This window comes from Engystomops pustulosus, chromosome 5, assembly GCF_040894005.1.
Source record: "Engystomops pustulosus chromosome 5, aEngPut4.maternal, whole genome shotgun sequence".
NCBI lineage: Eukaryota > Metazoa > Chordata > Amphibia > Anura > Leptodactylidae > Engystomops > Engystomops pustulosus.
Genome location: NC_092415.1, coordinates 22,098,873 through 22,170,961, shown reverse-complemented (window position 1 = coordinate 22,170,961; position 72,089 = coordinate 22,098,873). Strand labels below are relative to the sequence as shown.

The following is a 72,089-nucleotide window of genomic DNA, read 5'->3' as shown; positions in this document are numbered from 1 at the left end:
TCTGGATGCCGCTAGGGAGAGAGCTGCTGCTGGTCAGGGAAAGCGTTAGGGTGTTCTATTAGAATAGTGTTAGGCAGGAGTGATTCTACAAGAACCCAACAGCCCTTCTTAGGGCTACAATAACGTTCTACTTTTTTTTTTTTTTGTTTGCTTGTGGCTGGGCTTGCTGGCACTAGTAGTGCAGCTAGTACCATATTGTGAGGAATTTGCAGGGGGACTTGCTACCGTTGTGTTTAGCTCTTAGTGGCACACATATCCACCTCAAACACCAAAGTGGGAAAATTTATTAGGGGTTTGATTTCAATTAGGCACAGTCTGCCAGTTTCTTTTTATTTTACGTTTATTTTTTCATAACTCAGCGTCATCTCATCAGTGTGCCTTCATACTTGGCTAGAAAATAGCCAAAGGAGAATCCAAACGGCTTACTTACGCCTACAATAGCGTTATATATATTTTATTTCTGGTTGATCTGCTGGTGGCTGTCCTTGCTGCAGTGCATATACTAGCCAATTGTGAGGAATTTGGAGTGAGACTTGCGACCGCTGTGTTTAGCGCTTAGTGACGCACATATCCATCGCAAAGACCGAAGTGGGAAAATTTATTAGGGGTTGGATTTCAATTAGGCACAGTCTGCCATTTCCTTTTTATTTTACGTTTATTTTTTCATAACTCAGCGTCATCTCATCTGGCATAGTAGTGTGCTTTCATACTTGGTTAGAAAATAGCCAAAGGAGAATCCAAACGGCTTACTTACGCCTACAATAGCGTTATATATATTTTATTTCTGGTTGATCTGCTGGTGGCTGTCCTTGCTGCAGTGCATATACTAGCCAATTGTGAGGAATTTGGAGTGAGACTTGCGACCGCTGTGTTTAGCGCTTAGTGACGCACATATCCATCGCAAAGACCGAAGTGGGATAATTTATTAAGGGTTGGATTTCAATTAGGCACAGTCTGGCAGTTTCTTTTTATTTTACGTTTATTTTTTCATAACTCAGCGTCATCTCATCTGGCATAGCAGTGTGCTTTCATACTTGGCTAGAAAATAGCCATAGCAATAGGATAGCATTGTTTGGTTTTAAAAACTAAAAAACACAAAAAAAAACTAAAAAACACAAAAAAAACAAAAAAAAAAGTAAAAAAAAAAATTAAAGTTATATAACTTTCATTTTCAAATTGTTTAACCCGAGGGCTAGGGGTAGAGGACGAGGACGAGGGCGGGGATGTGGGCGTCCATCTACTGCAGGGGTCAGAGGCCGTGGTCCTGGGTGGGGTGAGACACCACCTGCTGATGAGGGAGCAGGGGAACGCCGCAGAGCTACACTCCCTAGGTTCATCATGTCTCAAGTTACTGGGACTCGTGGTAGAGCACTGTTGAGGCCAGAACAGTGCGAACAGGTGATGTTGTGGATTGCCGACAATGCTTCGAGCAATTTGTCCACCAGTCAGTCTTCCACGCAGTCCACCCATGTCACCGAAATCGGCACTCCTCCAGCTCCTGCACCTCAGCCTCCTCCCCCCCAGTCTGCCCCCTCCCAGGAAAATTTGGCATTTGAACCGGCATACTCTGAGGAACTGTTTTCTGGACCCTTCCCACAGTCACAAACCACTTGTCCGGTTGCTGCTGAGCAATTTTCCGATGCCCAGGTTTTCCACCAGTCGCAGTCTGTGGGTGATGATGACCTTCTTGACGTAGTGGAAGAAGTGTGTAAAGAGGTGTCCGACAATGAGGAGACACGGTTGTCAGACAGTGGTGAAGTTGTTGTCAGGGCAGGAAGTCCGAGGGGGGAGCAGACTGAGGGATCGGAGGATGATGAGGTGACAGACCCAAGCTGGGTTGAGAGGCCGGGTGAACACAGTGCTTCTGAGACGGAGGAGAGTCCTATAGCAGAACAGGTTGGAAGAGGCAGTGGTGGGGCCAGATGGAGAGGCAGGGCCAGAGCTGGTGCATCAGCGCCAAATGTGTCACGTAGTGAAGCTCCCGTGGCGAGGGCTCCCGCGGCGAGGGCTAGATTTTCAGAAGTCTGGAGGTTCTTTAAGGAAACACCGGATGACCGACGGACTGTGGTGTGCAACCTTTGCCAAACCAGGATCAGCAGGGGTTCCACCACTACTAGCTTAACTACCACCAGTATGCGCAGGCATATGAATGCTAAACACCCAAATCAGTGGCACCAAGCCCGTTCACCTCCGGCCGTGCACACCACTGCTCCTTCCCCTGTTTAAGCTGATAGTCAGCCCCCTGCCCAGGACCCTGGCACAAAAACCCCATCGTCGCCTCCACGATCCTCCACAGCATCCACCAGCGTTCAGCTCTCCATACCCCAGACGCTGGAGCGGAAAAGAAAATATAGTGCAACCCACCCGCACGCCCAAGCCCTTAATGTCCACATCTCCAGATTGCTTAGCCTGGAGATGCTGCCCTATAGGCTAGTAGATACCGAGGCCTTTCGCAACCTCATGGCAGCGGCCGCCCCTCGGTATTCGGTCCCCAGCCGCCACTACTTTTCCCGATGTGCCGTCCCAGCCCTGCACCAGCACGTGTCAGACAACATCATCCGTGCCCTGACCAACGCCGTTTCTGACAAGGTCCACCTGACCACGGACACGTGGACGAGAGCTGCCGGGCAGGGCCACTATATATCGCTGACGGCACATTGGGTTAACTTGGTGGAGGCTGGGACCGACTCTGACCCTGGGGCTGGTCATATACTGCCGACGCCGAGGATTGCGGGGCCTACCTCGGTCCAGGTCTCAAAGGCCTACTATGCCTCCTCCTCCTCCCACCCCTCCTCCACCTCCTCCGAACTACCATCCGTGGGCATGGCTCCATCAGTCGCTAGCTCTAGGCACAGCAGCAGTGCCGTCGCTAAGCGACAGCAGGCGGTGCTCAAACTGCTGAGCCTAGGCGATAAAAGGCACACCGCCCAAGAACTATTACAGGGCATCACGGCGCAGACTGATCTGTGGCTGGCACCGCTGAACCTGAAGCCAGGCATGGTTGTGTGTGACAACGGCCGTAACCTGGTGGCGGCTCTGCAACTCGGCAGACTGACACATGTGCCATGCCTGGCCCATGTGTTAAATCTGATAGTTCAGCGTTTCCTCAAGACATACCCCAATCTGTCAGATTTGCTCACGAAGGTGCGCCGCATCTGTGCGCATTTCAGGAAGTACAGCACAGATGCTGCCACTCTCAGGGCAGCGCAGCGCCGCCTCCAACTGCCCGCTCACCGACTGTTGTGCGACGTGCCCACGAGGTGGAATTCAACATTAACCATGTTATCCAGAGTTTACCAGCAGAGCAGAGCGATTGTAGACTGCCAGATGTCAACTTCCACCAGAACTGGTAGTCAGGTCAGTCAGCTTCCTCAAGTCTACAATGAGGAGTGGACGTGGATGTCTGATATCTGTCAGGTGCTGAGTAACTTTGAGGAGTCAACACAGATGGTCAGTGGCGATGCCGCCATCATCAGCCTCACCATCCCGCTGCTTGGCCTGTTGAAAAACTCTCTGATCAGCATGAAGTCGGAAGCTTTGCGCTCGTCACAAGAGACGGGGGAAGAAGATTCCCTTGTTGATAGCCAAAGCACCCTCAGGTCTGTTTCTCAGCGCATATCGGAGGAGGTGGAGGAGGATGAGGAGGAAGAGGAGGAGAATGTTGGCGAGACACAAGAGGGGAGCATTGCTCAGACCTTCACTGTTCAGCGTGTATGGCCAGAAGAAGAGGAGTTGGAGGAGTTGGAGGAGGAGGAAATGGACAGTCAGGCCAGTGAGGGGAGTGAATTCTTGCGCGTTGGGACTCTGGCGCATATGGCAGATTTCATGCTAGGCTGCCTATCCCGTGACCCTCGTGTTCAAAGTATTTATTTCAGCACCGATTACTGGGTATTCACTCTCCTGGACCCACGGTACAAGCAAAATCTTTCCACTCTCATCCCTGGAGAGGAAAGGAGTGTGAGAATGCATGAATACCAGCAGGCCCTGGTGCACAAGCTGAAACAGTATTTCCCTTCTGACAGCGCTAGCGGCAGAGTGCGTAGTTCTGCGGGACAAGTAGCGAGGGAGAGTAGGCGAGCAGGCAGCTTGTCCAGCACTGGCAAGGGTACGCTTTACAAGGCTTTTGCCAGCTTTATGTCACCCCAGCAAGACACTGTCACCTGTCCCCAGTCTCGGCAGAGTAGGGCTGATCTTTACAGAAAGATGGTGAGGGAGTACGTAGCTGACCATACCATCGTCCTAAATGATCACACAGCTCCCTACAACTACTGGGTTTCAAAGCTGGACATGTGGCACGAACTGGCGCTGTACGCCTTGGAGGTTCTTGCCTGCCCTGCCGCTAGCGTGTTGTCCGAGCGGGTTTTCAGTGCAGCTGGTGGCATCATCACCGATAAGCGTACACGCCTGTCGACTGACAGCGCTGACAGGCTGACGCTTATTAAGATGAATAAAGCCTGGATTTCTCATAATTTCCAATCTCCACCAGGTGAAGGAAGCTCAACCTGAATAATTTATGCACTCCTCCTCCTCCTCATTTTCCTCCTTCTCCTCCTCTTTGTACACTAAAGCAGAGGAAACTGGCTATTTTTTGACAGGGCCCACTGGCTCTAGCTATAGTACTTTATGCATTTAATTTTTCTGGAGGGCCACCTACCCGGTCCTCTGTTTTAAACAATTTTTGGGAGTGCCACATACAGGCACTCAATCTATTCAATTTTTCTGGAGGGCCACCTACCTGCTCCTCTGGTTTGAAAACTTTTTTGGACTGCCACATACAGGCACTCAATCTATTTCATTTTTCTGGAGGGCCACCTACCTGCTCCTCTGGTTTGAAAACTTTTTTGGACTGCCACATACAGGCACTCAATCTATTTCATTTTTCTGGAGGGCCACCTACCTGCTCCTCTGGTTTGAAAACTTTTTTGGACTGCCACATACAGGCACTCAATCTATTTCATTTTTCTGGAGGGCCACCTACCTGCTCCTCTGGTTTGAAAACTTTTTTGGACTGCCACATACAGGCACTCAATCTATTTCATTTTTCTGGAGGGCCACCTACCTGCTCCTCTGGTTTGAAAACTTTTTTGGACTGCCACATACAGGCACTCAATCTATTTCATTTTTCTGGAGGGCCACCTACCTGCTCCTCTGGTTTGAAAACTTTTTTGGACTGCCACATACAGGCACTCAATCTATTCCATTTTTCTGGAGGGCCACCTACCTGCTCCTCTGGTTTGAAAACTTTTTTGGACTGCCACATACAGGCACTCAATCTATTTCATTTTTCTGGAGGGCCACCTACCTGCTCCTCTGGTTTGAAAACTTTTTTGGACTGCCACATACAGGCACTCAATCTATTCCATTTTTCTGGAGGGCCACCTACCTGCTCCTCTGGTTTGAAAACTTTTTTGGACTGCCACATACAGGCACTATCCAAATTAAATTGTCTCCATAGCAGCCTCCACACGTTGTCTCCATTGCTACCTCCAAAAGTCGTCCATATAGCTGCCTCCATACATCGTCCTCTTATCAAACGAGGTGTGTCAGGCACAAATTTGGGTTGTTTTCATGGATTCCACATCAAAGTTGTTAACTTTGTCGCCACCCTGCTGTGTTATCCACAAAATATACTGGCAAACTTTTACCATTTAGGGATATTATTTCAGCGCTTCTTGCGCATCTGTTTACATTCCCCTCATCCGCCATATCCCAAACTTATAAGAACGCTACTACACTTAACTTGGTGCAGGCTGGGACCGAGTCTGACCCTGGGGCTGGTCATATACTGCCGACGCCGAGGATTGCGGGGCCTACCTCGGTCCAGGTCTCAAAGGCCTACTATACCTCCTCCTCCTCCCACCCCTCCTCCACCTCCTCCTCCTCCGAATTACCATCCGTGGCCATGGCGCCATCAGTCGGTAGCTCTAGGCACAGCAGCAGTGCCGTCGCTAAGCGAAAGCAGGCGGTGCTCAAACTGCTGAGCCTAGGCGATAAAAGGAACCCCGCCCAAGAGCTATTACAGGGCATTCCACATCAAACTTGTTAACTTTGTCGCCACCCTGCTGTGTAATCCCCAAAATATACTGGCAAACTTTTATCATTTACCGATATTATTTCAGCGCTTCTTGCGCATCTGTTTACATTCCCCTCACCCGCCATATCCCAAACTTATAAGAACGCTACTACACTTGATCTTATACAAAAGGTTCTTAGAAGTGCTGTTTGGGGAGTAGCCTAGAGACAGGGGCTTGGATTGGCGAAAGCTCGCCTGGCAGCGGAGCGCCAGCTCCATGCCAAGATCCAACTAACATAGTTTTAACTGCAGCACCTTTAATCTACTACTAGTTCACTGCCTCCATACATGGTCCCCTTATCAAACGAGCTGTGTCAGGCAGAATTTTGGGTTGTTTTCATGGCTTCCATGTTAACTTTGTCGCCACCCTGCTGTGTAATCCACAAAATATACTGGCAAGCTTTTATCATGTACCGATATTATTTGAGCGCTTCTTGCTCACCTCCTTTGGTTCCTCTCTGCCACCCATTGGTTTGAAGCCTGAGTCCATTTAGGGTATGTCGCCATGCCACTCTCTAGCCTGCTGCCGCTGCCTCTGCATGCCGTCCCCTATAGTGTCAGGGTCAATTATTGGATGTTTTAGATGCTATCTAGCCTCATTCGGTCACTCTGTCATGGCCATGCTGTTGCCCATAATTTTGGCATAATGGTGCGATTAAGCAGCCTCAGAGGCATCCATGCATGCTGCCCCTGCTGTTTCCTGTCCATTTCCGTGGTGTTTCCATCCTTTTCTAAGGTTCCCAGGTGTTTGGCCAAGCTTCCCTGTGCAGAGCCTTGGTCCCCTTGAAAAATGCTCGAGTCTCCCATTGACTTCAATGGGGTTCGTTATTCGAGACGAGCACTCGAGCATCGGGAAAAGTTCGTCTCGAATAACGAGTACCCGAGCATTTTAGTGCTCGCTCATCTCTAGTTGTAACCCTTTTTCTTGTATATTAAAATATCCCGTCCCAATGACAACGGATATTAGGCAGAAGTTTCTGATACTTGTCGTTACCCTGTAGACATTCTTCCTCTATGCCAATGGGGACGCAGCCTCCTCCTAGCAGATCTGTATGCGTGTCCTCAGACACTGTCAACCAATTTTAAGGTAAATTATGTAAAGCGCCAAAGAATATTTCATGTATCAATTACTGTCTGATAAAAGATTTTCACAGTGAAGTTAGAGAAATTGTGAAGGGAATTTCAATGTATCACGGCGGAGGTATCTAAGTCATCTGGTGGCACGTGAGAAGAACAAACAATGTGATACAGAATCCAATACAGAAGTCATTTCTCATCCCTACAATTTGGTATTTGTGAGCAGATAGGGAGAATAAATAATCTATCTATATTTTATGCATGAAGATTCTTTCATCTCTTCCTGACTTAGAAATATATTGCGATTGAAGAGTCGGATTCATTAATATACAGAAGAAGAACCAAGGAGCCATTACTGGAGGAGCCGGCTATGCTGCAGGTGGACCTGCTTGTTCTGCTCATTGAAAAAAATACAGAATAGTAGAAGCAAAGAAATCCTAGTACCGTATATTACAAGAAGCAAATCAGAGAATTACTGGGATACACAGTAAATAGGACACCAGTCACTAGTCTGTACAGGGGCGTAACTACAGCGGTAGCAGCCAAAGCAGCCACTATGGGGCCCACAGTGTCTGCGGGCCCCGTCATCCGACCTTATACTAAAGAATGAAGAATGTGCACCATTATATACATATTACACTGCACATTGTGGAATATATATTGTTTATGTATGTGTATCTGTGATGTGCATATGCTGTATGTGTATATGGTGTATGGTGTATAAATACAGTACGTTATGTGTGTATGTAAGCTGTATGTCTGTATATGGCACTGTATGTGTCTAAATGTAAGGTGTATATGCTCTATATGTGTGTAACAGTGTATAAATGTGTATGTATGAGTGATGAACTGTATGTTTATGTATATGGGAATGTAATATTTGTATATTTTTAATCCGGCAGGGGGTCCCCTTCAGAAGTCTGCTATGGGACCCTGCCGCTCCTAGTTATGCCACTGGGGCAGATTTACTTACCCGGTCCATTTGCGATCCAGCAGCGCGTTCTCTGCGGTGGATTGGGGTCTTCCAGCGATTCACTAAAGCAGTTCCTCCGACGTCCACCAGGTGTCGCTGCTGCGCTGAAGTTCATCGGAATGCACTGATCTTCACCAAGCCAGACCGGGTGCAGGAAAGCGCGTGGTCAGCAACACTTTTTTTTTTAAATGCGGCGGTTTCTCCGAATCCGTCGGGTTTTCGTAGGCAACGCCCACCGATTTCCGTCGTATGCATGCCGACGCCGATGCGCCACAATCCGATCGTGTGCGCTGAAATCCCGGGGCAATACAGGGAAAATTGGCGCAAACCGGAAATATTTGGTTAACCCGTCGCAAAAACTCGAATCAGGCCCTTAGTAAATGACCCCCACTGAGTCTGTCCATAGCTGTCCCCTCATCTGACCCTTAATGGACCCTTAAACCTATAAATACTAATGGACCATTTACATATACATAAACATGCGCAATGCAATGCAAGGAGGACACAAATATTGAAAAGATGCTCAAAAGTCAGACAACACCAATAGAAAAAGGAGATGAGCATAAATTGTAATAAAAATGCAAAAATTTATTGAAGTCATTTTTTTAAAAAATAGAACATAACAAAAGGGTAGTGTAGTTTTAGGTGCTGGGCAGCGAGCACACAATGGCTGACAAGGAAGTAGACAAATTTAAAGTGCTTAGTGCATAGCCAAAAGGTGCTAATTACATCACAGAAGCAGGTAATGTAGAAAAATATCACAATGCATAAACAAGGAGCGCACAGAGGGAAATAATGACCTGTTCCTGACCTGGTGGGTTTGGAGTATGAGGGCGCTGAGGAGAGGGTGCTGCCCAGAACCTCCCCGACATGTGTTTCGTCCAGCAGGACTTTGTCAAGGGGTGGTCCTTGACAAAGTCCTGCCGGACGAAACACGTGCTCGCTGCCCAGCACCTAAAACTACACTACCCTTTTGTTATGTTCTATTTTAAAAAAAATGACTTCAATAAATTTTTGCATTTTTATTACAATTTATGCTCATCTCCTTTTTCTATTGGTGATGGTAGATGTGTCCTAGTAAGACTTTTTATTATATTATTTTATTAATTTATAATTTATTTATTAATTTTTATTATAACTCTATAAAAGAGTTATAAAGGTCATGCAAATTAGCCTGTGGCGCTCAGGCTATGTCACCTGAGTGCCTCAGGGGGCCTAGTATTTTAATGTATGCACCACCTCCATAGTGCTAGCAACTTTGAAAATTATGCTTATGAGTCGGAAGGGTGTTACCAGAGCCCCTCCATGTTGTAGCTTTGCAGGCAGTTATACTGTCTCACCCTCACCCTGCTCCCTCAGCATTCTCCCACTCCCACTGCCTGATGTTATCTTACACAGTGGGAAGTGCTCCTGCACAGTGTAACAGCCTGAGGGGCTCTGGTAACAACTCTCTGGCTCATTATCATAATTTTCAAAGTTGATTTTAGAAGGAAAGAGGCCATGGATAACAAATATAAGAAAATATATATAAATGAATAAATAGTAATGTCCCTGGTTTATTATGATGGATTTTGATGGTCGATTCCTATCAGTAATTCACCATATTGTCTAATTAAAACTCATATACACTAAAGTCATTAATTGGGCTATATGTGATTATTAGAAAATGGGCCATGAGCAGCAGGTGACTTAGAATTATAAATCCACCAATGAAAGACTGTGGAATCTGTGACATAAGGCCGAGGATTCCTCAGGTTGCTATGACTTCATTCTAATGGGGCTCATCGTCATATGGATGCCCACCATAGAAACAGGATCACCCAGCCTTCAGGAACCTCAAAGAATTTTTGCTCATAGAGAACTGGAGCCCGAAATTTCTACAGCTAACAAATCTTTACACAAACTGAAACTTTAATGTCATAGAAACCCAGATACATCACCTCACACCTCAGGAGACCATCTTCACACAGCCATCAACTATGCCGCCCCTCCACCTTACACTGACCATAGACGCGAACTGAAGATTGACTGCTACGCATTGAGATAGGTGACCACCCAACACTGATCTGGGTTTTGCTGCCTGAACCCCTCATCCAGATACAATATACTGGGGCTTATTTACTAAGGGACCGCGGCCACACTTTGGTTGGACTTTCCAACGTTTTCAGGGATTGCACGGCTGTGACAGGTATTTAACTGGGGATTGTATCACACGCGATCAGATTGTGGTGCGGCTGCGCCGGCTTTCAAGCGACAGAAATCGGGGGGCGTGCCGTCGGATGCTCCGACTGATTCAGACTGAGCGTGGGATTTAACATTCAAATTGTGTCGCAAGACAATGCACTTACATGCACCAGGAAGAAGAAGGTGAACTCCGGTGGACCTGAGCGGGGAAGCGACACATGCAGGATATCGGGCGCACAATCTTAGTGAATCGTGGCAGATGTGCATGATCGTCGGACAATGCACTTTCTGTGAGCTCCTCCAGATGGGTAACTAGATGTGCCCCACTGCATCTTAACCAAAAGTGTAACTAGAGGGCTAACAGCCATAGCAGTCACTATGGGGCCCACATTGTCAGAAGGCCCCATCATCTAGATCATATACAGATTATGCTGCACAGAACATAAGAATAGAGGACTATGTGTTTACATCTATAGGTATAGAAATGTGTATGTATATATGAGTGTAATATGTATATATATAGAAGTCTGCTATGGGGCCCACAGTGTCAGAGGGCCCCATCATTTAATCTGACACTAAAAAATGGAGGATGTGCACCATTATATACAGATTATCCTGCACAGAAGATAAGAGAACTGTATGTTTACATCTATAGGAATAGAAATGCGTGTGTATATATGAGTGTAATATGTACATTTGTAAACGGGAGGGGGCCCTGTTCAGAAGTCTGCTATGGGGCCCTGTCTCTCCCAGTCACACCACTGATCTTACCATGAAGCCAATAGATACCAGGAGCGCAGTGTAAGGATCTGGCTTATTTTTAATTATAGCCAGTATTACAATAAATAGGGGGGTTGTCCTTTCTCATGTGAATAATGTCATAAGGACGCATTTACTTACCCGTCCCCGGAGTTCACTGAAAGTCCATTGTCCGATGATAATGCACGCTGCCGCGATTCACTAAGATCGTGCACCAGATTTCCTGCATGTGTCACTTCCCCGCTCAGGTCCGCCGGAGTTCACCTTCTTCTTCCTGGTGCATGTAAGTGCATTGTCTTGCGACACAATTTGAAAGTTAAATCCCACGCTCAGTCCAAATCAGTCGGATCGTCCGGCGGTGTGCCCTCTGATTTCTGTCGCATGAAAGCCGGCGCAGCTGCGCCAAAATCCGATCGTGTTTACCTATTCCAATCATTTTCACACCTTAATATTGCTGGTAACAAATGTCTTCTTTAACTACGATTCCAGTAAAGAGTTAAACGATAAAAGCAGACACTTTGTCTCGTTAGGAGCGTCACGCGTTTCACAGCTTTGTGTTTAATCTTTTCGCTCTCCGTATGAATAGAACAGAAAGTCAGAAAGTCGCGGCAGCCGCTCACCTTGATTTTTACAATAGTTTGTTTGATGTCATTGACCTTTTGCTTCTGTTTAGTTTCCCGGCATTTACAGTAACGCATTCGGCCTACAAAGAATTGATAGAACGTTTGAGAAAATATCACAGTTACTCGCGTCAATACAAAATTGTAATTTGTGAACATTCCTAGTGTGATGTAGACTCACATCGTTTTGCAAATAATTTTGGAAATAACGACATTGGAAATATGAGGGTTAATGTTGTTCTACGTGAAAAGGTTTTCTATTAAGAATAGGTTAATATTGATAGATCTCAATGTCTGATGTTAAAGCACACCTATCACCTATCATTTTTAGCTGGTGACAGATTCCCGTAGCCTATGTCAGCATTCTGAACCATCTCAGTACTTTATATAACTTTATTTCACATTACATGGCTCTCTGCCAGCAATGTGTAGTGAGTCCAGGGGGAGGGAGCAGCTGCAGCCTGTGTCTCCTCTCCTCTCCTCCCTTCTAATGCAGCTCACTCTGCCCCTCCCCACTTCCTGTCATGTGCATTGAGCATGCAGGGGAGGGGAGGGGGGATGGTGTGGAGGAGAGGAAGAATGTATGAGAGGATACAGGACACACAGGCTGTAGTGCCTGTACCCCAGGACTCACCACAGACTGCTGGCAGGCAGCCAAGTAACATGAAATAACCCTGTTACTTGACCAAATTGTGATCCGTTATCCTCTGTGTACAATCCTGGTTTGCTTAGTGTTTCCAGTTCCACTCAGTGCTGTAGATTCACAGGCTGTTAGAATGAGCAGAGAAAGTGTACTCTCTCCCTGCACTTCCTGCTGCTGTTAGATTGCAAAATGAGGAGGGAGAGTACAGGCGGTCGGGTGGACGTGTTCTGCTCATTATAACAGCCTGTGAAGCTGCAGCACTGCGGTAACACCCCCAGAGCACTTCTGGCTCATTAGTATAATTTTAAAAGTCGATTTTAGAAGGAAGGAGGCCATGGATAACAAATATAAGAAGATTACCACAGTGACTGGATCTATGAGTAAGTGCACCTCTAAGTAAGACTGATGAATCTGTTGTTATTAATAGTGAAATGTTAGAGGAATTTTCTTTGGTTATATAATTAGAGATTTCCCACTAGTTATGAAGAAGAAAATGTATATCTTAATGGCAGGGTGACAACAGGTTCACTGTCACACTGACTAATGAGGTGAGAACACGTCCTAAGAATAGAGTCTCTGCAGGTAGTGAAACAGGACATATATTAAGGATTAAGGACCAGCGCGCCTCTAATTGGTGGCGCCGATCGCTGCCCTGATATATTTCCTGCCTCTTCCTGTGACCCCTGACGGATCTTTGTGCCTTGTTGCCTTTGAGAAAGCGTGTTATTGTGACTCTTGTGATTACCCGTTGTGACTTCTGTTTCGTTTCCTGACCTTGATTCTCTGCCACCTGTCTTGACCTTCTGCTACGTCCCTGACAACAATCCTTTGCCGCCTGTCCTGACCTCCTACCTGACTATGATTCTGATTCTGCCTGCCGTTGCTGTACCTCGCCTTGGCCACTATCATGAGCATGTCGTGCCTGTGGAGCGACCTGGTGGTATCCAGCCCCAGCCAGTCCAACCCGCTTTGGGGCTGGCTCGGGTGAATACCTGGTGCCACTTAAGACTCCACTCCCAGGAGTGGCGGTTCAGTGGGTACACCACCACTGATCCTGACAGAAGTCAAGGTGGGGAGCTCTGAGCGCCTCCTCCTCTGTGATTGACATCATGCATCAGACTTCAGGAGATGTGGTTAGTGATGTCTCTGCATGCAGGACCATCAGTTACAGTGTAGGAAGCTTTCTGCAGAAGAGAGAGCTTGACTTCAGTGTTCAGGTAAGTAAGAGACAAAGACATGGAGTTTGGGACAAGAACTTGGACATGAGGTGTGAATCGGGAACAAAAATTCTAGGAATAGACCTTGAGCTGGAATTAGGAACATGGTCATCAGTAACAGACCATGACGTGTGGATATGGGATGGACCCCCACTTTATTTTAAAACAGTGTAAAAACTGTAAAACGGTGTATGGAAAAAATACACAACCACATAACGTAATGGGTGAAATGGCCACAGCTTTATTTGAATCACAGGAATAAAACAATCAGAGGAGGAGTCAGGTGACATGCTAGGGGTGGGATTCCCCAATACCCCAATCTAAAGTTGCCTGACATACAGCCCCCGGCCAGACATCAACAAAGGGGGGCGGCACGCTCTGGCTTGCCATTCTAGCAGAGCCAGTACACTTTAAGGGCACCAATGACCCTGGTGAAGATTATCCATTGTGTGCTTCAACACCGTGCCCGCCCCTGGCTGCTTTTACCATTACCAGAGCCTTGAGGCCACTTCCAAAGCTCAGGCTGTTGACCACCATGAGCTTTTACATCCTCTATAAGTTAAATTAGTCCACCAATAACTTGCCTGCACCTTCCACCTGACTCCACCACCGCAAAATCAAAGCTGCGACAGATAACAAAATGCCATACTTTGACTCCCATTCTATTTTTTTTTTAAATACATATTCTTTTATTTATTTGTTTTTAATTTTATATCTACATTTTTATTTAGATATTTCTTTCTTCTTCCATTTTAAAGCCAGGAGCATAACATTGAGAATTTTTAATCTCCAGGCAGAAACTTTAAATATGTGCAACCTTCCACTCACAAAGAGTCATCCCACAGCGCTCAGGAGAGGAAAAACCCCCTTTGGAGGAAACCTCTAGGGAACCATGGCTGAAGGATCACCCTTCCCCTGGGCTTAGGAGGATAACGCCAACTTCATCTCATCAACAGTCAATTAAGAAATTTACATGAACAAAACGGACAATCATTTTCATAGAATTATACATGTAATTGGTAAATAACCAGTTGTAAATTAATGATAGTAAAGGGCGGGTGGGAGGGACATGTTTCTTTCTGTGCTTCTAGAGAGAGAAAGAGAAAGAGAGATACAGGACAGGAAGTGACATCTCCTCCTGAGCTCCTCCCCTCTTACATCACTACACTATCCCACCTACTCTGTTCTTACATCACTACACTATCCCACCCACTCTGTACTTTTAACAAGGACCATCATCTTACATCAATACTATCATCTAAATTCAGTTGTTATAGGTCCCCCCCTTACCACCGTCATGTTCCTGCTTCGCCTATGGCTCCGCTGTTGTCAGATGTGAGAACTACGAACACTAGGAAAAGACCTGGACCATGGAAACAAGGAAAGGATCAGGAGCTAGAACCAGGACCATAGAGTGGACAATGGGATCACTCAGGTCTAGAACCCAGGTCAGGGACCATGAACTAGAACTAGAATCAAAGACCAAAGGTTAAGCCCATCCCAGGCCTCAGACAGCAGGAAAGGACAGATCAGAACCAAGAGATTCAGGGATTCAGAAACAGTGCAGGCTCTCAGCCGCTGGGCAAGTAGGACCATCAGGAACAGACACTTGGCCATAACACTGTTACCTTACTGTTACCTTACTTACTATGCCTCTCACAGCGGCTGGTGCGCCAATTTTATTTCTTTTTCAGCTTTTTCAAGGGGTAAGTCAGATTTTCTGCAATAAAGTCACCTACACAACGTTGGTGGACGCCTAAGCATCTATTATAGATGCCCCCCCCCCCTTGTTACCCAGTGATCTCGGTATTAGATTCTGTGGTGATCAGAACCGGATTACATGAAATGTTTATTCCTGGTGTCAGATCCATGACCGGTTAGTCTGATGTGCGCCGCGCTCACATCTACAGCAGAGGCATGAAAGCGATATATTATTCAGAAGCTTTTGTGGCGGCTTCCCAGGAGACGGCTACATAGAAATGTCATTACTTTCTCAAATACAGAATTTCAGATGATTTCTAGCAGAACACCTTGTGAGCTATAGATCTTATTTGCTTATTTGCTATATCGGGGTCCACGCATTTTATAGTTCCTTGCTTACTACATATCAGGCTACCAACTGAATAAGTCAGCCAGGTTAACTGTCATATATTACGGCCTTATGAGCAGCGGCTAACTCAGGCTCCCACTACTTTGTGTGTGGTCAAGGAGCGGTGCCACAAAAGATAGGGCAGGTCCGCCACTACTACCCTATGCGATTGGGACGATTGGGACGCCCCCAGGCGTGTACCCTTAACCCTAGTACTGAGATCTGGAGTAATGTGACAGGATCACCCAGTACTGATGACAACTGGGCTATGATTGTCTCTGGTACATTTTTGTCATTTATATATCTTGCTCATTAGGTTCTCAGAATCAGCCATTAAGTAATTAGGGAGCTCCGTATGCATACATCTATGGCTGTTAATCCCAGTTTAAACCACCCCCATATATATTTGCTATACAAATAAAATCAACATTGAAGGGATATCTAACAGAACACCTCCCCAAAGAGGAGACTGCAATGGCTGTTACATTGTCACGGCAGCTGGGAGCATTCTTAAAGGAAACCTATGGGAGGTGACATCACATGAGGGGTGTGAATTCACGCCTCTCATGTGAAACATCCCCCACCGGGGCCCAGCCTTTTCTTCCGGGCCTGAAGTTCTGTATGATGAATCCCTAGGGGATGGATGGGGAAGCCCGTGATGTTAAGCAGCCGTGTCCAGGGATCAGACAGAGGCAACGTTGTGCAAATCAACTTACAGTTCTTTATTCAACTTTAAACAGCAGGCAACAGCCAAACGGTAGCAGCAGATTCAGCGAGCTGGAAGGGTGATGGAGGTAGCTGGTCCACAGAAATGCTCTCAGCCTGGTAGTAGCTTCAGGCTTGGCTGGAAGCGATGGTGCTGAGTACAGATGGTGGATCTTGGCTCTGGGGCTTAAGTCTCCTGACTTGCCCTAATGTGTCAGATAGCTTGCCTTGACACTTCTGCTTCCTGGTATTAAGACACTGAGCTGCACTCTCCTCTGGTTGCTTTGCTGACAAGATGGGCTCCAAGATGGAGTCTCTCACTCTCCTCCTGTGCTCCCGCCCACCAGGGGTTTATATACTCCCTTGGTCAGATAGTAGCACTCTCCAATCAGCTTCCAGCTTGCAAAAAATATCATATCACAAGAAATATCATTGGACAATAATATTTGGCATTGTTAACTCTTGCCTACCAGGCAGTGGCTGCAGCTGCAATTACAAAGTTCTCCAGTATTTAGAGACCTCCTAGAGAGGTGATCAGTCCCCCCAACAGCTCCATACATGGAGAGGGTGCTTTTTGCAACTACCACCTTGCATATGCGTTGGCAGGGGTGTTGCATGTATGACATCACCTCCTTCTCGCAAGCCTCTTACGTGATGTAACCTCCCTCTCCTAGCATGGGAGAGGGGAGAGCGGGGGCGTGAATAATTAGCAGCCCAGAGCACCGGACATCTTGACATCTTGAAGTTTTTTTTATCTAGGCGATCCCGGCGTGTCAACATTAAAGAAGACCAGCGCCGGGTTTGGAATGAATAGGAGCGGGGGTGAATACCTGTAGTCTGTTTTCCTTTAAGGTTGTTTTCCTTTAAGTATTTCCATAATCAGGCAATGTGTAATGAATTTCATAAAAATATTACCTGTAAAATATGGTGTAGCTACATTTTTCACTAAGATGAAAAAAGTTTTAGGAAGTAAAAAATTCAAAAACTAAAATGAAAAACAGCTGCTGCGCGGAAGGGGTTAAATAAAACTCTGGAAAAGTCATAGAATCTTATCTGCCGATTCCTTTTTTTTTTCTTTTCTACTCATTAATGGACACCGAGTCGTTATTTGCAGTGAAAGTTGCGGCTATGGGAAGACCCTAGGAATATCTTGACTTAATGTTATATGAAGCTCCTGGGAAATAGATTTATGGCAGAAAATGGGTCACGGAGACATTTTTACACGATGCTGTCCAACTGGGAATAGCCGATCGAGGTCATTTACGGAACGAAACGTGGAGTAAATATTCAAGAGTTTTCTTATATGATTGGGAAGATAGCAGCGCAGCATTTAGAGCCCATCGGATGTACAGGCGGTCCCCGGGTTACATACAAGATAGGTTCTTTTGGTTTGTTCTTAAGTTAAATTTGTATGTAAGTTGGAACTGTATATTTTATCATTGTAATTCGAGATTATTTTTTTTTTTTCAATTCCAGTAACAATTGGATTTTCAAAATTTTTTGCTGTAATGGGAAGAAGGATTATGAATAAAGCTTCATTACAGACACCTTACAGCTGATCATTGCAATCTGGGACTATAGTAACATCCAGAGAGCTTCACCAGAGGTCACAGGGGGCAGAAGGGTGCTACTGTAACTAGGGGTCCTCTGTAAGTCGGGTGTAGGTAGGGGACCACCTGCATATCTAAGACCGCAGCAAATATTACAGAGATGGCCGTTTCTCACATCCTCAGTCTTCTGCTGAATCTAATGAATATACAGAAGTCTCTACGATGTCCAGTATGACCCGGCATTATACCCCTGTTATATGAGACTCGAGAAGAGCAAATGTCAGGTCAAATCCTCAAGCTATCACCTGTGGAGAGCAAATATTGGATAAGAAAATGTCATCCGAAATCGGAACTTGAGGTATTCAGAAATATAGAGCTGTGATATAAAGCATATTGACCGTCCTCTGATTCCCTGGAGAACACAAAATATGTTGTATAAGCTACAATTTTCCTATATACACACAGAGGTGTAGCTACAGGACTAGCACACATGGGGCCCACAGTGTCAGGGGGCCCTGACATCTGGGGTATTGGGTGTGTATATGCTGTATGTCTTTATATGGTATTGTATGTATCTGTGTATTTGCTGTATATATATATATATATATACTGTATGTCTCAATGTATGCTGGATGGGTGTATGTATGTATGTATGGTACTGTATGTATGTATGTGTGTATATGTTGTATGTATATATATGGTGTGTATATTCTGTGTGTAATTAAAACTCACATGTGTGAGTATACTAATATGTATATTATTTTGAGAAGAAGGGGCAGCCCCAATCAAAAGTTTGTTATGGGGCCCTGCATTACCTGGTCACATGTACATATCCCCTCACATCCCATAGTCCAAGTGCATCCAGATTTCCAGGACAGTTTACAGGACAATCCTAGAAGTCCTGTGTAGTACAAACAGATTATAGTATCTAGGTGACCCCCATTCTGCTGATTGTGGGGGACTAAGCTATTGGACCCCCTATGACCAGATATATTTTGCCTATCCTTTGAGTTAAAGGGAACCTGTCACCACAGATCTCCCCATAACCCACAAACAGAACCTATTAATGGCGTGTAATAGTGTCCCAAAGATGCCCTTATGCCTGACACCATGGGGGTCATTTACTAAGGGCCCGAATCGCGTTTTCCCGACGTGTTACCCGAATATTTCCGATTTGCGCCGATTGTACCTGAATTGCCCCGGGATTGTGGCGCACGCGATCGGATTGTGGCGCATCGGCGCCGGCATGCACGCGACGGAAATCGGGGGGCGTGGCCGAACGAAAACCCGATGTATTCGGAAAAACCGCCGCATTTAAAAGCCGAAAAAGTGTCGCTTGGGGAGCGCTTACCTTCACCTGGTCCGAGGTGATGCATTCCGGCGCGATGAGATGACCTTCAGCACAGCAGCGCCACCTGGTGGACGGCGGAAGAACTACCTTCATAAATCCCGTCCGGACCCGAATCCTGTGCAGAGAACGCGCCGCTGGATCGCGAATGGACCGGGTAAGTAAATCTGCCCCCATTTGTGAAAAGTAACTTTTATTCCATCTCATTGCGTTTTAAAGATCCAGTCAAGGAGGCGGATGAGCTCCATCATAAGGTCAAGCTGCTCCGCCTCCTCTCGGCCGCTAACACTTATTACACAGCTCACAGCGACCTCATCCAACTCTTTGTAGTTCCTGAACATGACACAAAACGGGAAAACGCTGGGCTGGCTCCACGGGTATATGCCCCACTTCACCTCTTACTCGTTTTGGCCCAGTGGAGCGGCACTTGTGATTCGCCCATGAACCCCGCATGTGCCCCTACAACGTTTCAACACTTGGTCTTTGCTAAATAAGTGTCGATACATTGGGGGACATGTATCTTTATTTCAGCAAGTCAAATTGTCTCATTTTTGCTACTTTTTGCGTTTTTGCGACTTTTCACTGCGACTTTTGCTGTTGTTTTTCAATTACCTGGTCCAGGGCAGGTTTTTTTATGGACCCTGTTTTACCATGTAAATTGGAATTATTTCACATGCTTTAAATGTTAACAATTTTGCACATTAACCTGTTTTTTGAAAATTCATAAATGTATGCATTTATAATTCCTGCTGTCTACATCTGGATATATGGAATACAAGGGAGGTGGTCCTTATTTGGATCCTCCTCTATAACCCAGATCTGAGAGCCAATGATTATCTGCAGTAAATTTTGTAGGATTTTTTTCTTGTATTTTGTTCTCTGTGGTGGATTCGGGCCGGGATTCATTAAGGCAGTTCCTCCGACGTCCACCAGGTGGTTCTGCGCGCTGAAGAGCATTGGAATGCACTGAAGTACACCGGCCTATTCCTAGTGAAGGTAAGCGCGAGTCCCGCAACACTTTTTTTTTTTAAATGCGGCGGTTTTTCCGAATCCGTCAGGTTTTCGTTTGGCCACGCCCCCCGATTTCTGTCGCGTGCATGCCAGCGCCGATGCGCCACAATCCGATCACGTGCGCCAAAATCCCGGGGCAATTCAGGGAAAATCGTCACAAATCGGAAATATTCGGGTAACACGTCGGGAAAACGTGAATCGGGCCCTTAAATGACCCCCAGTGTGATGTCTGTGAAAATTATGGAGATTTTTTACAATTTATACTCCTGGATACCGGCGTACAAGCCGTAAAATTTAAATGCAATAAGCAGCACAGAGCCAGGAGAATTGTGACTACTCTGCCCTCTTTGCTTGTTGGGTGAAGTGGGGGCCATGCCAGGCTGCATAGTGGGTTGACATGGGTCAGGGATGCCCCATGCCCGCGCACTCTCTATAGCTTGCACCAGGTTAAGGCACAGGCTTTAGCACAGTTCTATGCCATACTGAACAACCGGGATCACAACAATTTCACCAGCGCCATCGGTTATCTATAAGGAGGCCGGAGCCAGCTGCCGGGGGCAGGATTTGAATCATACTCTGGTGTACGATTCACCAATATATGATACATCCCCCTATAATTCAGTTAGTAAATTGATATATTTGTTTTATATGACTTTTTTGTAGGATTTTACTGTAACGATCTCAGGAAGACTCCAGAAATATCATTGTTTTTTTTCTTTGTCGATGATGGTGACCAATCACAGATGAGCAATACTACAGTGTAGTCTGATGGTGGTTGTAGTTAATACTTCTACACTGATACATTGGGGATATTCACTTATACCAGTCACAATCTCATTTCCCCTTTATACACAGTTGGGACAATATCATAGGAAGTATTGCACCATATACATATAGTTATTTCTTGGGAAGGAAGAAAAATATCTTCACTATTGCCAGGCCTCTATCCACAGTACGCGGCGGAGGAGGCAGTGATGGTATTTTTGTGCCTTTCTGGAACAACCGTAATGTGAACACAGGTCTAAGCTGGCAGTGCTGTCTGGATTGATTAGCACCACACCCATCTCTTTCCTGCAGCTTAGCTCTGGTCTGGTGCGTCATTAGTTAACCCATGGTGATTCACAGATTCTCACACTAGTCACTTGCTCCCTGTGTTGTATGGATCTTTAAGTTCTGGTCCAATCACCATTGATGCTGGGGCTATTAGATCACATAAGAGTCTTGTCCACTCTTCTTAGGGTGATGATGACTATACAGGTTTCTCATTAGTTAGCACCATACCTTGCTTGTAACTCTGTTCATTATTTTCCTGGTATCCTGACATTTGGCTTGTGTTCAGACTACTCTAATGTCTTATAATTTTGTACTTTGTTTGCCTTCTTTGTTGTGACCTGGCTCTGCTGACTATATTTATCTGTTTTTACTGTTTTGTCTTTGGCTCTGTGTTTTGCATTTTGTTGCATGGAGGGATTGTTGCCCAGTTACTGGTCACCAACTAGGTTGGATAGAGTAAGTAGAGTAGTAGTGCTAGTCCAGTGGGTTCAGAAGTAGGAGTTTACTATATGGGTCGGTTTTTCTGTTCCTAGTTCCCCATTACACCTGTTATCCAAAATAAATGACCAGATATGTAACAGACCATGTAAAATAGGAAGTTATCAGAGCAGTTTTATCACCTTAGTCAATGTTGGGTTACAAGAAGTTGCTGCTAGTCCATATCTTAGATGGATCCACAGTGTTAGTGCCCCAAGTGACCCACTACCAGAGGTTACCCCTGGTAAATCAATTCCCCTAAAAGTTAGAAGCAAAAACTTTGTATACTGTATAGGGGAAGTACAAAAGTCAAGTTTTCATCCCCTAGTGATGTTTACACAATAAACATTTTTATACCCCTTACTTTACAATTTTACTCAGTTGTATTGCAGTTTTAGCTCCTATAAACTCATTGATGGTCAGTGTAAGATTCCAGAGTGTGAGCGGGGACTCTCTAAGCTGACACTTCATGATGCTGTGTGCTGACAATGTGCTTATATTATCAGGGTACAGGGTTTACTAACACTTTTATTTACCATCTGGATATTCTAATAGTATCTGACATATAGAAAAAGAGATATGAGATAGATGAGAAATGAGAGATGATGAGATCCATGAGATGGATATAACACACAATGACACACTGCTAACTCACCTATAACACACACACAGTCAGCTCTGCTATATGCCTAGGCTCTACACGTTGATGCTTGCTGGCAGGAAGTGCCTGTGTCTGAGCTGGTCTTGTAATGCAGGAGGCAGAGAGCACTGCAGTGTGCAGACAAGAGAAGCTGTTCACTAGAAGAATCCGGTTTATAGTCGGATCCCGGGGCAACCAAAAGTGTAAACACCAGGACTGATAGAGACAGGTTGGAATTATATCTGTGAAATGCTGCATTTGTGTTAATAACAGTGAATTAGAGGTTGTGTTATTAATCCTGAGTAAATTTAAGAATCTTATCTTCGTGGGAATATCCCTTTTAGTTTGGAATGGGAATGGGGTCAGGGCGGTCTAGTTTGTTGGTGAGAATGTGACCTACATAGTAGAAGGCAGCAGGGACAGTGAGCTGCCTATTTTGATTGGGTAGGCAGGTGGAGGGGTGGGTGGAAGACAATACTAAACGCTGTGATCCAGTCCTTCCCTTCACTTGTAGTAACCCATGACATTCTTTGCAGCTGCCATAAAGCGCACACACTCTGCTGCAATGTTATACAGATCATCAAGAAAGAACTGTGGCCACCCCCTTAGAAAAACAAATTAAATACTAGACCTTCAGCGAAGTAGCCCAAAGTAACATCTACAAAAGAAAGAAATGTAAACCTTTACAGTTAAAATGAACAGTTTCTTTATTGATTATAAGGCCTATCTGCAACACAATAAAAATGCATTGTTGTTAAAGGGATTTTCCATACTAAAATATTAAAGGATAGGTCATCAATTTCAGATTGGTGGAGGTCCAACACCCATAGATCAGCTGTTCTCAGCAGCTGATAATCAGAGAATATGAAGCAGACAGCACCATTCTCTGTGTAGTGGTCAGAGCAGGTTACTGCAGATCAGCTTACCTAAGCTTAGAGCATTCTGCTTCCTGATCTACACTTTGGTTATCAGATGACCAGTTGGGTGCTGGGTACCACATATTTGATTCGGAGGACCTATTTTATGGATATGTTATAAATATGTTTAGCCTGGATAAACCCTTTAAATGCCAGATAAAATAACACATCATGTTACATATAGATTTTCTACATACAGAATTCATATACAAAGCAATCCTGCCTGTACACAACGTAACTGTCCCTTCGCCCAAACAATAACAATAGCTCATTATTTACTATGGGGGCTCCTGTATGATCCTAAATGTTATATTAAAAATAAAATTTGATGGAAAAATAATTACTTTTATACAGTTTCTTTCTAACATATTTGGTCTAAACTTTTTTTCATGAGTTATATTCCATGGGATTTTAAGTGCAAGGCCCCTGGATGCAGTAAATGTTCCACGTCATGAGTCCTGTAAGTTCTAGTCATTCATTTTATGGCTTCTGTAAGATGTACTAAAGATACTTCTTCCCTTATTAAACCTCAGCTCAACATTTAATGGGAACCTGACATCAGAAATTGGCCTAATAAACCACTAGCAGTATGTTGTCTAGCAGCTGAGCAGCTTCTAGATGATGTCTCTTTCATGGTCCAGTGTGGTGGCATCATCCAGAAAATCAACTTTGAAATGGGATGTAAACTGGTTTTATGAAGTCAAGGAGGCGGAGAGTTTAACACTGAAGTCAAGCTCTCCCTGCCTCAGAATGCCCCCTACACTGTATTTGATGGTACTGCATCCGGAGATATAATTGACCAGATCTCCTTAAGTCTGGCGCATGATGTCAATCACATGGGAGGAAGAATTAAGAGGCGGGGAGAGCTTGACTTCAGTGTTAAACTCTCCGCCTCCCTGACTTTATACATCTCACTGCAATGTTGGTTTTCTGGATTATGCCACCACACTGGGCCAAGAAAGAAACATAATCTAGACGCTGTTTGGCAACATACTGGTGGTGGTTTATTAGGTCAATTTCTGATGACAGGTTCTTTTAAAAGGAATGTTTACCAAACATTAAAAATTCACTAAATATTAGTAAATTGGAAGCCGGAGCAATAGCCAGGGCATGATCATCATATTTTAAATGCTTGCATTGTTTTTTTTAAAGTAAGGGAAAAGAAATAATTTAAAAAATTGTGCTCTGTGATCTCTGACGGCTTCCAAAGAATTGAATAGAGCATCAGGATGCATGTTCTGTCTGCTTCTCCACCCATTAGTAAAAACAGGAGTCCCATTCTCTTAATTGGTGGGTATCCCAGGAAATAGACAAACCCTTTAAGGCTATATGCACAAGACCATTTTTATGGCCCTCATCTGGCCGCACCATATCATAGGCACAATAGAGGTCTATGACATCCAATCACGGTGCGGTGAGCACACTGGGGGTCAATTACTAAGAGCCCGATTCGCGTTTTCCCGACGTGTTACCCGAATATTTCCGATTTGCGCAGATTTTCCCAGTATTGCCCCAGGTTTTTGGCGCACGCGATCGGATTGTGGCGCATCGGCGCTGGCATGCACGCGACGGAAATCGGGGGCGTGGCCGATGAAAACCCGACGGATCCGGAAAAACCGCCGCATTTAAAAAACCGAAAGTGTCGCGGAGCTTGCACTTACCTTCATCCAGGATAGGCCTGGATGAACCTTAATGAATCCCGGCCAAACCCGAATCCAGCGCAGAGAACGCGCCGCTGGGTCGTGAACCGACCGGGTAAGTAAATCTGCACCACTTTGTCCTAACGCACCATGACCTGGGAGGTGACCATGACATGTCCTATCTTTGCCTGATTGCGGCCACTCTGCTCTCTATTCACTCCTCCTCCCCTCTTCTGCACCCGGATCTGTGCTTGCCCGGGACCCAACCCAGGTGAGCACATGGTTATGTGCATGTAGCCTAACTCTTATTTTTGAATACTCGGACATGTAGTTTTTGGTTTGGGAAATCACCTTCAAAGTCTTAAAATATGTTTTTGAATCTATGGCTTTTTCTCCTTTTCATTTCGATGCAATTTTCTTTCTCTGGGTAGGAAAATAGAAGATAAGAATAAACTATCATTTGTGCAATTATCCACATAGCTTCACGGAACGGAGTGGCAGGAAGTCTCCCTCGCACTCTGCCCTTAACAGTTCATGTACAGGTACTCCCCTCATTCGTTTCCGTTTCTGGCTGTTTCCTTCTGTTTTCTTGCAGGTGACACAGCATCGGCAGAGTTATACATGCCCTAAGGCGATTTAGTTCACAAATCCCTGCAGTCCCGACCCAAACAGTCGTTAGTCCTCACTTGTACCTACTGAGTTTCATGACTTCATCCTTGGTGGCTCATATTTAAAGGGCTGGCCCAAGTTTAGCAAGGCAAGGCTACTATCTTCCAAAACAGTGTCACATCTCTTCACAGATTATTCACACAGGTGTGTCCATTGTTAAAGGAAATCTACCGTTTGATTTGATGCATTATGAAGCAAACATACATTGAGAATGCGGTAGCTACACTGATGCAGGATCATATCTTGGTTAATCCCTGAGCTGAGTGGTTTTGCTGATAAAACAGATATAACATTATGATAATGAAGCTCTGTCACTTCTATGGCTGCTTCAGTGCTTCTTCTAGCATGTGCGTTTTTCTCTGCAGGAGATGATGATGTAATCACTGTTCTCCCTGCCAGACAGAATAATCAATTGCTGCACCATCCCCCAGCTGCTGTGTATGAGTGATCCTGCTCAGGTTGATTAGTCAAGTCTTGACTAACCTCCATTTGTAATCTAATAGTAACAGTATCTAATGTGTTGATCAAGGCAGACATGCTGACCCAGCTTTCCCAAGGACCTGAACGTTATAATAGTTTTTTTCAGCAAAACCACTCAGCTCAGGGATTAACCAAGATATGATCCTGCATCAGTGTAGCTACAGTATTCTGAAGGTATGTTTTCTTCATAAGGCATCAAATCAAATGTTAGGTTTCCTTTAAAAACATACCTCACCCATTTTTTATTTTGTGTCCACATGGCATCCATTACACAAAAAAAACATGAAAATAGTAGGAAGGGTTTTAAATGTTTTACAACTGACCATGGATCAGCAGCCACTTCTACCACTATAGTCACGTTTCTTCAACCACTTTAAAAGCTCTGACCAAGTCCTCCCGCCATTACAATTTGGCTTATGTTAAATTTGCTTAAAGGGGTTGTTCATCTTACTTCATGCTTTTTGTAACATATGTAAGTGTGGGGGAAATTTGGTAACTTACCAATATACATCTATTAATAGTTCTGCTCCGCTTTCTTGATATGTAAAGTGAAGCCTCCTGTCTGTTACCTCATCAGCCAGAGATTCCTGTCCATAAAATGGCCGCAGATGGAAGGTCATGTGATCTCTATTTGTCCATAAACAATTGCCCTGCCAAGACCATAATCTTATATTCATGAATACTTTCATAAAGTCTTGGTGGATCGATTGCGCATGGACGGTTAGAGATCACATGACCCTCCATCTGCGGCCATTTTATGGGCAGGAATGTCTGACTCATGAGGTACCGGACAGGAGGCGTCACTTTACATATCAGGTAAGTGGCACATTCGTAATTGGTGCTTTATTCACTTCAATGATCCAGCTGTTTCGTTGAAGTCAATGCGCATACACAGGACTTTTGGTTGTACACTCTGACAGTCAGTGCGGTTCTGTTTGCGGGACCCCAGCAATCTGTAACTTATGAATCATCCTTTAAATAATCCCTTTCAAGAGTAACTAAACCCCTAATACCATATTTTCTTCCTTTACTTCAGAAATGAATGGTTTAGGTGAGAATAGTAAGGTTTGTATTATACTTCATTAAGTAATCCAACTTCTTTGTTCCATTTTTTTCTCCTTCTTTGTCCTGTAGTGAGCAGTGTATCTGAAAGCCTTATGAGGTCCACCCATTAAAAACAGATAAGTCGGCTATCGATTAACTCTTTCCATACCTAAAGGGTATTTCCTCTCTCTGAAAAGATTAGACTCTCCATGGTCTGTAAGGAGATAAGTCACTAGACACTTTATCAGGTTCCTTTACCTCACAGTGGATACAGGACAGAAAGCTGATTTACGCAAACTGCTTAAATATGGAAGAAAGGCAGAGGAAAAAAAAGGGCACAGGAAAAGATTTCCTTAATGAAGTAGATTACAAAGTTTACTATTATCATCTGCCCTATCGTTGAAAATTTTGTTACTCTTGAAATTTTCACGCTTGATATTTTCTTCTGCTTTTAACACATTGGGGCACATTTACTAAGGGTCCGCACACCGCATTTCCGTCGGGTTTCCCGACTATTTCCGATTTGTGCCGCATTTAACAGGGGTTTTTGGCGCACACAATCGGATTTTGGAGCAATCACAGCGACTTTCATGCGACACAAATGGGGGCGTGGCCGTTGAGAACAACCCGACCGATTTGGACTAAGCGTGGGATTTAAAATTCAAAGTGTGTCGCAAGACATGCACTCACATACACCGGGACGAAGATGGTGAACTCCGGCGGACCTGAGTGGGGAAGCAACACATGTAGGATATCGGGCGGAATCGTGCCGGACTTCATCCTCATCGGACAGTCCGGATCGGGGATCACGACAGGACTGGGTAAGTAAATGTGCCCCATTAACTTGAAGAAAGGACATGATAATCAATGTTAACCCCTCGTCATTATCTTCCATGTTTTGGCTGATCTCACATTCCAGATTTTTATTGTCTAGTTTTTTTCCCCTTATCCTTTATCCAATACTTGACAACAGAGACAGGAAGTGTAGTCACGAAGATCTGTTGTAAGAAGTGGTCATCTGGAAAAATTTTTAAAAATACTTTCAAGTTTCTAAATCCTACAAATGTAAAGTCAAAAATGATCCCTATTCTGGATTTACCAGAAATCGTCTCCTCCGCTGCTCCTCGTGCTCGCCCGCTCTCGGGTTTTCAGTCGTAACATTTCCATGACGCTTTTAGCGTAAATGTCCCTCAGGTTGACGTTGATATCGGATTCGGTACTGATGTTTTTCATGAGCTTCTTCAAGGCCTCTCTTTGCCTCAGAGCCGCCTCCTTCATTTTTAGGGTGAAGTAACAAGCCGCAAATCGGTCATTGATGATGGCAATTGGCAGCGCCAAAACTAAGATTCCAGACAAAATACACAAGAAAGCCACAATTTTACCAAACGTGGTGTCAGGTCTGATGTCTCCGTAGCCAACAGTTGTCATGGAGGTTGTCGCCCACCACCAGGCACTAGGGACACTCGTGAAAGTTGTGTCAGGGACGTTATACTCAACGGCGTATTCCAGGGCGGAGAATATGGAAATCCCCACTGATAGGAAGAGGAGCAGAAGTCCGACTTCTTCATAACACTGAGCGATGGTCATTCCCAAAGACTTTAAACCTGGAATGTGAAAATACAATAATCACTTAATTTGGTTTTGTTAAAATTTTCATAAAGGATTTGGTTCATAAAGATTAGAAAAACATTTCAGGAATGGTGCGACACCTGTAGGTTGTGTCTGGTATTGCAGTTAAAGGGACACTGCCGCCAGCTTTTACCCTACAAAACTGCCAGAGTATGAAATGGCCATTGTACCATTGCTCCTTTAATGTGAAATCTTTCCCGTTTACCTATCAACTCCAAAGTCATATGAAAATGAGCAGAGAAGTCATCTATTGCCTGAAATGAGCTGTGTGTTAATTTCAGTGAATGTTGCGAATGTAGCACGGGGTATGTGGGTGAATGGATATAGCAGAGATGTGAGTGAATGAGTAGATATAGCAGGACTGTGTGTGAGTGAATTGCTGTAGCAGAGCTGTGTGTAAATAAATGGATATTGTAGAGCTATGTGTGAATGAATGGATTAGCAGAGCTGTGTGTTTGAATGGATGTAGCAACGCTGTGTGTGTGTAAATGGATGTAGTACAGCTATGTGTGAATGAATGGATGAGGCAAAGCTGGGGATGAACGAATGGATATTGCAGATCTGCGTGTGACTGAATGGATAACAGAGCTGTGTGTGAGTGATTGGATGTAGCAGGGCTGTGTGTGTTTGTGAATGGATGTAGCAAAGCTGTGTGTGTTTGTGAATGGATGTAACAAGCTGTGTATGATTGAATGAATGAGGCACAGCTGTGTGTGAGTGAATGAATGTAGTAGAGCTGTGTATGAATGCATGGATATTGCAAAGCTGTGTATGATTGAATGGATATTGCAGAGCTGTGTGTGACTGAATGGATTGGCAGAGCTATGTGTGTGAATAGAGGTAGCAGTGCTGTGTTTGTGAATGGATGTAGCAGAGTTGTGTGTGAGTGAATGGATAAGGCACAGCTGTGAGTGAATGAATGGATGTAGCAGAGCTGTGAGTGAGTGAAAAGATAAGGCAGAGCTGTCTGTGCTGTACTTGTATGACCAACATGGAATTTTAAATTTGTGTTGATTATATTTTCCCTTTTTTTTTTGATGACTAAATCTTGTGCAGTTTAAAACTGGGGGCATGTATCACGCCTTTCTGCCTTGGCAAAATGTATGGCTAATTTTTGACTAGGTTCAAGCTTGCCATAAATGTGGTGTATGGTCTGGGTCAGGCTTTGCAACAATTACCTCCAGTATGGGACTAGAGTCAACTGCATTGAGCGTTCATGCAAATAATATAATAATATGTCATATATTCTGAGACGCAGCTCAATTTGGAATTATATCTAAAATCAACAGAATTTCGGATAATCCCGTACAGGAGAAACTCAGTACTTTTGATGAATCTACGATGAATACGCATAACCTCCAGTTCTCGTTACGCAGAGAACTTTGCATTTCCCTTCATGCTCTGGTGACTGTTGATACATATGTATTTCACATATCCTGTGTTCTGCCACAGACCTGCTCCTCTGGGAAGCCGCTGCGAATCTTAATAACGGAGCGCCGGTGGCATCAGCGCTGCAATAACAGCCAAGGTCAAAGGACGAACAAACGTATTTAATAATAATTATTTTTCTCCTATATTTATGTATTGCTGTCTCGTAAGACTGAATGGAATATGCTTTAATTATTCATGTTTAGGGCAATGAAGGAATGAAATATGAATTAGCCTGAACTACATTATGCATTTATTTTTATCGCAAGTAGATGGTGGTTAGATATGGAAAACTTGATTGGAATATGGAAGAATTTGCTTCTTTTTTTTTTTTCAGAATAATAATAAATACAGGAGGTCCCCTACTTAAGAACACCCCACTTACAGACGACCCCTAGTTACAAACGCACCTCTGGATGTTGGTAATTTACTGTACTTTATCCTTAGGCTACAATAATCAGCTGTAACAGTTATCACAGGCGTCTGTAATGAAGCTTTATTGTTATCCTGGTTCTTGTGACAATCCAACATTTTTAAAATCCAATTGTCACAGAGACCAAAATAATTTTTTCTGGGGTTACAATTAGGAGTGGGCAAATTTGTTGAAATTCGATTCAACCCGATTCACCGAATTTTTTGAAAAAAACTGATTCGACTCAAATCCAATCCTGAATCAAGTCAAAAAGCTGGTATTTCCTGGCTGCAGAGAGCCTGTAGGGTGTTATAGAACATTGTGCCATGCTTAAATATGCATAGGGAGCGTGGTTTGGTCTTCAAACAATGCTGTGTTTTAGTATGACACACACATGACAGCCGCGGCTCTTAGAATCGCTTCACTCCTTCACTTCCATGTGCACTTACAGAGGCCAACTTCCCCAAATAAGCGAAGCGGGAACACAGCCTGGCAAGGTAACGGCTGTGCCAGCTCGAAAGGACTTAGCTGAGGGCCAAGATCCCACTATAACATCAAAGAGTGCACTCTTTTTACACTGACATCAGATGATTCCATAGATTACGACAGAACCTGTTTTGTTAAACGCGGATACATGTAGAAACCCCCCAAAAGAGTGCAGAGGGTGTTGGCAGTAATATTGCATTGACGTCACTGATCATTTTGCCCTTCTTTTCACGCGTCAGTGTCCTCTTTCAATCGGTCAATAATCCATCAGTTTTGCTAAAGCCAAAAACAAACAGAAGTAGATCCAGAATAGAGATGACCAGTAAATGGGATACTTGCATGTCCTCTGTGTTCTGTATCCACTCCTGCTTTTGGCTATCAATCCTGAGTCTTTTCTTTCCTTCTGACTGATGAAATGAAGGGGAAAACCAAACATAGTGGCAACGTCATAGAGTGGTGGAGGGGGAAAACAGCATTATGGAAATCACAGGGTGTTCCAGGGAGACCTTGGTCAGTTGGCAGCAGCATGAGTAGGCCGCCGAGTGGTACATTGACAAATTATGGAGGTGGCAGCAACATTATATGCCACAGAGTTGCACAATGGGGCAGATTTACTTACCCGGCCCATTCGCGATCCAGCAGCGCGTTCTCTGCGCTGGATTCGGTTCCGGACGGGATTTATGATGGTAGTTCCTCCGCTGTCCACCAGGTGGCGCTGCTGCGCTGAAAAGCATCTGAACGCACTTCAATACACCGAGCTGGACCAAGTGAAGGTAAGCGCGTCCCAAGCGACACATTTTCGGTTTTTAAATGCGGCGGTTTTTCCGAATACGTCGGGTTTTTGTTCGTCCACGCCCCCCGATTTCCGTCGCGCGCATGCCGTCGCCGATGCGCCACAATCCGATCGCGTGCGCCAAAATCCTGGGGCAATTCAGGTACAATCGGCGCAAATTGGAAATATTCGGGTAACAAGTTAGAAATGAATTCGAAGTTGAAATTTTTAATTTAAATTTGAAGATTGGAGACGCCACATGCATCATCCATTACAATTAAATGTCTTTGCCAAAAAAGAACTTCAAAGGTGGCAGTGGCAGCATGAGCAACAGCAGCTGCATGAGGTCCGAGAGTAGCACGATGACAAATTCTTTAGATGGCAGCAACATGGTAGGCCACAGTGTGTCACAATGGTAGAGTGTGGAGGCAGCAGTGGCAGCAGCAGCGGCATGAGGTCAAAGAGTGGCACAATGAAAAAATCAGGAGGTGGCAGCAACATGGTAAGCCACAGTGTGGCACAATGTTAGAGCATGGAGGTGGCAGTGGCAGCAGCAGTGCCATGAGGTCAGAGAGTGTCACAATGACAAATTCTTTAGGTGGCAGCAACATGGTAGGCCACAGTGTGGCACAATGTTAGAGCATGGAGGCGGCAGTGGCAGCAGCAGCATGATGTCAGAGGGTGTCACAATGAAAAATTCAGGAGGTGGCATAAACATGGTAGGCCACAGAGGGGCACAATGATAGAGTGAGGAGGTGCCAGCAGCAGCAGCATGATGTCAGAGGGTGGCACAATGAAAAATTCAGGAGGTGGCATAAACATGGTAGGCCACAGAGGGGCACAATGATAGAGTGAGGAGGTGCCAGCAGCAGCAGCATGAGGTCAGAGAGTGGCACAATGACAGAGTGTGGAGGTGGGTGACAATTCCAGTCCCTGGTAAAGATTGTGGGAGGCAGATGGAGCAACTGGCAGCAGATGTGTGGCATCTGGCGGGTGGCAGCATCAGAATAGTGGCTGAGGCAGGTAGATAGATTCCAGACTCATTTCTCAATGTTTGGAGGAGGCGTCATGGCTGATCTAATCTGACGCATAAGGCTTGGTGTGTTGAAATCCTGGCCCATCCACACCTGATATATCTTGACCTGCTCCACCTGCCACCTTTCTGTCTGACATAGTGGTTAATCAACTAAGTGGATTTGAGGAACTCTGCCAAACATTAGCAGGGAAGCGACACATAAAGGATATGTGAATCGTGGCACAGTGCTTTATCGTTGGACAATGCGCTTTCGGTGAACTTTAGCAGACGGGTAAGTAAATGTGCCCCTTTGTACAATATCATAAGCTCCTCCTGCTCTATAGCATGCTGCTATCAACTGGGCTGCAACTGCGATGAGGCAGGATGAGAATCCTGCCTCAGGCAGCAGATTGAGAAACCTGTGGGGGACACCAGATTAAGATAAGATAATCCTTTATTAGTCCCACAGTGGGGAAATTCACAATTTCAGATTGCCAGTAGTACGGACTTGCCAAACGCTGGCAAGTTCGCACTACCAGAAAAATCAATTACATCAGTGCCTTTAAGACACTAATGTAATTGATAGGCAGAGAGGTTCAGCCCAGACCCACCTATGAGCACTGCTCTGCAGGACACAGGCCAGCGGTACATCATCACGCACCCGGCCATGTCCCTTCACAGACAATGCGGCTGCTGGTGGGAGAAGTGTACGAGGACAAGACAATAGTGACGGGGGAGTGTTCGTGCTGTAGCTTGAAGGTAAGTATTAGGTTTATTGTTTTTATTGTTTTTTAATTGGGGGGGGGGGCTGTACATATTATCTACTGGGTAGTTGTATATACTATCTATGTGGCGGCTGGATATATATAAATTAATGGGGCTGTTTATAAAGTATCAGGGTGCTGTGCATAAATTACTAACTTCATTGTTGAAACGTATTGCAAACACATCAGGCAAAATACAGAAGTATTAATATGTGTTGTGTACAATTTTGCATTGTTAATTATGACTAAATTTAAAAGGTAAAGCACATGTTCTTATATGAGTACCTTATACACAGGCATTTGATCATGAGTTTTGTGAGGATGATATATGTATATTAAGGGACAATATCCATTATAATGTAAGTGACTGTGATTTTTTTAGGGGCGCAGTGTGGAGCTGTGCTGGATAGTGCTGAGTGTGAATTAAGCAGTGATAAAACATGGCTGGGAGAAATCGTAAAGGAAGTACTCTTCCTAGTTGAGTAGATCATATCCTGTAGGTTATTAGATGTCACTAATATCTGTGTCACTGACTGACTATGAGTGTGTGAGGCAGCATCAGTTTGTGTATTATCAGTGACCCGCTGACGCTGTGTGAGGAGATTATCAATTGTAATTAATGTTGTCAGTGCAACATCCCCCACCGGGGCCTAGCCCTTGAGGTGAGGCCTGGAGTCAGCCGGGGCCCGCAGTACCTGAGTGGCTGGCGGTTGCGGCCTAAGCACGCTTGTGTCACGGTGCTTGGTATGGGGAACCGGAGGGCTGTCCTACAGCCTGGCAGGTCTCCAGCAGGGTGGTGTTGGCAAGAAATGAGGAGAGAGAGGCTGCTATAGCGGATCTCCCTGGGGCAACCCCTTAATGTCCCGAGTGTAAGTCTCTGTGTGGTGGACAGGGTGCCTGAGATGATGGTAGTTGTGGTAGCAGGGACCAGACGGAGGCAGAGGTTGAACAGAAACACTTACAGTTCTTTATTGGAACCGACAGGAACATCAGCAACGTGCCTTTAACAAGATGGTGGAGTACTGGAGAGGTATTTGGAGGGAGCCACAGGAGGGAGATCACCAGCCTGGATGCAAGGGCAGGCTGGGAGGCAGCTGTGTCCTAATAGGATGCTTCAGCTTGATCCTGGATATCTTCAGGTATCACCCTTAAAGGTAGGATGATCCCCCTTTCCTCACTATCTAGCTACTATCTCCACTTCAGGCAGGGGCTAGGCTCTTCCTGCTCTGGTCTGGTGTGCTAGAGCCTCCGAGCTACTGCTCAGCTAACTACTCTCTGCTCGTGTCCTGCAGACCCAGAGGGTCTGACTAGGACTGGTCTCTTCTCCCTTCTGGGGGAGACTCCTCCAGAACATTCCTGGCCAGGGAGTTTTATTACCTCCCTTTGGTCAGGTGGTGGCTGCTCCTCCAATTACCTCTCAGTTCACAGAGACAGGATGTAACACAGATCATTGGATACTGGACTTTTACATCATACACAGATTTAACTTCTGCCTTGCCAGGTAGGATTAACCACTGCAATGTCCCCTGTGTGATGTGATGACATGCTATGGGGCTTATTCGCAAACACTCCCTCGCCATTGCATCGGCGAGGGTGTTGCATCAGCAAATTCAGATCAAGCTGTAGATGATGTTTAAAGATGTCCCTGCAATTACTGAAATGGATCAGGGGTTGTCTGTGTCAGGGGTAGTGGACCCACTGAACCACTGCGGATGATGATGTAATCCAACACCTGGGACCGGAGTCTAAGTGGTACCTGGTTTTCACCAGAGCCCGTCGCAAAGCAGGTTGGTCCACCAGGTTGTTCCACAGGCGCGACTATGACTGCAGTGGCGGCCAAGGCGTAGTACAGAATCATAAGGCAAACTCATAGTTGGGGACAGACAGGAGGTCAAGACAGGTAGCACAGGATCAGAGTCAGGGAAGTAGCAGTAGGTCAGGACAGGCAGCACAGGATCAGAGCCGGGGAAGTAGCAGGAGGTCAAGTTAGGCAGCACAGGATCAGAGTCGGGGTAGTAGCAGTAGGTCAGGACAGGTAGCACAGGATCAGAGTCGGGGAAGTAGCAGTAGGTCAGGACAGGCAGCACAGGATCAGAGTCGGGGAAGTAGCTGTAGGTCAGGACAGGCAGCACGCGATCGGAGTCAGGAACGGAGTCGAGGTCACAACAGGAAATTAGGATAATCACAAAGGGCTTGGAATATAGTTTTCTCTTATGCATAGAAGCACAAAGATCCGGCAAGAGTCACAGGAAGAGGTTGAGCAGTTATAGGTTGTCAGGTGGCCCTTTAAATTTCCGATGGCCGACGCGCGCCCTAGGTGGCGGAGACGCGCATGCTGAAGTGAGGAGACCATTGCTGGAGTGCGGCTAGGTAAGTGAGGTTGCCGTCGAGAGGGGGCACACGGGGGCGTCTGCGACCTGAAACATGGGTCGCAGGAGCACCCGTGACAGGCTGTTTGGGGGGAGGGGCATATCAATTTTTGACTGAAGCCCTGACCATCAAGTAGGACCCAAGGTTTCATCTACTAAGCTCCTTCTTTTCTATAACATAAAGATAATCTTGTACAATAAGCCATTCATCTCCGTAGATAATTCATGTATTCCTGACGTACATATCGACACATTCCATGGCTAAAATAAATAATTCAGGAAGCCTAAAGCCCTTTCTCTAACGTCACACAAGACTTTAAGGTCTTCTAGGCGACACATTCACAGAAGTGATCCCTATTATTACTTATAACTCACACATTTGTGAACCAGATCTCCGCTTGCTTCACTGAACAGCAGCCGCATATTTGTCTCCTTATTAGTAAGAGCAGACGCCATCATTTGTGGGAATGTGTGACCCCAGGCTGAGGAGCTGCGGGAGGACTCTGTCTGGAACAAAATGAGGTTAAATGATCTATTTTTTAAAAACCTACTTTTTTTGCTCAATTGTTTTTGAAATTATGCAAATAGTTGAATATATTGTGTTTTAGTGAATTACGTATGAAAATTAGTTTTGGAGAAGGACTTGGAAGTAATTTCGATGTAGAAAGGTGGCTGGAGAGAACTTCATTCCGTGCCTGTAGAGATGACCAATCACCGTCGCTTATATGTAATTTAATAGATACTTGTATTAAAGGGAATCTGTCACCACATTTTCCACATACACACCTAGTGACAGGTTCCCATAGAGCCCTATAAACTAACTAACACCCTTCTTTTAGCTAAAACTGTTTCCCTCACATCCTTATAAAATCAACTTTGTAATCTTACCTGACCGACAGGGAGATCCTAAGCGAGTCAGAGGGGGGAGGGGTGTCCACCCACACTCACTTCTTCTCATCCCCATGCCCTATACATCTCTATCACTGTTCAGCACTTCAGGTCATGTGACCAGGGTGATGTCATCTCCGGTCCTTTACCCACTAACATTTGCCAAATGTACTCCATGACTGTATCTGATCACATGAAATCACAGCATGCTTCCATTGATGATAGGGAGGAGAAGAGGTGAATGAGGATGGTAGTTGCTGCTGGAATGCATGCCAGGTAAGATAATAAAGTTGATTTTATAGTGATGTGAGGGAAACACTATTTTTAGCTAAAAGAAGGGTGTCATTTAGTTAAAAGGGCTCTATGCAAATCTTTCACTAGCTGTGTTTGAGCATAATGTGCTGACAGGTTCCCTTTAAAGGGATATTTTTTAAAGGGAACCTCTCAGGTGTCTTCCCCCTGATTCTGGTTCCGGCACATGACCTATGGAGCTTCTCACTAATGTTTTTTGTTTCTGAAAAGTCAATTTAAAAGCCCTTAAAACCTTAGATTGTCTTAGGCAAACTTGCCGTATAGAACTTTACCGTGTAATGAAGTCTGTGACTAGAGGAAATTGCAACCACCCCAAGAGAGAAAAAAACAGTTTCCCTTTAAGAACTCTGTATGGTAAGTTTACCTAGTTTTGGGATGCACTCCCCTCTCCTTTATTGTATGAGCTGACGGACCCACGCATGACCTGATTACATCTGAACAGACAGGGACCCTTCTGAGTTTATTTCAAGGATGATCCTATTCTCTCTCCTTCTTTGCATATTCTCAGTGTGGATACCGGCGCGTTTCATAGAGAACATATTTTAAGACTGTATCCACTGGAGAGGACTGTACCCCGGATTCTGGTTTCATGTCCTCATGGGTATAATGTTATATATTTCTCCAACATCCAGATCACTCCCAGAAGGAATAACTGGCTTTATCATAAGTAAATGAGACGCATTTCACAGGATTTAGCATCTGCATTTATAAGCAGAACACAAGGAGTGGGAAGGGAAGAGGAGACTAAGGGGAATGAAAGTCATCAGAAAATGACCTAGTGTCTAAATCAAGTTTTTCTTTTGCTAAATGTATTTTTAAAGAAATATTGTTACTTTTTTTTCTACTTTTTGTATATCAAAATGTATCTAAAATAGAATTTTTCTTCTTTGTCAATGATCCAATCTGGAAAATACTCCCTGTATAGTGGTGATCAGAAAGGGTAAGACTATTAATCACCTAAAGGTCCTTATGGACTAGTGGTGTCAAATCTCAAATTGCCCTAGGTGGGTCCTGTCCATGTCTGGGTAAAAAACAAAACAAAGATATTAGTCAAATGGGTCACCTGTATCCATCTCTCTAGTGCCCCTGGCACCTGCAGTTCAATGAAGCCTAAAATGTCAACCCCCACCACCCCCAACTCTCCCCGATCCAGCGCAAAAGAAAATAGAGGTGAATCGCAATGGTTTTCACCTGGAATGCAGATGGGCTTAATAGGAGGGAAAGAGTCCACAATGTGAGGGGGGTACATAAAAAAACTGAGTTATGGGAGGTTAGGGAGGGTGATAAAATATCAAAAGTATAGGGATAAGTTGAGAATCTAAAGTTTAGGGGGCAAATATACAAAAAGGGGGATTATTAAAGGGGCCTGGTGAGCCACATAATGGGGTTTTATATATGGGGTCCACAGAGAGGCATTATACAGTGTGTGGAGATGGTCACAAGACTGGAGGTATTATACAGTGAGGGCACAAGAAAGGGGGTATTATAAGTGGGGGGACACTTAGTGGGGCATTATATAGTATATGAAACATTAAATTGGGAATGAGGCAGCGTGGGAATACTAAGGAGTAAGTAATGGGTGGGACAAAGGACATGACTTGGCACTACACATGCTGCCTCATATACAGAATTTTGGAGGTAGGACTGAAGCAAGTATGTATTAGGTGATTACACTGGAAGACTGGACAGGAGAAACTACAGTATTATTATTTAGGGAAATTTTGGACATTAAACCAATGGCCCTTAGGAACCATTGGGTATTTAGAGCCCCAAACCATTCAACTTAAACTTGTGCTGTATATTAATATAATACAATAATGCAATGGACATCACAACCAATGGGTGGCCAGGGCAGCATCTGCCAGGAGGCGGGATGAGAATCTTGCCTTAGGTGGTAGAATTCTGGTGCCCAAGGCTTTCCAAATCGGCAACTAGAAACATCAATTGCATCTGTGTCTTTAAGACACCGATGCAATTGACAGAGCAGACCTGTTTGTCTATGCCACTCTATAAAATTTGGAGGTCACCGGCAGCGTGTGATGACCTCCGACCACCTGTGTTCCTGTTCAGAGCTGTGTCTGGCAGAAGAGCCAGGAGGAGAAGGAAACGAAAGCTCGATGAGAGCACAGAGACTCGATGTGAGTATAACTTTTATTATTTTTTGACTGGCCGGTGGGAAGACTGATGTATATACTTGAACAGGTGGGGGCTGTCTTTATGGGGTATTGGCGGTAAGCTGCTAGTCTACAATCAGTCCTGTAGGTGGCAGCACATAGGACAAACATATAACATAGACATCTTTAGTCATTAGCGCCTCCATATAACCCGTCTGATACTCCCATGTTACAGTAATACTCATAGTGACAGTACTGCAGGATTCTTGAGTCTCTTCGAGGTTCAGTCCTTTGTAAATCACAGAGAGAGAAGTTTTATAATTGTTTCCTTAGTTACATGAACGATTCAAACTAATAATTGTGAGATTCATTGTCTATGTCAGATCCAGGATACAAATATATAAACTATTCTAAGAGCCTTAGAAAAGCAGAAGCTGATTTTTATATTATTTAGTTTTAATTTTAGTAAATTTCTGGATTGCAGCTATGGGCTTATTCCTACCGGGGGCCACATGTGCATCACGTCTGTATGTTATGGGAGAAAGGAATCAGACATGTGACCACTGTCTGGACTGGACTGATAGCATTGTAGCTGATGGTCTACTCTGGGGTCTCCAGTATTAGCTGTCTACTCTGGGGTCTCCATTATTAGCTGTCTGCTCTGGGGGTCTCCAGTATTAGCTGTCTACTCTGGGGTCTCCAGTATTAGCCATCTGCTCTGGGGGTCTCCAGTATTAGCTGTCTGCTCTGGGGGTCTCCAGTATTAGCTGTCTGCTCTGGGGTCTCCAGTATTAGCTGTCTGCTCTGGGGGTCTCCAGTATTAGCCATCTGCTCTGGGGGTCTCCAGTATTAGCTGTCTGCTCTGGGGATCTCCAGTATTAGCTGTCTGCTCTGGGGGTCTCCAGTATTAGCTGTCTGCTCTGGGGGTCTCCAGTATTGGCCGTCTTCTCTGGGGGTCTCCAGTATTGGCCGTCTTCTCTGGGGTCTCCAGTATTAGCTGTCTGCTCTGGGGGTCTCCAGTATTAGCTGTCTACTCTGGGGTCTCCAGTATTAGCTGTCTGCTCTTGGGGTCTCCAGTATTAGCTGTCTACTCTGGGGTCTCCAGTATTAGCTGTCTGCTCTAGGGGTCTTTAGTATTAGCCATCTGCTCTGGGGGTCTCCGGTATTAGCTGTCTGCTCTAGGGGTCTCTGGTATTAGCTGTCTGCTTTGGGGGTCTCCAGTATTGGCAATCTGCTCTAGGGGTCTCCAGTATTAGCTGTCTGCTCTGGGGGTCTCCAGTATTAGCTGTCTACTCTGGGGTCTCCAGTATTAGCTGTCTGCTCTTGGGGTCTCCAGTATTAGCTGTCTACTCTGGGGTCTCCAGTATTAGCTGTCTGCTCTTGGGGTCTCCAGTATTAGCTGCCTGCTCTGGGGTCTCCAGTATTAGCTGTCTGCTCTTGGGGTCTCCAGTATTAGCTGTCTGCTCTGGGGGTCTCCAGTATTGGCCGTCTTCTCTGGGGTCTCCAGTATTAGCTGTCTGCTCTGGGGGTCTCCAGTATTAGCTGTCTACTCTGGGGTCTCCAGTATTAGCTGTCTGCTCTTGGGGTCTCCAGTATTAGCTGTCTACTCTGGGGTCTCCAGTATTAGCTGTCTGCTCTAGGGGTCTTTAGTATTAGCCATCTGCTCTGGGGGTCTCCGGTATTAGCTGTCTGCTCTAGGGGTCTCTGGTATTAGCTGTCTGCTTTGGGGGTCTCCAGTATTGGCAATCTGCTCTAGGGGTCTCCAGTATTAGCTGTCTGCTCTGGGGGTCTCCAGTATTGGCCGTCTGCTCTAGGGGCCTCCAGTATTGGCTGTCTGCTCTGGGGGTCTCCAGTATTAGCTGTCTACTCTGGGGTCTCCAGTATTAGCTGTCTGCTCTTGGGGTCTCCAGTATTAGCTGTCTACTCTGGGGTCTCCAGTATTAGCTGTCTGCTCTAGGGGTCTTTAGTATTAGCCATCTGCTCTGGGGGTCTCCGGTATTAGCTGTCTGCTCTAGGGGTCTCTGGTATTAGCTGTCTGCTTTGGGGGTCTCCAGTATTGGCCGTCTGCTCTAGGGGCCTCCAGTATTGGCCGTCTGCTCTGGGGTTCTCCAGCATTGGCCGTCTGCTCTAGGGGCCTCCAGTATTGGCTGTCTGCTCTGGGGTTCTCCAGCATTGGCAATCTGGTCTTGGTTCTACAGGATTACCCACCTGCCCTGGGGGTCTCCAGTATAAACCATCTGGTCTGAGGGTCTCCAGTATTATAGTCTGCTCTGGTGGTCTGGACCCCTTCTAGAGGCTTTGCCTGGTAGTGACGCTAAATGTCATTCACTCCAATGACATTGAATTGTGTGGTCAACACATCACTTATCAAAAATGAATGACTTATAGGGAAATTAATAAAAACACTAAAAATCACATATTTTCTCATAGGGACTGGATATTTAATGACTACTATGCAGGGGCGTAACCAGGGCAGGCCGGGCCCCATGGCAAACTTCTGCATGAGCCCCCACCTTCAAACAATTTATACATATTTCTACACACACGTTTACACAATCACACACATTTATACATACTTACACATACACATCCATGTATACAGTCATACATACACATTTATATACACTCATACATATACATCCATGTATACAGTCATACATACACATTTATACACACTCACACATATACATCCATGTATACAGTCATACATACACATTTATTCACACTCACACATATACATCCATGTATACAGTCATACATACACATTTATACACACTCACACATATACATCCATGTATACAGTCATACATACACATTTATACACACTCACACATATACATCCATGTATACAGTCATACATACACATTTATTCACACTCACACATATACATCCATGTATACAGTCATACATACACATTTATATACACTTACACATAAACATCCATGTATACAGTCATACATACACATTTATACACACTCACACATATACATCCATGTATACAGTCATACATACACATTTATACATTCTTTCATATAACATATATACATAACTTACACTTATACAGTATACATACATTATACACAAACAGTATGTGATCATCAAATACACATACACAAAGTATATACACACATACAGTATATATACATCATACACGTCTACAATGTGCAGCATGATTGTTACATAACAGTACACATTCTCCATTCTTTAGTATATTAGTATATTAGATTGGGTGGCTGGGCCCCCTGACACTGTGGGCCCCATAGCAGCTGCTATGACTGCTACCACTGTAGTTACCTTTCCTACTACTATGACATGATTTTTAGGTCCCAAATTCTTTATACGTGGCGAGTTTGGGCATGTACTAACCTGGTTATATTTAGAGTTATACAGTATAATCCCCCCTATTTCTTTATTATGAGACCAGCCATTGGAAGAAGAAGATTTGGTTAACCTATTATGACCAGGGGGAGACTTGATTTAGAAACATAAAAAAACAAAACAAAACGACACTTTCCCTTTAAGCCTCAGTTAAAGCCTCATTATACAGCATGTGATCGCCCCTTTCACACCTGAAATGATGTGTTAGCTTCTTCTTCCTAAATTAATGAACACATTGGGGGCTGGCGGCGTCTTCCTGTGATATTCTGTTCTGCTCCGCTTCCTCGCCTCGCGCTTTCACACTTAGTCAACACTGAGAGCTGACTTTTCCTTTCGCCGCTTATACAGCGCCACTAACTATAAGGATATAAATCTGCTCCTCTGTGCGTACAGGGGAGACGTTACACATTACACCCATAAAATGTGCACGCTGAATTTTTTTAGGACGTTAAGGTGGGGAATTACAGGAATGGGTCTTGTTTTACCGTATCTGTTGTTCTCTGCTGAGCTGACAATAGGGGTAGTAAAAAATATGGAACGTTTTATAAGTAAATACTCAGTAAAGTCTGGTTTATCCATTTATGGTCACACCTGTGTTTAAAGGGAACCTGTCGACAAATTACAGCCCATTAAACAATCAGCCCCCTCTGGTCGGGGATGAAATGTCCTTTCTAAAAGTCCCATATTTATGTGAAATCTCCCCTGTTTATCTACAAAAAGTCTCCTCTAAAACCATGTGACAATAAGCAAAAAAGAGTCATGTTATGCCTGATATGAGTCAAGTTTAGAGGCTGCAGGGATAAAGTCACTTCAATGGCCCAAAACTTGACTCATCTCATGTAAAATATGACTCTTTCTCTTCTCATTTTTACATGAATTTGGAAGAAATTCTTTATAGGTAGATGGGCGAGTTTTCACATAAACAAGCGAATCCCAAAAAGGACATGACATACCCTCCATGAAGGCGTTGGTGGGGTAAAATCTGATGGCAGGTTCCCTTTGAGAGGAAAACTTTTTTACCTTTAAATAATCTTCTCGTTATTCAATTGAAATAAGGACCTAGAAACATGTTTTGGGGCCACTGATGTGAGTTTTGACATAAAAGAGGAAATGCTAGAAAGGACATTTCATCTCCTACCTGAGGGGGCTGCTAGTTTAATGGGGCAAAATCTGGTGACAGCCTCTCTTTAAGGGGTTTTAGACTTATACAAGGGCTTGTCAGGTGGGACCCTAAATGATCACAAGAACAGAGGATAAAAAATTACCTTAAGTACCTTATATCTACATGGTTTTCAACTCTACTGTCAGATGGGCGGAGCCAGCCCAAGACCTCCCACCTTACAGTAAAGAGCTTAATTAACATATTTTACAAGCAATTATTATTGGTTTGGATTTTTCACAATCATCCCCTCCCATTTACTCATTTACTAAGGGTCCGAACGCCGCACTTTCGTCGGGTTTCCCGACGATTTCCGATTTGCGCCGAATTGCCATGAGATTTTGGTGCACGCGTTCGGACTTTCACGTGACAGAAATCAGGGGGCGTGGCCTTCGGACAACCCGATGGATTTGGAAAAAATGCGGAATTTAAAAAACGAAATGTGTCGCAAGATCAAGCACTCACATGCACCGGGAAGAAGAAGGTGAACTCCGGCGGACCTCGGCGCAGCAGCGACACCTGCAGGATTTTGGGCGCACGACCTTAGTGAATCCCGGCAGAACCCGAATCCTCGTTGACGAACGCGTTGCTGGATCGCAACAGGACCGGGTGAGTAAATGTGCCCCAATCTCATTTACTTTTATTCCATTTACATTGTCGCTTGAACCTGACACTTTCTAACTTTCCACTTTAACCTTTGACCTACCGTACAACAGCAATGCTTCATAAATACGATATGCAGGCGGTCCCCTACTTAAGGACACCCGACTTACAGACAACCCATAGTTACAGACAGACCCCTCTGACCCTCTCAGGATGTTACTATAGTCCCAGACTGCAATGATCAGCTGTAAAGTGTCTGTAATGAAGCTTTATTGATAATCCTTGGTCCAATTACAGCACAAAATGTTTAAACTCCAATTGTCACTGGGGCCAAAAATTTTTTTTATCTGGATCTACAATTATTAAATATACAGTTTCGACTTACATACAAATTCAACTTAAGAACAAACCTCCGGACCCTATCTTGTACACAACCCGGGGGCTGCCTGTACTTTACAAAAGTTGGACCATGCACAACCATCAAGGTAAGGTAGATGTCAGCACACAAAACAAGCAATGGAATAAAAGAAAAAAGGAGTGTGCCAAAAATCTATAAAATACAATAAATCTTTATCTTTTATAATATTGTTGAAATAAAGATTCATTGTATTTTATAGATTTTTGGCACACTCCTTTTTTCTTTTCAAATATTTCATAAATACGATATTTTGTGGCAATTCACTGCAGAAAACCTTGAGTATGACGCTCGCTGCTCTGGAGGTTTCATGTGAACTTTTCCTCCTTTATGTATCGTATTATATCTTCTCTGCATCTTCCATAGATAACAGCTGAACAGGACATGCACCTGCGCCTGCGCTGTCACTGCCTCGCTGGAGGAAATGGAGAGTCACAAACACTACGGATGTAAATGGATCCAAAATGTCCTTGTGTAGCAGCTGTGTGCGACATAAATGACATGCGGATAACGTGGGGGGCGCAGACAATAGATGGAGCCGATAGCAAAAGCTCCTGACACAGAGACAACTGGAGCAGTATAGGGGGCGCCAGATTCACGAAGAAGCTGTCACATTTCACACAATCAGTGTGTGAGGAGCTTCCCCAGTGCTCCAAGTCCAGCTACAAATCTGGAATAAAAATGCATTTTTTTTCCACAGTCTTGCCACTACTTACAACACATAGAGGTATGGTAACACAGATCTCCAGGTACAATATCAAACACTTTAGTTTTGTATGGTCAAGCCTGATGGTATCCTCAACACCCAACACACACACAGCATATCAAGCATCAACCTTTATTAATTTACCATAATCTATTGTATACCCAAGATGATATACAAGACTAGATTATCTGTAATCTCCTTTTATATTCTTACTTCTTGGAATTTTTGCATTGTTAGTTATTTTATCCAATGCAAAATACAAACACAGACAGATTCAGGTGTTAGGGATATAGGAAATGGCACCTACCAGAACTTCACACTCCTCACCGGGGCGAGATCACACCATAGTTATAAATACCAGGATGGAGTCTCTGCGGGATCATGTGTGTGACACAATGGGGAGGGCATGTAATTAGATATATATTATTATATGTAGGTTACTTTGGGGGTTTTAATTCTGTTTGAGATGTTTGTGAATTAGTAATACACTTTTGAAGTATGTGGTGGTGTCTTATCCTTGAATTATCCTTGATTTTTGGGATTTCTCCAGCTAAAAGTATGTACAGACGGTCCCCTACTTAAGGACACCATACTTATAGACAACCACTAGTTACAGACAGACCCCTCTGCCCCGTGTGACCTCTGGTGAAGTCTCTGGATGTTACTTTAGTCCCAGGCTAATGATCAGCTGTAAGGTGTCTGTAATGACGATTTATAGATAATCCTTGGTCCCAAAAAAATTTATAAAATCCAATTGTCACTGGGACAAAAAAAAATTTGTCTGGAGCTGCAATTATAAAACATACAGTTTCGACTTACATACATAGTCAACTTCAGTACAAACCCAAGGAACCTATCTTGTACGTAACCCGAGCACTGCCTGTATTATCTATTCAGTAGTGAGGTGGTAAGGATAGCCGAAATGTGAGTTCCTGGTCCCTCCTGCCAGTAGACTCCTGCTACAATGTATGTATGTTCTGTAATCAAAGTAGTACTTACCTGGTACTGACCTTTCTGTAAGGCCCAATGTACACGACCAGATTGGGGGCCGTGATCTGGAAGCACAAATTACAGCTAGATCACGGCTCCCTGTAGAGGTCTGTTACACCCGATCACATTTATCACATGTACACAACACATGCTGGTGCCCCGCCACTCCGGTCTCCTGATAAATCCCGGCTGGTAGATGTGACGCGCTGCACCAACAAGACACTTCTATGCCAGGTGTGACCCAGCCTGACTCACCCTCTTTTGCTGGACTGGACTGCACGGGACCGGGTTGGCCGGCATTGTGTGGATCCGAATTGCTTTTTGGGAGAGTTCCGTGGTGCGTTTTTTCTTTGTGTCGTCATACGTTATACTTGTAGTGTAGTTTGAGTCTCCACTACACGCGCTGATTGCTTTCCATGGATTCCAAGCAACAGTCATAATATGTAACACATTGGGGCAGATTTATCAAGCTGTCTGAAAGTCAGAATATTTCTAGTTGCCCACGACAACCAATCACAGCTCAGATTTCATTTTACCAGTGCTCTTGAATATTTTAAACGGGAGCTGTGATTGGTTACCATGGGTAACTAGAAATATTCTGACTTTCAGACAGCTTGATAAATCCGCCCCATTGGGTCTTATTTACTTAGGGTCCCATGGCCACATTTCTGTTGGGTTTTCCAACGTTTTCGGGGATTGCGCCGCTGGGACAGGGATTTAGTAGGTGATTGTGACGCAAGCGATCGGATTTAGTTGCAATCGCGCCGGCTTTCATGTGACACAAATCTGGGATTGGCCCGTCGGACGATCCGGTGGATTTGGACAAACCGCAGGATTTAACTTAAAAAATGGGGCGTAAGACATGCACTTACATACACCGGGAGGAAGATGGTGAACTCCAGTAGACCTGAGCGGGGAAGCGGGGGAGCTGGTGTTTTCCTTACTTGTGACCTAGCCTGAGCCTGAAAGGGTGCAGGCTTTAGGCAGGGGGCAGGAACGCCCCTCAGCAACCCACTTCCTTACTGACCGTACTGCCCTTTACACCCCTCCACGCCCACTTGACTTGGAGGTGGTATAATGGTAGAGATATGGGTTCCGGCCCAAGTGAAGCCCAGAGTCATGGGCATGTAGCCTAAATTTGGAAGGACCTAAAGAACCTACAACATATACAAGTCGCTTACATCAATAAGTAATTTTGTATGGTAATAATTACTTTCCATAAAAAAAATTTTGTTTAAAAAAAAAAAGAGGAGCTGTCACCAAGTATAAAATGCTGAATTCATACCTCATGTGATTCTTGCTGTCTCCCTGATCAATATGGTATTTGGTTTTCTTAAATCCGTCCACCTGCTAAAAAGATATGGCCCCCAAAAGTTCTGGTAACTAAGCCTATACTTGTCAAAGGGGTGGTGACTAGAGATGAGCGAGCACTAAAATTCTCGGGTGCTCGTTATTCGAGACAAACTTTTCCCGATGCTCGAGTGCTCGTCTCGAATAACGAGCCCCATTGAAGTCAATGGGAGACTCGAGCATTTTTCAAGGGGACCAAGGCTCTGCACAGGGAAGCTTGGCCAAACACCTGGGAACCTCAGAAAAGGATGGAAATACCACGGAAATGGACAGGAAACAGCAGGGGCAGCATGCATGGATGCCTCTGAGGCTGCTCAATCGCACCATTATGCCAAAACTATGGGCAACAGCATGGCCATGACAGAGTGACCGAAGGAGGCTAGATAGCATCTAAAACATCCAATAATTGACCCTGACACTATAGGGGACGGCATGCAGAGGCAGCGGCAGCAGCTGCAGGCTAGAGAGTAGCATGGCGACATACCCCAAATGGACTCAGGCTTCAAACCAATTTATAAAATTCCTTTTGGCGAGTATAACGTGTAGCACTGTATGTATCAGTATTTTGCCTGGTTAAGGCGGCAGAGAAGAAACAAAGGAGGTGAGCAAGAAGCGCTGAAATGATTTCCTCTGTGAACAAAAGGTTGACGGTATATTTAGTCGATAACACAGCATGGTGGTGACATAGTGACCAAGTTCCATAACGTATCTGGTGAAACACCCGAAAAATGAGCCTGACACAGCTCGTTTGATAAGGGGACGACACGTGGAGGCAGCCATGGAGACGACTTCCATGATTAAGAGCGACAGTATGGGGCATCCATATTGCGCTGCTATGATTGCAACTTCAGGTCTCCAGCATGGCGGTGACAGATGGGCCGAGTTCCACTATGTAACCTGGTGAAACACCTGAAAATTCTGCCTGACACAGGTCGTTTGATAAGGGGACCATGTATGGAGGCAGTGAAGTAGTAGTAGATTAAAGGTGCTGCAGTTAAAACTATGTCAGTTGGATCTTGGGATGGAGCTGGCGCTCCGCTGCCAGGCGAGCTTTCACCAATCCAAGACCCTGTCTCTAGGCTACTCCCCAAACAGCACTTCTACCTTATACCTTTTACCTTTTGTAAAAGATCAAGTGTAGTAGCGTTCTTATAAGTTTGGGATATGGCGGGTGAGGGGAATGTAAACAGATGCGCAAGTAGCACTGAAATAATATCGGTAAATGATAAAAGTTTGCCAGTATATTTTGTGGATAACACAGCAGGGTGGCAACAAAGTTAACAAATTTGATGTGGAAGCCATGAAAACAACCCAAAATTCTGCCTGACACAGCTCGTTTGCTAAGGGGACGATGTATGGAGGCAGCTATATGGACGACTTTTGGAGGCAGCTATGGAGATGACGTGTGGAGGTAGCAATGGAGACAACGTGTGGAGGCAGCTAAAAAGACGACATGTGGAGGCTGCTATGGAGACAATTTAATTTGGATAGTGCCTGTATGTGGCAGTCCAAAAAAGTTTTCAAACCAGAGGAGCAGGTAGGTGGTCCTCCAGAAAAATTAAATAGATTGAGTGCCTGTATGTGGCACTCCCAAAAATTGTTTAAAACAGAGGACCGGGTAGGTGGCCCTCCAGAAAAATTAAATACATAGAGTACTATAGCTAGAGCCAGTTGGCCCTGGCAAAAAATAGCCAGTTTCCTCTGCTTTAGTGTACAAAGAGGAGGAGAAGGAGGAAAATGAGGAGGAGGAGTGCATAAATTATTCAGGTTGAGCTTCCTTCACCTGGTGGAGAATGGAAATCCTGAGAAATCCAGGCTGGTCAGCTACATACTCCCTCATATTTCTGTAAAGATCAGCCCTACTCTGCCGAGACTGCGGACAGGTGACAGTGTATTGCTGGGGTGACATAAAACTGGCAAAGGCCTTGTAAAGCGTACACCTGCCAGTGCTGGACAAGCTGCCTGCTTGCCTACTCTCCCTCGCTACTTGTCCCGCCGAAGTACGCCCTCTGCCGCTAGCGCTGTCAGAAGGGAAATACTGTTTCAGCTTGTGCACCAGGGCCTGCTGGTATTCATGCATTCTTACACTCCTTTCCTCTCCAGGGATGAGAGTGGAAAGATTTTGCTTGTACCGTGGGTCCAGGAGAGTGAATACCCAGTAATCGGTGCTGGACTAAATTACTAACGCGCAAGAATTCACTCCCCTCACTGGCCTAACTCTCCATTTCCTCCTCCTCCAACTCCTCTTCTTCTGCCCATACACGCTGAACAGTGAAGGATTGAACATTCTCGCCAACATTCTTCTCCTCTTCCTCATCATCCTCCTCCACCTCCTCCGATATGCGCTGAGAAACAGACCTGAGGGTGCTTTGGCTATCAACAAGAGAATCTTCTTCCCCCGTCTCTTGTGACGAGCGCAAAGCTTCCGACTTCATGCTGACCAGAGAGTTTTTCAAAAGGCCAAGCAGCGGGATGGTGAGGCTGATGATGGCGGCATCGCCACTGACCATCTGTGTTGACTCCTCAAAGTTACTCAGCACCTGACAGATATCAGACATCCACGTCCACTCCTCATTGTAGACTTGAGGAAGCTGACTGACCTGACTACCAGTTCTGGTGGAAGTTGACATCTGGCAGTCTACAATCGCTCTGCGCTGCTGGTAAACTCTGGATAACATGGTTAATGTTGAATTCCACCTCCTGGGCACGTCGCACAACAGTCGGTGAGCGGGCAGTTGGAGGCGGCGCTGCGCTGCCCTGAGAGTGGCAGCATCTGTGCTGGACTTCCTGAAATGCGCACAGATGCGGCGCACCTTTGTGAGCAAATCAGACAGATTGGGGTATGTCTTGAGGAACCGCTGAACTATGAGATTTAACACATGGGCCAGGCATGGCACATGTGTCAGTCTGCCGAGTTGCAGAGCCGCCACCAGGTTACGGCCGTTGTCACACACAACCATGCCTGGCTTCAGGTTCAGCGGTGCCAGCCACAGATCAGTCTGCGCCGTGATGCCCTGTAATAAGCTCTTGGGCGGTGTGCCTTGAGCAACCGACTGATGGCGCCATGCCCACGGATGGTAATTCGGAGGAGGAGGTGGAAGAGGGGTGGGAGGAGGAGGAGGCATAGTAGGCCTGAGAGACCTGGACCGAGGTAGGCCCCGCAATCCTCGGCGTCGGCAGTATATGACCAGCCGCAGGGTCAGACTCGGTCCCAGCCTCCACCAAGTTAACCCAATGTGCCGTCAGCGATATATATTGGCACGGATGATGTTGTCTGACACGTGCTGGTGAAGGGCTGGGACGGCACATCATGAAAAGTAGTGGCGGCTGGGGACCGAATACCGAGGGGTGGCCGCCGCCATGAGGTTGCGAAAGGCCTTGGTTTCTACCAGCCTATAGGGCAGCATCTCCAGGCTAAGTAATCTGGAGATGTGGACGTTGAGGGCTTGGGCGTGTGGGTGGGTTGCACTATACTTCCTTTTGCGCTCCAGCGTCTGGGGTATGGAGAGCTGAATGCTGGTGGATGCTGTGGAGGATCGTGGAGGCGAAGATGGGGTTTTCGCATGGGAGGTGTTTGGGCCGGGGTCCTGGGCAGGGGGCTGACTAGCAGATGACAAGGGGAAGGAGCAGTGGTGTGCCCGGCCGGAGGTGAACGGGCTTGGTGCCATTGAGTGGGGTGTTTAGCATTCATATGCCTGCACTGGTGGTAGTTAAGCTAGTAGTGGTGGAACCCCTGCTGATACTGGTTTGGTACAGGTTGCACACCACAGTCCGTCGGTCATCCGGTGTTTCTTTAAAGAACCTCCAGACTTCTGAAAATCTAGCCCTCGCCACGGGAGCTTGACTACGTGAAACATTTGGCGCTGATGCACCAGCTCTGGCCCTGCCTCTCCGTCTGGCCACACCACTGCCTCTTCCAACCTGTTCTGCTATAGGACTCGCCTCCGTCTCAGAAGCACTGTGTTCACCCGGCCTATCAACCCAGCTTGGGTCTGTCACCTCATCATCCCCTATTCCCACAGTCTGCTCCCCCCTCGGACTTCCTGCCCTGACAACAACTTCACCACTGTCTGACAACCGTGTCTCCTCATCGTCCGACACCTCTTTACACACTTCTTACACCATGTTAATAATGTCGTCATCACCCACAGACTGCGACCGGTGGAAAACCTGGGCATCGGAAAAGAGCTCAGCAGCAACCGGACAATTGGTTTGTGACTCTGGGAAGGGTCCAGAAAACAGTTCCTCTGAGTATTCCGGTTCAAATGCCAAATTTTCCTGGGAGGGGGCAGACTGGGGGGAAGGAGGCTGAGGTGGAGGAGCTGGAGGAGTGCTGATTTCGGTGACATGGGTGGACTGCGTGGAAGACTGACTGGTGGACAAATGGCTAGAAGCATTGTCCGCAATCCACGACATCACCTCTTCGCACTGTTCTGGCCTCAACAGTGCTCTACCACGAGTCCCAGTAACTTGAGACATGATGAACCTAGGGAGTGTAGCTCTGCGGCGTTTCCCTGCTCTCTCATCAGCAGGTGGTGTCTCACCCCGCCCAGGACCACGGCCTCTGACCCCTGCAGTAGTTGGACGCCCACGTCCACGCCCTCGTCCTCAACCCCTAGCTCTCGGGTTAAACATTTTCAAAATTAAAGTGTAAACTGTAATTTTTTTTTTTTTTAAACAAAACGATGCTATCCTATTGCTATGGCTAGTTTCTAACCTACACTGACAGCACACAACTGGATTTTGTGCTGTGCCTGATGACTTTGAGTTATAAAAAAAAATAAACGTAAAAAAAAATAAATGTGCAGACTCTGCCTAATTCTAATCAAACCCCTAATAAATTTTCCCACTTCGGTGTTTGAGGTGGATATGTGTGTCACTAAGCGCTAAACACAACGGTCGCAAGTCCCCCTGCAAATTCCTCACAATATGGTACTAGCTGCACTACTAGTGCCAGCAAGCCCAGCCACAAGCAAAAAAAAACAAAAAAAAAAAAACGTTATTGTAGCCCTAAGAAGGGCTGTTGGGTTCTTGTAGAATCACTCCTGCCTAACACTATTCTAATAGAACACCCTAACGCTTTCCCTGACCAGCAGCAGCTCTCTCCCTAGCGGCATCCAGACAGAGAATGATCCGAGCAGCGCGGGCAGCGGCTAGTCTATCCCAGGGTCACCTGATCTGGCCAGCCAACCACTGCTATCGACGTGTAAGGGTACCACGTCATGCTGGGTGGAGTGCAGAGTCTCCTGGCTTGTGATTGGCTCTGTTTCTGGCCGCCAAAAAGCAAAACGGCGGGAGATGCCATTTTCTCGAGCGGGCGAAGTATTCGTCCGAGCAACGAGCAGTTTCGAGTACGCTAATGCTCGAACGAGCATCAAGCTCGGACGAGTGTGTTCGCTCATCTCTAGTGGTGACCTTTCATTTTGTCTGGGGCGGGGTGTCTGAACACTGAATGATAATAATAGATTAGCACTAAATCACTAATAAATTTACGAGGACCCTATAATTTGAACGGGTTGACGGCAAATTGATCAGGGAAACAGGAGCGATTACATGAGGTATGTACGTCAGTATTTTATACTTGGTGACAGGTGCTCTATAAAGGGAATCTGTCAGCACTTATAACCATACCAAGACGCAGACAGTGTTATATATTGTGCCTGGACTGCTGTATACCTCTATGTGTGTTAGTAGAAATAGGACTGTGAAAAATGCATGTATATTCCAGGATTGTAGCTGGACTTGGAGCACTCTGGTGCAATCCTGTGCAATAACTTACACAACAGCTCTCTGCTCTAAGTAAGGGAAGCAACAAGTGAAAAGTCATACAGTATATTAAAGCATATAGAGGGGCTGTTCTCATGTTTGCTAATCTTGGACTACCCCTTTAAATATTATATTGTAAGCCAAAAACACATTTTATGTTATAATTGTAGATGTTTCTTGCATTTTCCATGTTAATTTTCTTAATTTACTCTCGCTAACCATGACGCCCCGTATGATAGGCAGGTGAGAATGCAGCATCTGTATCATCGATTACCATACAGACAGCGGTAATGAGCTCCGTTTATCTCCTCCAGGTACAACGGGAACATTGCATAAATTACACGGAGTTATTCCTCATGAGATTATTCTAATCTTTTATGCCTTAAATTCGTCATTAAATTGGGCTGTAAACAAAAAACAGGCAACACGGGTACAAAGAGGACTACAGACAGTGACTGAAGTGTAATCCACTATATAACCTATCAATTAAAGGGGCGGACTCTATGAATGACCACTTAGTGGTTGAGGGGGTCCGCTGGCTTCCATGATCCCTAAAAATTATGAAGCTGCAGCACTGGTTAGTTATTATAATCAGTTACTTATTTCCAGAGAAATTACTGGCTGCTCAAGACCTCAGTAAAAGGTAGGTGTAGGAGACCTTTAACAGATTGCTTTTAGGGGTCCAGGTGCTATAAATTATATACATTGGTGTAATCCAGAAATGACAGTGGTCACAGGTACAGGTCAGTTTGCCCAAACAGCTACTGAACACTTTGATCTCTGCTAATGCCATGTAATTTAAGCATCACTAATCTTTCAAACTTACTCTATGCACTGAGATTTATGACACAGTCTGCCACAGATTCCCCACTCCCCTTAGGAGATCATCAAAGAGAACCTGTCACCAGGAACCTCATTTTGACTAAAGACAGGTTACAGAAGAAAATATGTCTAAATTCTCTAAGCATTTGCATTATAATATAATTGTGTGTTATAAATTATCTTGCACCCTGACAGAATCCTCTGTGTAGTCCCAGAGGTTGGGCTTTGGTTTGGATGTATTTAAAAAAAAAAAAACCTGTGCTGCAGACTGTAAAGCTCTGGGCCCCCGCCTCTGTGCTCCTGTACAGCTCCAGGAGCTGTACATGTGTACAAAGGTGGGGGCCAAGAGGTGAGGAGTGAACAGTACAGACAATTCATGTGTTGTCCTTTGAAATGAATGCAAACTATAGCCAAACCTCTGGGACCACACAGAGGATTCTGTCAGGATACAAGGTAAGTTATAACACACAATTATATTGTAATGCAAATGCAAATGCTTAGAGAAAGCAGAAAGACATATTGCACTGCAGCTGTAATAGGCTTTTGCAGCCTGTCTTTATTGAAAATGAGGTCCCTGGTGACAGGTTCCCTTTAACTTTTTAATATAAGAAATAGCAGTGTAACAGTAGAGGTCCATACTCACCAACCTGATACCGGCTCTAGTGACCATCAGTTCCTGGGTTTCAAGGTGCAGGGATTTAAATGTTCTGCTCATTGTTACACCCTGTGAATCTGCAGCACGGAGAGGCTCTGGTAACACACCTAGGAACCCTTCTGGCTCATTAGCATTATTTAAAAAGTTGATTTTAGAAGGCGGGAGGCCATGGATAACAAATATAAGAAGAATGACGCAGTCACGGTGCCTGGATTTATGCGTAAGTGTCCTTTCAAGTTCAGAATCTAGAGGGTTATATATATATATATATCAATGTTTTTCTAGACCTTTTGGGGGTAAAAAAAAGTCTCAAAGTAGTCGCATTGAGGTTTTTTGGGACTTTCCACTTCTGAAAAGTCTCACAGGGATATTTCCACCATTTCATAAATCTGGTGTGAACATAAAACTAGCGCTGGTGAGACACAGTGCAGAGTCATGACTTGGGACTTTTGCAAAAAAATCTCATAGTCACTCCAGTCCCCGGCAGGTCTATGCGCCTCTTTATGCATTTTGAGGCTTTTTTGATAACGATACTGATAAATAACCTTCCTAACCTTCCTAAAAACAACTAGGTACTTGTTTTTTTAGGGGGGGCTTTTTTGTAATGTATCCTTACATGCATAAAAGCTTGCTTTTTAGTGTTCAGGTGGTTCTTTTACTACTTTAAAACTGACAAAATTGTCACAAAACCATCCAACCACAGAATCACAGTTGATAAATCGTCCTTTAGCCAGAGCTAAAAATCTGTTTGACAAGGATAAATGGTGCACAACTATGGAAAAAAGGCAGAAAAATAGAATAAATAAGCCAAAACATTCATGAACCTCCATCACAGTGGGAAATGTGAAGCAGAACCACTGAACAGGATTTGACAATGTTTTAGTGCAGAAAGGTCCAACACTGGGAAGTCTCACATGGAAAAAAGTTCCCCCAGTCTTTTTTAACTGATTTTAATCTATCTATCTATCTATCTATCTATCTATCTATCTATCTCATATCTATCTATCTATCTATCTATCTATCTATCTATCTATCTATCTATCTATCATCTATCTACTATCTATCTATCTATCTATCTAATATCTATCTATCTCATATCTATCTATCTCATATCTATCTATCTATCTATCATCTATCTACTATCTATCTATCTATCTATCTATCTATCTCATATCTATCTATCTATCTATCTATCATCTATCTACTATCTATCTATCTATCTCATATCTATCTATCTATCTATCATCTATCTACTATCTATCTATCTATCATCTATCTACTATCTAAAATTAGAAAAAATAGCAGCACAGTCACTTAGAAAAGATTGATCTATGGGTGCTATCCTGCACTCTCACCATGCAGAGTCCATGAAGTATAAAAAATGAAAAACGGCAGCACTCCATATAGTGAAAACAAACGTGGTTTTTATTCCACCTCGTGCGACGTTTCGGCTGTTTCCCAGGGCTTGACAAAGGCTGGGAAACAGCCGAAACGTCGCACGAGGTGGAATAAAAACCACGTTTGTTTTCACTATATGGAGTGCTGCCGTTTTTCATTTTTTATCTATCTATCTATCTATCTCATATCTATCTATCTATCTCATATCTATCTATCTATCTATCTCATATCTATCTATCTATCTATCTCATATCTATCATCTATCTCATATCTATCTATCTATCTATCTATCTCATATCTATCATCTATCTATCTATCATCTTTCATTTATCTATCTATCTCCTATCTATCTGTCTATGTATGTATGCATGTATCTATCTATCTATCTATCTATCTATCTATCACATATCTATATATCTCATATCTATCTATCTATCTATCTATCTATCTGTCTATGTATGTATCCATCTATCTATCTGTCTATGTATGTATGTATGTATCCATCTATCTATCTATCTGTCTATGTATGTATGTATCTATCTATCTATTATCTATCACATATCTATCTATGTCATATCTATCTATCTATCTATCTATCTATCACATATCTATCTATCTATCTATCTATCTCATATCTATCTATCTATCTATCTATCTATCCATCTATCTCATATCTATCTATCTATCTATCTATCTCATATCTATCTATCTCATACCTACCTCACAAATCCTCTGTCGATGACTTTGCCAGCTATACAGTACTTTGTACTATCTATTATCTATATCATGTATCTTCTATCTATGTCAGCTATAATGTCTCTTTCTTTCATTCTATCTTTCTACCTCCCTAACACACATCTTCTATTTTTCTTTTAGTCTATCTTTCTATAGTAAGAATCCCCTCATACAGTGAGTTGTATCCATCCCTGAGAAGCCTCATTGTCCTCATTCTTGTAGTCCTAGGTCTTAGGTAAGGCTAATGATGATGAGTGCTTAGACATGTGGAGGTGTGTAATTACACCTGACCCAGAAGATCCACATACATAATTGACAGCCTATTAATACTTAATATCAGACTTTACCTGTTGAATGTCTCCCCAGCTTGAGCATCCTCAGAGATCTCATGAGTCGCAGAATCTGGACTATCCTCCCCACGTTCTCCAGCTCTGTGCTCTCCCCAAACCAGGTCTCCACTACCAAAGTGATGTAAAAGGGCAGGATTGCAATGAGGTCTATGATGTTGACCACACTCCTCATGAAGCCACACTTGTCTCTGACACATAGAAACCTGAGAACTAACTCCACGGTAAACCAGGTGACACAGATATATTCTAGAACATTTAGGAGAGGCTGGTCTACTGTGTTGACCTCAGAAGAGATGAGGACCATGTTAGCTATGGAGACCACCACAAAAGTCATTGAGACTGTACCAAAGGTCTTGGCTGCTACTGAAGATCCAGGTTTCTCCAGCACATCCCAGAGCTTCTGTCTCAAGTCTTCACAGACAACACCTGTGAAGTCATCTTCTTCAGCATCCATCTCCTCCTCATCCTTCTTGATGTCCAAGGTCTCAGTCTGGAGCTTCTTCCTGAAGTACCTGTCCCTACAGCAGTGGTCAATGCTCAGCTCATCGATGCCCCAGTACTCGATCTCCTGGAGGAAGGACACTGCACACAGCTGGTCCATGACATGAAGACGTCCAGTCTTGTAGTAGTTCATGATGTACTCGAACATCTGGGAGCTCCTGTCAAAGAAATACTCATTGTCCATCAAGTTGGCATCATCACACAGGTCATAGACTTCATCTCCTCCTGAAGTTGCCAGTTTGCCCAGGCGGGTCTGGGGGTGGCTGGATAAGGTTTGCAAGGAAAGAATGAATCTGCTGCCCCCAACATTGATGGTGAAATGATCTCGGGGGGCTGCAGAAAAATCGCTGCAGAAGACACTGGAGTCCAAGGAGAGAGCTGAATCTGAGTTTCCACAGGCTGAAAGGGACATCTGCTGCTTCAAGTTACTGCTGCTGGGATGTGGGGGGATCCTGAGACCCCCATCCTCATCAGATGGGACATCAGAGCAGAAGAGATGTGGGAGCATGAGTGCTGTGTGCAGCAGATCTCCTCCTCACTGCCTGCTGTCTCCAGTCCTGTGCACTGCCTGCTGCCTGCCTATCATGGAGACATGGGAATTGCTCCTATTGTCCTGGCCGCTCCCTCCCATCACTGGTGGAAAGTTCTCTAGATCCAGGAGAACAAAAGACTCACCCAGACCCGGCTCATATTATTAGGATTATGTGACTGTGCACAGCTTCTACAGGATGGACAGTACTCATATGTTCTCACATTGGACAGTGGCCCAGTGCCAAAAGCCCCCCTTCAAATATCCATAGTGCCAATAGACCCCTTAGAGTAGACAGCAAGAGTAATTACAGTGCCATGAGAGTGGGCAGAGTGATAACAGTGCCATGAGAGTGGGCAGAGTGATAACAGTGCCATGAGAGTGGGCAGAGTGAGTACAGTGCTCTGAGAGCTGGCAGAGTGAGTACAGTGCCATGAGAGTGGGCAGAGTGATTACAGTGCCATGAGAGTGGGCAGAGTGATAACAGTGCCCTGAGAGTGGGCAGAGTGATAACAGTGCCCTGAGAGTGGGCAGAGTGATAATAGTGTCCTGAGAGTTGGCAGAGTGAGTACAGTGCCATGAGAGTGGGCAGAGTGATTACAGTGCCATGAGAGTGGGCAGAGTGATAACAGTGCCCTGAGAGTGGGCAGAGTGATAACAGTGCCCTGAGAGTGGGCAGAGTGATAATAGTGTCCTGAGAGTGGGCAGAGTGATTACAGTGCCCTGAGAGTGGGCAGAGTGATTACAGTGCCAAGAGAGTGGGCAGAGTGATAACAGTGCCCTGAGAGTGGGCAGAGTGAGTACAGTGCTCTGAGAGTTGGCAGAGTGATTACAGTGCCATGAGAGTGGGCAGAGTGATAACAGTGCCCTGTGAGTGGGCAGAGTGATAACAGTGCCCTGAGAGGGGTTAGAGTGATAACAGTGCCCTGAGAGTGGGCAGAGTGATAACAGTGCCCTGAGAGTGGGCAGAGTGATAACAGTGCCCTAAGAGTGGGCAGAGTGATAACAGTGCCCTGAGAGTGGGCAGAATGATAATAGTGTCCTGAGAGTGGGCAGAGTGGTAACAGTGCCCTAAGAGTGGGCAGAGTGATAACAGTGCCCTGAGAGTGGGCAGAGTGATAATAGTGTCCTGAGAGTGGGCAGAGTGGTAACAGTGCCCTAAGAGTGGGCAGAGTGATTACAGTGCAATGAGAGTGGGCAGAATGATTACAGTTCCTAAAGAGTGGGCAGAGTGATAACAGTGCCCTGAGAGTGGGCAGAGTGGTAAGTGCCCTAAGAGTGGGCAGAGTGATTACAGTGGCCTGAGAGTGGGCAGAGTGATAATAGTGCCCTGAGAGTGGGCAGAGTGATTACAGTGGCCTGAGAGTGGGCAGAGTGATTACAGTGCCCTGAGAGTGGTGCTTTCAGGTGTATTTCCATGGATTAGCTCTTCCATTAGTTAGGACACCTTTATAGCAGATCCAAGCACTTTCCTGTCTTTTCAGCGTTCTCTGAGCAGACATGATTTCTATCAGTCAGTAGTTTTCGATGCTTTTAGCTCTCTGGGTAGGATTTTAGGTGATTTCACTTTCATAGTCAGCAGTCTGTGTTTGTATCATCTGCCCAGTGTTAATAGGGTTCTTGTGCTTCCAGTAGCCTCAGAGTTAAAAAGATTCCAGCAACCTTATGGTTAATAAGAGTCTTGCTCTTTCATAGTCTGGAGGGATGCTATATTACCAGAAAAAAAATCAGAGTTAATAAGATTCATGCAGAGGTTTCAGAATAATACTCTTTTTCTTCCAGCAGCCTAATAGTTAATAGAATTCCTGCTCTTCTATAGTCCATGGAATTGCTATACTTCCAGCAACTTCATGGTTAATAAAATTCCTGCTCTTCTATAGCCCATAACGATGTTATATTTCCAGCACCTTTATGGTTAATAGAATTCCTGCTCTTCTATAGTCCATAGGGATGTTATACTTCCAGCACCTTCAGGGTTAATAGAATTTCTACTCTCCTATAGTCCATGCGGATGTTATACTTCCAGCACCTTTATGGTTAATAAGATTCCTGCTCTTCTATAGTCCATAGAGCTGCTATACTTCCAGGACCTTCAGGGTTAATAGAATTCCTGTTCTTCTATAGTCCATAGAGATGCTATACATCCAGCACCTTTAGGGTTAATAGAATGCTTGCTCTCCTATAGTCCATGGGGATGTTATACATCCAGCACCTTCAGGGTTAATAGAATGCCTGCTCTCCTATAGTCCATGGGGATGCTATACATCCAGCACCTTTAGGTTAATAGAATGCCTGCTCTCCTATAGTCCATGGGGATGCTATACTTCCAGCGCCTTCAGGGTTAATAGAATTCCTGCTCTTCTATAGTCTATGGGGATACTATACATCCGGCACCTTTAGGGTTAATAGAATTCCCAATCTTCTATAGTCCATGGGGATGTTTACTTCCAGCACCTTGAAGGTTAATAGAATGACTGCTCTCCTATAGTCCATGGGGATGCTATACATCCAGCACCTTGAGGGTTAATAGAATGACTGCCCTCCTATAGTCCATGGGGATGCTATACATCCAGCACCTTGAGGGTTAATAGAATGCCTGCTCTCCTATAGTCCATGGGGATGCTATACATCCAGCACCTTTAGGGTTAATAGAATTCCTGCTCTTCTATAGTCCATGGGGATGCTATACATCCAGCACCTTCAGGGTTAATAGAATTCCTGCTCTCCTATAGTCCATGGGGATGCTATACATCCAGCACCTTCAGGGTTAATAGAATTCCTGCTCTCCTATAGTCCATGGGGATGCTATACATCCAGCACCTTCAGGGTTAATAGAATTCCTGCTCTTCTATAGTCCAAAGAGATGCTATGCATCCAGCACCTTGAGGGTTAATAGAATGCCTGCTCTCCTATAGTCCATGGGGATGCTATACATCCAGCACCTTCAGGGTTAATAGAATGCCTGCTCTCCTATAGTCCATAGAGATGCTATACATCCAGCACCTTGAGGGTTAATAGAATGCCTGCTCTCCTATAGTCCATGGGGATGCTATACATCCAGCACCTTGAGGGTTAATAGAATGCCTGCTCTCCTATAGTCCATGGGGATGCTATACATCCAGCACCTTCAGGGTTAATAGAATGCCTGCTCTCCTATAGTCCATGGGGATGCTATACATCCAGCACCTTCAGGGTTAATAGAATGCCTGCTCTCCTATAGTCCATAGAGATGCTATACATCCAGCACCTTGAGGGTTAATAGAATGCCTGCTCTCCTATAGTCCATGGGGATGCTATACATCCAGCACCTTTAGGGTTAATAGAATTCCTGCTCTTCTATAGTCCATGGGGATGCTATACATCCAGCACCTTCAGGGTTAATAGAATTCCTGCTCTCCTATAGTCCATGGGGATGCTATACATCCAGCACCTTCAGGGTTAATAGAATTCCTGCTCTCCTATAGTCCATGGGGATGCTATACATCCAGCACCTTCAGGGTTAATAGAATTCCTGCTCTTCTATAGTCCAAAGAGATGCTATACATCCAGCACCTTGAGGGTTAATAGAATGCCTGCTCTCCTATAGTCCATGGGGATGCTATACATCCAGCACCTTGAAGGTTAATAGAATGACTGCTCTCCTATAGTCCATGGGGATGCTATACATCCAGCACCTTGAGGGTTAATAGAATGACTGCCCTCCTATAGTCCATGGGGATGCTATACATCCAGCACCTTGAGGGTTAATAGAATGCCTGCTCTCCTATAGTCCATGGGGATGCTATACATCCAGCACCTTGAGGGTTAATAGAATGCCTGCTCTCCTATAGTCCATGGGGATGCTATACATCCAGCACCTTGAGGGTTAATAGAATGCCTGCTCTCCTATAGTCCATGGAGATGCTATACATCCAGCACCTTGAGGGTTAATAGAATGCCTGCTCTCCTATAGTCCATGGGGATGCTATACATCCAGCACCTTGAGGGTTAATAGAATGCCTGCTCTCCTATAGTCCATGGGGATGCTATACATCCAGCACCTTTAGGGTTAATAGAATGCCTGCTCTCCTATAGTCCATGGGGATGCTATACATCCAGCACCTTCAGGGTTAATAGAATGCCTGCTCTCCTATAGTCCATGGGGATGCTATACATCCAGCACCTTGAGGGTTAATAGAATGCCTGCTCTCCTATAGTCCATGGGGATGCTATACATCCAGCACCTTCAGGGTTAATAGAATTCCTGCTCTTCTATAGTCCAAAGAGATGCTATACATCCAGCACCTTGAGGGTTAATAGAATGCCTGCTCTCCTATAGTCCATGGGGATGCTATACATCCAGCACCTTGAGGGTTAATAGAATGCCTGCTCTCCTATAGTCCATGGGGATGCTATACATCCAGCACCTTGAAGGTTAATAGAATGCCTGCTCTCCTATAGTCCATTGGGATGCTATACATCCAGCACCTTGAAGGTTAATAGAATGCCTGCTCTCCTATAGTCCATGGGGATGCTATACATCCAGCACCTTGAAGGTTAATAGAATGACTGCTCTCCTATAGTCCATGGGGATGCTATACATCCAGCACCTTGAGGGTTAATAGAATGACTGCCCTCCTATAGTCCATGGGGATGCTATACATCCAGCACCTTGAGGGTTAATAGAATGCCTGCTCTCCTATAGTCCATGGGGATGCTATACATCCAGCACCTTGAGGGTTAATAGAATGCCTGCTCTCCTATAGTCCATGGGGATGCTATACATCCAGCACCTTGAGGGTTAATAGAATGCCTGCTCTCCTATAGTCCATGGGGATGCTATACATCCAGCACCTTGAGGGTTAATACAATGCCTGCTCTCCTATAGTCCATGGAGATGCTATACATCCAGCACCTTGAGGGTTAATAGAATGCCTGCTCTCCTATAGTCCATGGGGATGCTATACATCCAGCACCTTCAGGGTTAATAGAATGCCTGCTCTCCTATAGTCCATGGGGATGCTATACATCCAGCACCTTGAGGGTTAATAGAATGCCTGCTCTCCTATAGTCCATGGGGATGCTATACATCCAGCACCTTGAGGGTTAATAGAATGCCTGCTCTCCTATAGTCCATGGGGATGCTATACATCCAGCACCTTGAGGGTTAATAGAATGCCTGCTCTCCTATAGTCCATGGGGATGCTATACATCCAGCACCTTCAGGGTTAATAGAATGCCTGCTCTCCTATAGTCCATAGAGATGCTATACATCCAGCACCTTGAGGGTTAATAGAATGCCTGCTCTCCTATAGTCCATGGGGATGCTATACATCCAGCACCTTCAGGGTTAATAGAATGCCTGCTCTCCTATAGTCCATAGAGATGCTATACATCCAGCACCTTGAGGGTTAATAGAATGCCTGCTCTCCTATAGTCCATGGGGAAGCTATACATCCAGCACCTTCAGGGTTAATAGAATGCCTGCTCTCCTATAGTCCATAGAGATGCTATACATCCAGCACCTTGAGGGTTAATAGAATGCCTGCTCTCCTATAGTCCATGGGGATGCTATACATCCAGCACCTTGAGGGTTAATAGAATGCCTGCTCTCCTATAGTCCATGGGGATGCTATACATCCAGCACCTTCAGGGTTAATAGAATGCCTGCTCTCCTATAGTCCATGGGGATGCTATACATCCAGCACCTTCAGGGTTAATAGAATGCCTGCTCTCCTATAGTCCATAGAGATGCTATACATCCAGCACCTTGAGGGTTAATAGAATGACTGCCCTCCTATAGTCCATGGGGATGCTATACATCCAGCACCTTGAGGGTTAATAGAATGCCTGCTCTCCTATAGTCCATGGGGATGCTATACATCCAGCACCTTTAGGGTTAATAGAATTCCTGCTCTTCTATAGTCCATGGGGATGCTATACATCCAGCACCTTGAGGGTTAATAGAATTCCTGCTCTCCTATAGTCCATGGGGATGCTATACATCCAGCACCTTCAGGGTTAATAGAATTCCTGCTCTTCTATAGTCCAAAGAGATGCTATACATCCAGCACCTTGAGGGTTAATAGAATGCCTGCTCTCCTATAGTCCATGGGGATGCTATACATCCAGCACCTTCAGGGTTAATAGAATGCCTGCTCTCCTATAGTCCATAGAGATGCTATACATCCAGCACCTTGAGGGTTAATAGAATGCCTGCTCTCCTATAGTCCATGGGGATGCTATACATCCAGCACCTTGAGGGTTAATAGAATGCCTGCTCTCCTATAGTCCATGGGGATGCTATACATCCAGCACCTTCAGGGTTAATAGAATGCCTGCTCTCCTATAGTCCATGGGGATGCTATACATCCAGCACCTTCAGGGTTAATAGAATGCCTGCTCTCCTATAGTCCATAGAGATGCTATACATCCAGCACCTTGAGGGTTAATAGAATGCCTGCTCTCCTATAGTCCATGGGGATGCTATACATCCAGCACCTTTAGGGTTAATAGAATTCCTGCTCTTCTATAGTCCATGGGGATGCTATACATCCAGCACCTTCAGGGTTAATAGAATTCCTGCTCTCCTATAGTCCATGGGGATGCTATACATCCAGCACCTTCAGGGTTAATAGAATTCCTGCTCTCCTATAGTCCATGGGGATGCTATACATCCAGCACCTTCAGGGTTAATAGAATTCCTGCTCTTCTATAGTCCAAAGAGATGCTATACATCCAGCACCTTGAGGGTTAATACAATGCCTGCTCTCCTATAGTCCATGGGGATGCTATACATCCAGCACCTTGAGGGTTAATAGAATGCCTGCTCTCCTATAGTCCATGGAGATGCTATACATCCAGCACCTTGAGGGTTAATAGAATGCCTGCTCTCCTATAGTCCATGGGGATGCTATACATCCAGCACCTTGAGGGTTAATAGAATGCCTGCTCTCCTATAGTCCATGGGGATGCTATACATCCAGCACCTTTAGGGTTAATAGAATGCCTGCTCTCCTATAGTCCATGGGGATGCTATACATCCAGCACCTTCAGGGTTAATAGAATTCCTGCTCTTCTATAGTCCAAAGAGATGCTATACATCCAGCACCTTGAGGGTTAATAGAATGCCTGCTCTCCTATAGTCCATTGGGATGCTATACATCCAGCACCTTGAAGGTTAATAGAATGACTGCTCTCCTATAGTCCATGGGGATGCTATACATCCAGCACCTTGAGGGTTAATAGAATGACTGCCCTCCTATAGTCCATGGGGATGCTATACATCCAGCACCTTGAGGGTTAATAGAATGCCTGCTCTCCTATAGTCCATGGGGATGCTATACATCCAGCACCTTGAGGGTTAATAGAATGCCTGCTCTCCTATAGTCCATGGGGATGCTATACATCCAGCACCTTGAGGGTTAATAGAATGCCTGCTCTCCTATAGTCCATGGGGATGCTATACATCCAGCACCTTGAGGGTTAATACAATGCCTGCTCTCCTATAGTCCATGGAGATGCTATACATCCAGCACCTTGAGGGTTAATAGAATGCCTGCTCTCCTATAGTCCATGGGGATGCTATACATCCAGCACCTTCAGGGTTAATAGAATGCCTGCTCTCCTATAGTCCATGGGGATGCTATACATCCAGCACCTTGAGGGTTAATAGAATGCCTGCTCTCCTATAGTCCATGGGGATGCTATACATCCAGCACCTTGAGGGTTAATAGAATGCCTGCTCTCCTATAGTCCATGGGGATGCTATACATCCAGCACCTTGAGGGTTAATAGAATGCCTGCTCTCCTATAGTCCATGGGGATGCTATACATCCAGCACCTTCAGGGTTAATAGAATGCCTGCTCTCCTATAGTCCATAGAGATGCTATACATCCAGCACCTTGAGGGTTAATAGAATGCCTGCTCTCCTATAGTCCATGGGGATGCTATACATCCAGCACCTTCAGGGTTAATAGAATGCCTGCTCTCCTATAGTCCATAGAGATGCTATACATCCAGCACCTTGAGGGTTAATAGAATGCCTGCTCTCCTATAGTCCATGGGGATGCTATACATCCAGCACCTTCAGGGTTAATAGAATGCCTGCTCTCCTATAGTCCATAGAGATGCTATACATCCAGCACCTTGAGGGTTAATAGAATGCCTGCTCTCCTATAGTCCATGGGGATGCTATACATCCAGCACCTTGAGGGTTAATAGAATGCCTGCTCTCCTATAGTCCATGGGGATGCTATACATCCAGCACCTTCAGGGTTAATAGAATGCCTGCTCTCCTATAGTCCATGGGGATGCTATACATCCAGCACCTTCAGGGTTAATAGAATGCCTGCTCTTTTATAGTCCATAGAGATGCTATACATCCAGCACCTTGAGGGTTAATAGAATGCCTGCTCTCCTATAGTCCATGGGGATGCTATACATCCAGCACCTTGAGGGTTAATAGAATGCCTGCTCTCCTATAGTCCATGGGGATGCTATACATCCAGCACCTTGAGGGTTAATAGAATGCCTGCTCTCCTATAGTCCATGGGGATGCTATACATCCAGCACCTTGAGGGTTAATAGAATGCCTGCTCTCCTATAGTCCATAGAGATGCTATACATCCAGCACCTTCAGGGTTAATAGAATGCCTGCTCTCCTATAGTCCATGGGGATGCTATACATCCAGCACCTTGAGGGTTACTAGAATGCCTGCTCTCCTATAGTCCATGGGGATGCTATACATCCAGCACCTTTAGGGTTAATAGAATGCCTGCTCTCCTATAGTCCATGGGGATGCTATACATCCAGCACCTTCAGGGTTAATAGAATGCCTGCTCTCCTATAGTCCATGGGGATGCTATACATCCAGCACCTTGAGGGTTAATAGAATGCCTGCTCTCCTATAGTCCATGGGGATGCTATACATCCAGCACCTTCAGGGTTAATAGAATTCCTGCTCTTCTATAGTCCAAAGAGATGCTATACATCCAGCACCTTGAGGGTTAATAGAATGCCTGCTCTCCTATAGTCCATGGGGATGCTATACATCCAGCACCTTGAGGGTTAATAGAATGACTGCCCTCCTATAGTCCATGGGGATGCTATACATCCAGCACCTTGAGGGTTAATAGAATGCCTGCTCTCCTATAGTCCATGGGGATGCTATACATCCAGCACCTTGAGGGTTAATAGAATGCCTGCTCTCCTATAGTCCATGGGGATGCTATACATCCAGCACCTTGAGGGTTAATAGAATGCCTGCTCTCCTATAGTCCATGGGGATGCTATACATCCAGCACCTTGAGGGTTAATACAATGCCTGCTCTCCTATAGTCCATGGAGATGCTATACATCCAGCACCTTGAGGGTTAATAGAATGCCTGCTCTCCTATAGTCCATGGGGATGCTATACATCCAGCACCTTGAGGGTTAATAGAATGCCTGCTCTCCTATAGTCCATGGGGATGCTATACATCCAGCACCTTGAGGGTTAATAGAATGCCTGCTCTCCTATAGTCCATGGGGATGCTATACATCCAGCACCTTGAGGGTTAATAGAATGCCTGCTCTCCTATAGTCCATGGGGATGCTATACATCCAGCACCTTGAGGGTTAATAGAATGCCTGCTCTCCTATAGTCCATGGGGATGCTATACATCCAGCACCTTCAGGGTTAATAGAATGCCTGCTCTCCTATAGTCCATAGAGATGCTATACATCCAGCACCTTGAGGGTTAATAGAATGCCTGCTCTCCTATAGTCCATGGGGATGCTATACATCCAGCACCTTCAGGGTTAATAGAATGCCTGCTCTCCTATAGTCCATAGAGATGCTATACATCCAGCACCTTGAGGGTTAATAGAATGCCTGCTCTCCTATAGTCCATGGGGATGCTATACATCCAGCACCTTCAGGGTTAATAGAATGCCTGCTCTCCTATAGTCCATAGAGATGCTATACATCCAGCACCTTGAGGGTTAATAGAATGCCTGCTCTCCTATAGTCCATGGGGATGCTATACATCCAGCACCTTGAGGGTTAATAGAATGCCTGCTCTCCTATAGTCCATGGGGATGCTATACATCCAGCACCTTCAGGGTTAATAGAATGCCTGCTCTCCTATAGTCCATGGGGATGCTATACATCCAGCACCTTCAGGGTTAATAGAATGCCTGCTCTCCTATAGTCCATAGAGATGCTATACATCCAGCACCTTGAGGGTTAATAGAATGCCTGCTCTCCTATAGTCCATGGGGATGCTATACATCCAGCACCTTGAGGGTTAATAGAATGCCTGCTCTCCTATAGTCCATGGGGATGCTATACATCCAGCACCTTCAGGGTTAATAGAATGCCTGCTCTCCTATAGTCCATGGGGATGCTATACATCCAGCACCTTGAGGGTTAATAGAATGCCTGCTCTCCTATAGTCCATAGAGATGCTATACATCCAGCACCTTGAGGGTTAATAGAATGCCTGCTCTCCTATAGTCCATGGGGATGCTATACATCCAGCACCTTGAGGGTTAATAGAATGCCTGCTCTCCTATAGTCCATGGGGATGCTATACATCCAGCACCTTCAGGGTTAATAGAATGCCTGCTCTCCTATAGTCCATGGGGATGCTATACATCCAGCACCTTCAGGGTTAATAGAATGCCTGCTCTCCTATAGTCCATAGAGATGCTATACATCCAGCACCTTGAGGGTTAATAGAATGCCTGCTCTCCTATAGTCCATGGGGATGCTATACATCCAGCACCTTGAGGGTTAATAGAATGCCTGCTCTCCTATAGTCCATGGGGATGCTATACATCCAGCACCTTCAGGGTTAATAGAATGCCTGCTCTCCTATAGTCCATGGGGATGCTATACATCCAGCACCTTGAGGGTTAATAGAATGCCTGCTCTCCTATAGTCCATAGAGATGCTATACATCCAGCACCTTCAGGGTTAATAGAATGCCTGCTCTCCTATAGTCCATGGGGATGCTATACATCCAGCACCTTGAGGGTTAATAGAATGCCTGCTCTCCTATAGTCCATGGGGATGCTATACATCCAGCACCTTGAGGGTTAATAGAATTCCTGCTCTCCTATAGTCCATGGGGATGCTATACTTCCAGCACCTTGAGGGTGTCCCATTTCCATGTGGCGCAGCCTGTGCTTTCCGCACCATTACCAGGGACATCTCTGTGTCCTGATGTGGACAACGCTCTCTGCTTTCAGCACCTCCGGAGATGACAACCTCTGTGCACAGGACTGGAAGGAGCTCACCCCACATCACCCAGGGAAGTCACATGTCACCCACCTCTCCAGGCTGCCAGGACCGGACACAAGGAGCACAACCTGCCTGCAGCCCTGTGCCTGGGCAATGCAATGTGTACAAGGGGTTAATGAATGGGGCAAAGGATTTATGTGATGTATTAGTAGGTGACAACTAAAACTGATAACAATAGGAAATGTAACTGTTATCTGGAAGGGCTTTTAAGATACAGATAGAAGACAGATAGATACAGGAGATTTGAGATGAGTAGATACTTAAAGGGATATTCCCACTAAGACAAGATTATTAAATATACTCAGGATAACAAAATTACACATTCTCTAATTCACTGTTATTAACAAAAATACAGAATTTCACAGATATAATTCCAACCTGTCTCTATCAGTCCTGGTGGTTACAATTTTGGTTGCCCCTGGACCCAACCCTGGATCTTCTAAATTTTGGGTCGGGGAGGACATCTTGCTCTTCTGTCTGACACAACCCTGAGCTTCTCTCTCCCACCTTTGCATTTTAGGACAAGACACACACTCTGACTTCCTGCAAGCATGTGAGGAGAGTAAAGCTACAGACAGATAAGATCTTTATCCAGGGGAGGGGGGGAGGGGCATATATCAGTGTTGTCTATGACTGTAATAGTAGAGCTGAGGATGTAATTGTGTGCAATTTCAATCTCATGGATCTCATCATCTCTGATAAGGTTAATAAAAGTTTATATAAACCTGTACCCTGATAATCTAAGCACATTGTCAGCACAGAGGCATCATGAAGTGTCTGCTTAGATAGTCCCCATTCACACTCTGGAATCTTACACTGACCAACACTGAGTGATAGGAGCTTAACCAGCAATAACACTGAGTAACATTGAAAAGTAAGGGGTTAAAAATTATCTTTGTCGTGTAAACATCACTAAAATTTGAGAATTTTATTTGATGGGAAAACACCATTAGGGAAAGTCCAAGCAGCACATGTGAGTGCATCTTTGTGACATCATATGACCAGGGATAAAGCGAGCTTTGCACCTGTGTGACATCACATGACCAGGGATAAAGCGAGCTTTGCACCTGTGTGACATCACATGACTTAGGGATATAACGAGCCGAGCCATCCACCTGTGTGACATAACCAGGGATACAACGAGCCATGCACCTGTGTAATATCATATGACCATGCTTATAACAAGTCGTGCACCTATGTGATATGACCATGGACATAACAATCTGTGCACCTGTGTGACATGACATGACCAGAGATATAATGAGCCATGCACCTGTGTGACATCACATGACCAGGAAAATAATGAGCTGTGCACCTGTGTGACACCACATGGCTAGAGATATAGTGAGCCATGCACCTGTGTGACATCACATGGCTAGAGATATAATGAGCCATGCACCTGTGTGACATCACATGACCAGGAAAATAATGAGCTGTGCACCTGTGTGACACCACATGGCTAGAGATATAATGAGCCATGCACCTGTGTGACATCACATGACCAGGAAAATAATGAGCTGTGCACCTGTGTGACATCACCTGACTAGAGATATAATGAGCCATGTAACTGTGTGATATCACATGACAAGGAAAATAATGAGCCGTGCACCTGTGTGATATCACACGACCAGGGATATAACGAGCCGTGCACCTGTGTGACATCACATGACAAGGAAAATCATGAGCCGTGCACCTGTGTGATATCACACGACCAGGGATATAACGAGCCGTGCACCTGTGTGACATCACATGACAAGGAAAATCATGAGCCTTGCATCTGTGTGACATCACTTGACTAGGGATATAACGAGCTGTGCACCTGTGTGACATCACATCACTGTTGTTTATCCAAAGGAAGTAAACAATGAAGCTTCCTATAGAATGACAGCAAGCAGAGATCTAGAAAACAGTGAGGAATTGATACAGAAAGCATATTGGAAAATTGTACTACTAATTATTAACTATTAATTAAACAAACAATATAAAGTATTTAGTCAAACTGGACAACCCCTTTAAGATGATGTATGATTTGTATGGAAACCCATAGATATCACAGCAGGAGGTCATGTAAATCACAGCTATAAAATAGAATTAACCACTTCAGAT

At 45.0% G+C, this 72,089-nt stretch overlaps 1 protein-coding gene across 2 annotated transcripts; it reads right to left on the bottom strand.

Moving 5' to 3' along the window:
- Positions 1 to 23,101: 23,101 nt before the first annotated feature.
- On the bottom strand, positions 23,102 to 58,762 carry KCNV1 (potassium voltage-gated channel modifier subfamily V member 1). 2 transcript variants are annotated; one of them, XM_072151305.1, is made up of 3 exons: positions 57,683 to 58,762; positions 28,269 to 28,773; positions 23,102 to 28,187 (listed from the first exon to the last, which is right to left on the bottom strand). In XM_072151305.1, coding segments are annotated over exons 1-3 (1,518 nt in total). In that variant the 5' UTR covers positions 58,695 to 58,762; the 3' UTR covers positions 23,102 to 28,186. The 2 variants fall into 2 exon arrangements, with proteins under 2 accessions (XP_072007406.1, XP_072007405.1); XM_072151304.1 differs by having other exon boundaries at positions 23,102 to 28,773.
- Between the last annotated feature and the right edge of the window lie 13,327 nt (positions 58,763 to 72,089).

Excerpts from the sequence above, each read along its gene's own strand:
- KCNV1 (XM_072151304.1), bottom strand. The coding sequence starts at position 58,694 with ATGCTCCCACATCTCTTCTGCTCTGATGTCCCATCTGATGAGGATGGG. Across the intron at positions 28,774-57,682 it reads GCTGGGGAGACATTCAACAG|GTTTAAAGTCTTTGGGAATG; the intron begins GTAAAGTCTGAT and ends TTCACATTCCAG.